This window comes from Dromiciops gliroides, chromosome 1 (assembly GCF_019393635.1).
Source record: "Dromiciops gliroides isolate mDroGli1 chromosome 1, mDroGli1.pri, whole genome shotgun sequence".
In the NCBI taxonomy this organism is placed as follows: domain Eukaryota; kingdom Metazoa; phylum Chordata; class Mammalia; order Microbiotheria; family Microbiotheriidae; genus Dromiciops; species Dromiciops gliroides.
In genome coordinates this window covers 77,106,684-77,157,537 of record NC_057861.1, presented here as the reverse complement: position 1 = coordinate 77,157,537, position 50,854 = coordinate 77,106,684, and the positions used below count along the sequence as shown (strand labels likewise).

Here is a 50,854-nt window from a genome sequence, read left to right as displayed (position 1 = left end):
GAGATTTTCCTAGAGTTCAGGGTGGGGGCATAATGAACCAATTTGAGATAAATTTATGACATATTGCACATAAATTATTTTAGATTTTAGACCCAGGAGGATTCTAAGCCAAAGCAGGGGGAAGGCACTTCTATATTTAGGAAAATTTCCTGAATTATCTGCAGCAACAGCTCTAACACCTTACTAATAGAGGGTTCCCTACTCTATACAAGGGACATCTCTGAGGCCTACTGCTTGATAATGCTTTTTCCTCTTTTTCCTATTCAGAAGATAAGTCAGAGCATACAAAGCAGACCTATGTTCCAGGTAGCAAAAACCTATTCATATGTAGTCTCCCCTGCCCAGAAATTGGTAATGGTGGCCTTGGAACAAAACTACGTGGTAGTCATACAACTATCTGAGAATAGACCAGAGACTAGAGTTCCTGAAAGTAGATTTTTATTGCCCAAGAGATGGTGGTAACTGGGGCAATGATACACTTTCCGGAGAAGAATCACATGGCAGAAACAGACATGTGGCCTGAGAGGGTAGTTCATGGTCATTATTCCTGAACCCCAACCTCCCATGGAGAGGAGTAGAATTTTGATTTCCTAATGAGAATCAGTGAAACTGATTTGACTGGTACAGTACCAGCACCCAGGGTACATGTATGTTACAGGTATAACTGACCCAGGGACTGGGTATTGCCTCTTCCCTACCCATTTACTTGCTGTGGCACAACTAGAGTTGTTTCCAGGGTCTCTGTTCCTCATTTCTTATTAGGCAATTAAGGAAATACCCTGATTTCAGAAGTCCAGACCATCACACTGCCTTCCACCACAAAGAAGGGGCTGTCTCTTACTATTCCTTACTTATTCCTCCACAAACTCTTTGAACCAGTGACTGGCTGCCCCATGAACAAGACACTCTCTCTTGGCTCTGGGCATTTTCACCCATGCCTAGAAAGATTTCTTTCCTGCACTTTGACTACTGACCTCTCTGGCTTCCTTTCAGTAAATCTCAACCAAAATCCCATCTTCTCTAGGAAGCCTTCCCCAACCCCTCATAATTCCAGTGCCTTCCCTTTGTTAATTATTTCCCATTCATCCTGTAATAATATTAATTAATAATATTATTATTAATACCAGTAACAATATTTTATATTAGTACCATGTCAGCTATTTGTCTAAAATTCCATATACATTTTAGCCCTGAGTAACTTGGGACTGGGATCAGAGTGTTCAGCTCATGGTCCATCTGAAACACTAGCCTGCCACTGGACCTGGGGATAGTGAAGGGAGGGAGGACAGGAGGATGGTGATGATCCCCCATGCTATTTCCCGTATCATCTATCCCCTCCTGGGGTGGCCATTCCTGCATGGCCTTGCACCTAGCCAGTATGATCTTTATGATTTTTTTTGTTTTTTTGGATAAGGCAATTGGGGTTAAGTGACTTGCCCAGGGTCACACAGCTAGTAAGTGTCAAGCGTCTGAGGCCAGATTTGAACTCAGGTCCTCCTGACTCCCGGGTCGATGCTCTATCCACTGCGCCACCCAGTATGATCTTAAAATCTAGCTTTTTAATCAAAGAAAGGAGGTGTGGGAGGTGTTTGGTTGGGTTTTTTTGTGGGGTTTTTTTGGGTGGGGGAAACCAGCCTTTGGAATAGCTTTGTGAACAACACCAAATCCTGGTATCCAGCCTTTTAGCAGAAGGATGATTTGAGATTTTGCAGGCAGCGGCAGTCTTAGTAGTTTTCTCAAGAAAAACAGTTTGGGGATGGTTGGACCTTCTAGAAAGAGAAGCTGTGTGAACTGGAAGGTGTGCCTCTTGGGGAAAGAAGAGGATCACTCATGTGATCCCTGAAGTTGAAGGACTAAAGTCACGACATGGTGGGAAAAGATCCGGGACTTTGCTATTCCTTTTCTGTTGAAAGAATTTGGACGGTTGCAGGTCTGATGGGAAAGTGCCTGGCTACCCAGTGAGCAAATCCATTTGCTTTCTAGGGGGAATTTAAACTATAAGGGATGCTACAAATTTAGGAAAGATTGGGTAGGCCCTAGTAGGGGATCCACCAGAATGTTAATGTCAACCTGAAAATTAATGAACCAATCAATATAAGAGAAATAACGTCTTTAATTGGGGCAGAGGAGCTATAACTCAGAGTATTGCAAAGCAGATTGCTAGGAATACCCAAAGATGGGAACTGAGGACAGAGTCTATATAGGATAACAAAACAAAGGGAGCTATGAGACTGCCCTATGGAAAAAGTAAGTTTCTCACAGATAGAAACTACTTAATGTAAATAAACCTTTTTACATGACAACCTAAAGTCCAAGAAGTAAACCTGGGAATCTTTGGGAGGAATAGTTTGTTTGGGAGATCCATAAAAACAAATCAAGAGTCTGGAATTGACAAAGATTGGTCAGCCCCAGGTAATTCATTGACCTGGGAATGGAGACTAGGTGAGGATCAGTCAGTTCTCATTAAATTGTGGTTATCATTAACAACTTGCCACACTGAATTCCGAAATTAATTTCCTTCTTAGGGAAACTACTACAAGTAATCTCCACCCCACCCCACCCCCCCTTGGACTGTGAAATTCTGTGTGTCTTTTGAGTGGAATGTATGTTTTCTGTACCCTCATAGAGGCTTCTGGGAGATCCCTTTTTATCTGCATTTGAAATAAAGACTGTAATTTACCCATATTCCTTTGTTACCTCATATATAGAGCTGGGGACCCTGCTATCCACATTTGGAGAAACCTAGACATAGGCTTTACTTGGAATCTTCTCAGAAAAAACACCAGGTGGGAGCATCATAATAATAAATAACAGGGGCAGCTAGGTGGTGTAGTGGATAAAACACCAATCCTGGATTCAGGAAGACCTGAGTTCAAATTTGACCTCAGATACTTGACAGTTACTAGCTGTATGACCCTGGGCAAGTCACTTAACCCCAATTGCCTCACCAAAAAAAAAAAAATAATAATAATAATAGCTAACATTTAGATTGCACTTACTATGTGCCAGGCACTGTGCTAAATGCTTTACAATTATTATCTTGGCATAACAAATAATCTATTATAAAAAGCCAAAGAGAGAAACTGATTCTTTGGGGAAACTTCTAGGATTGGCCCTACCCCAATCTGTGTGATTCTGTGTGATCTGAAGTTTGGCCTGGTTGGTGGGAGAGGGGGAGGGGGAGAGGACCTGTATCAGAGGTTACACGTGGGGGAATGTGCTCCTATTTTATGAAGAAAATATTTGATTGTTGCTTCTCTTACCGTATTATTTCCTTTCTGTATGTTCTGCTTTATTTTAATTTAATTGACATGTTTATGGATGCTTTCTGTTTTTACATCACATCCATTTTTGTGCATATTCTTCCCTCACCCAGAGAGCCACCTTTTATAATAAAGATCTGAAAAGAAAGAAAGAGGGAAAATTAGTTCAGCAAAACTAATCACCACATCAACTGTTGTAAGGGGATGTTGAAGACCAGTGCCCACAGATAGGGAGGAATTTACCCATTGTTCTTCTACTTGAACCCCCCAGGGGCTATTGGAGCCCTGAGGCTCATAATCTAGTCCCTCCCATTTCTCAATGAGAGGGAGAGAGAATAGTAGCCCTGTGAGAAGAGGGTATGTATGTTGCAAGTGGTGAGCCCATGAGATAGACAAGGTGCAAACTGGAGGGTAGGGGTGGGGGTTGGGAGAGAGGGCCAGGGGAAGCTGGAGTGGTTTTGTTGCCTTGGCTCCCATAACTACAAGTGACACAGAAGGTGAGCAGAAGTTGAGACACCATTAGAAGGACTGTAACCAGGCAATATGGAAGCTAAACAGAATAAACAGAGCTGTTGAATAATTGTTTATGTTGCCAAGACCAAAAATAATGATCTTTCTCTTTACTTTGCTCTCCTATTCTTGCCCTCTCAGGAGATGAACTTCTTTTCCTAATCTCTGTTTCTTAAAGAGTTTGTTTTGCTTTCCAGTTCTCTATTGTTTTAAAATCTGGTTTCTCTTAGATAAAGTAGTTAACCATTGCATTACTGATCTCTATTTCTTTACTCAAATGCAGCTGAGAAAGGCAATGAGGAGTGAAGTACTGAGTGGTAAGAGGGACAGAGTGTTAGAAAGAAGAGAGAACATCACTGCTCTCATTTTTTCTCTTGTAACAGGATTAATGCAGAAATAGGATTAATGTTACTATGTGTATATATATATGTGTGTGTATATATATATATATGTATATGTATAGAGATATATAGATATAACCTATATCAGATTACCTGCTGTTTAGGGGAGGGGGGAGGGAGGGGAGGGAGGGAGAAAAATCTGAAATTGTAAAGCATGTATAAACAAAAGTTGAGAACTATCTTTACATGTAACGGAAAAAATAAAATACCTTATACATAAGAAAGAAGAGAGAAAGAGAGAGAAAAGAGAAAGTGAGGGAGAGAGAGAGAGAGAGAGAAAGAGAGAGAGAGAAAGAGAGATCTAACTCAAAGCTTCTAAAACTGTGGGCCCTGACCCCATATGGGATCACATAGCTGAATGTGGGGGTCGTGAAAAATTTGGCAGTAAATGTTTGATTTGTATACCAATTTTATATACCTATATACCTGGGATCAAGTAAAATTTTCTCTGGCAAAAAAGGGTCACATGTGGAAAAAGTTTAAGAAAAACCCTGGTCTAACTAATAGAACCTATCTTAGCATGGGGACTTAAGAGTTGAAGAAAGGAGAATTATTGATTCCTATTTCTATAACTTCTCAGAGCAGTCAAAAATATGTAGTTCTGAAATGTTGTTCAGTTATTTCAGTCATGTCCAACTCTTTGTGACCCCATTTGGGGGTTTTCTCAACTATTTTTTTTCTTTTTTTGCAGGGCAAATTGGGGTTAAGTGACTTGCCTAGGGTCACACAGCTTGTAAGTGTGTCAAGTGTCTGAGGCTGGATTTGAACTCAGGTCCTCCTGAATCCAGGGCAGGTGCTCTATCCACTGCGCCACCTAGCTGCCCCTCATTTGGGGGTTTTCTTGGCAAATAAAATGGAGTGGTTTGCCATTTCCTTCTCCAGCTCATTTTACAGATGAGGAAACTGAGGCAAACAGGGTTAAGTGAATTGCCTAGGGTTACACAGCTAGGAACTATCTGAGGTCAAATTTGAATTCAGGTCTTCCTGACTCCAGACCAGGTGTTCTATTCACTGTGCCACCTAACCTTAGCAAACAAAATTAGCAGCTTGGTAGGCCTGGAACACACCAGAGTTGCTTGTTTGAGATAGCCTTCCAGGAATTATAGAGTAGTGAATAGCAAGTTATGCTCAAGGGATGGAACTGGGAAAGAGTAGTGAAGCCCTCTTGGAAGTGGGGGCCAGAAAGAGAGTGTAAGTAGCGCTTTCCTCATCAGCACAATAGTGACCACTCCAGGTTAGATTGTGCCTGATGACATATGCAGTTCCTATATACACAGTACTCCACTTCTACAAAGAAAAAAGGGAAGTACATTTTCTAGATAAAATTTGTAAATTACTTGACACAGTGCCTGGCACATATTAGGTACTTAATTCGTGTTTGTTCCCTTTCTTTCCTTTCCCTTAGGGACTAGGCTTGGACTTTATAATGAACATGGTTTTAGATTTGTTTTTTTTTCCATTTACATTGCTATAGTCATGGTGTATATTGTTCTCTTGATTCTGATTCTTCTTTACTCTGAATTAGATCATGTAAGTGTTCCCATGCTTCTTTGAATGCTCCATATTTGTCACTTTCTATGATGTGGTATTATTTTATGATATTTATCAATCAACTAATCCTTTGACAAGCATTTATCAGACATCTACTGTGTTCTGGGTATTGCGCTAGGTAATGGCAATATGATAACAAAAATAAAAACAGAACCTGCCCTCAGAAAGACAGTTAGTGGAGACAATATCTATACAAGTATATGCAAGGGGCAGCTAGGTGGCACAGTGGATAAAGCCCCAGCCCTGGATTCAGGAGGACTTGAGTTCAAATCCAGCCTCAGACACATGACACTAGCTGTGTGACCCTGGGCAAGTCACTTAACCCTCATTGCCCTGCCAAAAAAAAATTTGTAACTGGAGGTGACCCAAAATGCCATGAGACATTGTGTGATAGATATGAGTAAGCTCCAGCATGTTGTTGATGCCCATTGCTCTAGTAGGGGTCTGAAAGTCTAATCATGGAGGTGAGTCTGGGAGAAATAATGGATAGTTAGCCCAAGAGCAGCACTGATATCCAAAAATTATTAATACAATTAGAACACCCCCCTCCCCCATCCCATCCACCAGCACTTTGGGTAAATTATCTACAGAGAACTGATGAAACCAGCACTAATGAGAGCACACAGCTAACAAGCATCAGAGTCTTCCAGGGCCCGTTCAAGGCCTTTGACCCAGATGAAGGGTGGAGATGGGTTGTCCAGAGGGCAGGAGCCCCGGCAGGCTGGTCTGCTGTACTTGAGCATATTTTAGCACTTCTCAGAACTGTGAGAGACTCCCCCTCCCTGTCCCAGTCCTCCACCTCAGCCAGCTGGCACAGGCTCAGAGACAGTGCCTTGCCTTGGGAGTCCTCAGTCCAGGCTTTGCCTAAAGATGCAGCTCTTTCCATCTTTCTGTCTCACACTCCCTGGGAGAGATAGCTTCGCCAGGGCCAAGGCCACAAGGGAGCAAATGAAAATTCAGGCCTGTTGTAGTTTCTGCGTCCTGGGGAATTCTATTCAATTCAACAGCACATACTTAATGTGGATCTACTGTGTTAACAGCGCTTTCCTAACGGAGTGTGAGAAAGAAGTCACTGTGACTCCCTCCAGACAACTGGTCGGCAAGACTTGCCATTTCTACCTTCCTCTTCCCTGAATGCAGCCAGATACTCTAACTTGGAATTCAGGCTTAGATGTCATCTGTACAGAGACAAACTTCCTTCACTAGCACAGACTGGCACCTTCTCTGTAATGTTATAGTCCTGGGGAGTGGTGGGAGATATGAGGCTCTGACTAGCCTGGGGTTACATAGCCAGGACATAGGACAAGCTAGGCTAGAATCCAAGTCTTCCTTGCCTCAATCTGGCCTAGAGTTTGTTTTAAATTTTTACTTGTAATTGTTATTTGTTTTTTAAAAAATTATTAAGCATTTATTCTCCCTCCCATTTACTCCCATCTCAAAACCAAAAACTTTGTAACATAGTCAATCATATTGTCTGGCCTGGTTTAGTGCAATAGCCTCTTTTCTCTTTGTCTAGCCTTTCCCCTTTCTTTTTCTTTTCTTTTTTTTGGGCAGGGCAATGAGGGTTAAGTGACTTGCCCAGGGTCACATACTACTAAGTGACAAGTGTTTGAGGTCTGATTTGAACTCAGGTCCTCCTGAATCCAGAGCCAGTGCTTTGTCCACTGTGACACCTAGCTGCCCACCTTTCCCCTTTCTAGTCTATCCTCTATACAGTAGCCAAATTAATAGCACTAAAACATGAGTCTGTCACTTACCTGCTGAAAAATCTTCAGTAGCTCCCTATTGCCCCTAGGACAATATTCAGCCTGGCATTCGAAGTCTTTGCTCCACAAACTGGCTTGCTGCCCACTTTTCCAGACCCTTTTTACATCTCTCCTCCATGTACTGTACATTCCAGCCAAATGGCCCATCTATTTGCTGTTCCTTGAACTTGACGTTCCACTTCTGATCTTTTACACTGACTATCCCCCAGGCCTGGAATGCACTCTTACTTCTGATCTGCCTCTTAAAATGCCAGAGTTCCTCTAAGCCTCGTTTCAAGTACCCCTTCCTACAGGAAACTTTTTTGATGTCCCTCCCACCCTCTCTTTTTAGTGATTACTTTCTGCCATGTAAGTTATCCCCCCCCTCAATAGAATATATTGTGAATTCCCCCCAAACCTTCCAAAGGAACTTTGTACATAATGGACCTCATTTAACCTCTGTTTCCTCATTTGTAAAACAGTATTTGCACTGTTTGCCTTATAGGTAAAAAAAAAGGAAAGGAAAACGAGTTGTAAATTTAAAAATACAAATATATTTAAATTTTAAATAATTGTAATTTAAAATTTTTTATTTAAACATTTAAGTAATTATAATTCAAATATTTAAAATACAAATGAGAGCTATTTATTACTCTTGGTCCTCTCATTGTGGAAAGTCATGGTCTAATAAAAGGATATAAGGCAAATACAATACACAGGGATGTTCCAGGTTCATATAGGGAGGTACAAGATGCTATGAGAGGTCTAAAGGGAAGGTTATAACTGCCTTGGAGATCAGTAAAGGCTTTCAGGGGAATCGGGTATTTGACCAGGGCCTTAAAGGGTGAGTAAAAATTCACCAAGACAAAAGGAGGAAACGGGACATCTTAAGCAAGAGCCAAAGTCTGGAGGTGGGAGAGCCTAAGGGCAGACATCCACTTTGGCTAGAGCACAGCATCCCATAGCAGGAAAGAAGGCTGGAAAGGTAGGGTGGTGCCAGACAGTGGAGAGCTTTGAACCCCAGGCAAAACGACTTGATTTAATTTTATTTGGGAGGAAATAGGCAGCCATTAAAAATCTAATTTAAATATATATTTAAAGCAGAGTTGTGACTTAAAAAACAAGATTTCTCTTTGAGCAAGATGAGCCTGGCAGTGGTGTGGTGTCAAAGACAAAATAGAGAAGACTGCACAGGGCAAGGGTCCCTAGGCCCATAGTCTGTCACTCTGCTCTACAATCTGGGACCAAGCATACTTCTGCGGTGACTTGTGAAGGAAAACAAACAATAGTGGCCCTTTCTCCAAGCACTGCATCTGGAGTCAGAAGACCTGGGTGGGAGAGCCCAGCTCTACCACTGCCTGTGAGACCTTTCCCCTCTCCCCTTTTGTAATGAGGGAGCCAGACTAGGGCCTCCTGCTGGGGATTATAGGGTATGTGTGTGGTGGGGGAGCTGATGTAGGAAGAGGTGAGGCTTTTAGGGAACAGCCTTGGAAGAAGGTCAAACTGTTGGCGCCATAAACTAATAGGAGGCAGCGGTTGTGGTGGTGGACTCTGGAAGGCACAGATGGGCAGGGCCCAGGGCCAAATCAAAGGCTGTGTAGATAGGGACTGCAAGGTCAGGGACAGGGAACCTTGGGAAGTTTCCGAAGAGAACAATGAGTAGAAGCTGGACCCCCCACAGCCAGGCCAAGCACAGTATATTTAACCTTTTCCTTCCTGCTTAGTTTGGGGACACAGAAAGGAGGGGGGCTCAGACCAGGGAGGCTACACAGGGCACCAGGATGGTGGTCTTGTGACTAGCCACATCCTCCTCAGTGAGAGGACATGCCCTGCCCTGGGGGTTACCCCTTTTGTCCTTCTAATTTCTCTGGACCTGGGTAGAAAGCTTAAGAAGAAAGCTTTAGACTGGTAGTGACCTTAGCCCATGAGGCATTGCCTGACATAGTCCCCTCCTCTAGGACCCCACCATGAGGCAGCTATCAAGCAGGCTGAGATAAGCCTGTACTCTCAGCTGCTTCTCAGGGCTCCTTGGGCAAGACACTGAGGGTGAAGGGAGGGAGGGGGCTCAGGAAAGGTCTGGAAAGGAATTTGACCCCCCACTGATGAGTCCCACTCAGATAAAAAATAGAATCTTTATTCTAAAAATGATGTGGGATGGAATTAGGGTCAAATTGATCGTGAGTCGTCCCAAAAGAATTACAAAACTCAGTGACTCAGTTTCCCCAGTTTTATTGCAATACTGTGAGTGACCACAGGGAGAGAACCAGAAAAGTGGAAAGGTATCTCTCAAATAAGTAAAGATAGAAAGTTATATTTATAGTACAAATAAATTGATTATCAGTCTCATTATAATAATCTCCATTTTAAGGAGGTACAGGGGAGGGCTTATCCTAATTTGGAGCTCCTGGGATCCTTAGCCAACCCCCAAGGTGGGTACCTTTTTCCATGGAGGTGTGTTTTTGGGGTTTACATGTCATAAGGTGAATCTGGGGACAAATTTGGCCTTTTCTGTGCATATCACTTTTTGATTCCCATGTCCAGTTTTCAAAATATCTTCATTTATCATTAGAATTTCTATATCCTTGGGGCAGCTAGGTGGCATAGTGGATAAAGCACTGGCCTTGGATTCAGAAGGACCTGAGTTCAAATCCAGCCTTAGACACTTGATACTTACTAGCTGTGTGACCCTGGGCAAGTCACTTAACCCCTATTGCTCTTAAAAAAAAAAATTTCTATACCCCTGTCAGTGTATCATTGTTATGGTTAAAGTCTCTCTGACCTGCCTCTTTATGTTTCTGTTATTGTGGGTAGCAAGAACCCAGGCCCTGGCTTGTTTCCCAAGTCTTAAGTTATCCATTAACTGGGGTCTGAATCTCTCTTAGAGCTCAGATCTAAATTAGAGCTTGGGTCTTAGGTTTTTCTGTTAACCCCTTTTTTGCCTCCTACATCAAAACTACAGTTGTAACTGGACTTCGGGTCTGAGTGTGAGGGAGGGATGCTGTGTAGCATGTCACCTGCTCCCATGTGCCCAGCATAGGAATTGTCCAAGCTGTCATCTTCTCTGTAACCCCCAGCCCAAGGCCTTGTACACTGCTGGTCTTTGGTGATGTTTGCGGAACTTAGTTCTGTTCTGGGACCCAGAGGATAAGTGATCCAAGAGGGTTAACAGGGAAACCTCCCACGAGGGGAAACAATAGAAGCCCTATCTTTGGTCCCGAGTCTCTATTCCTAAGGTTTGGCTTTGGTGGGTTTGGGGTTTTTTTTGGCTGGGGACAAGGGTTCCAGTGGGGTAGGGACACTGTGTCCTAAGCCAATTCCTGGCTTATCCCTGAGAGGTGGAAATTGTGCGAGGGCCAACACCTCACCCACTGAAGGGAATAAGGCACAGGTTGCTCCAGCAAAGATGGAGGTACTTTACTCCTGGGAGGGTGGGGGCAGAGAAGGGATGGGCACTCCCAATAAAAGCCATACAACACCCCGAAGGGATCGTCAGGGGCTACACATGTCCACACAGTCCTGGCTTCGGTTGAAGACCTGGTAGATGCTTGTGGGGGGGAACATGGCAAGAGCCCCCATCAGAGAACCTGTCTGGATGGCAATACCTGCTGCCAGCAGCGCGCTTCGGCCACCGCCATGCAGGAGTGAACTCACTGCCACCTTCACATAGGAAAATGTGCCCAGGCACAGGACCCAGGAGAGCACCTGGAAGAGCGAAGGAGGAAGCAGGGGGATTGAGGCTAGGGGCCGAGCCAGGAAGAGATACCCTTTCCCTGTTCCCTGTTCATACATCAATTTCCCCAGCCTTCACTTACCACAAGCACTACACCTGCAGAAGTGCCCACTAGGGGGGGACAAGGACTCAGGGCTGCCAACACCATCACATAGGTCCCCAAAAGGGTACCCAGCAATGAAAGGACACCCAGACCACGCAGTGATCTGAGGGAAGAAAAGGATGCCAATCAGGGCTCTGAGAAGCAGGGACAACTTCCATTTTCCTTTCCCCCCACCTTGAGCTATGTCCCCATCTAGGTCTTTGCCTGTTCCCCCCCAACTTAGTTTCCCATCCCTGGGCTCCCCCACCTTGGGGTCCCTCTCTGGGATCCATTATCACCTGTAGAGGATGCCCATGGCTAGGAAACAGGCGAGGGGACTGGAGGCACTGCCCAACACCACAGCCAGGTGGTAGGCACGGCGCCCATATGGCAAGCAGGAGTAGCTCTGCACGGAGGGTAGTACTCCATTGGTCAGGGCATTCGTGGCCCCCAGCAGCCCCAGCAGGCAGGCCCCTCTGACTGAACACAGCTTCAGTGGATCCCGGGCTCTTTCCTCTGACTCTGGCTCAGGTGTCCCAACCTCCTCTCCTGGTTCCCGAAGTGGTGACACCTCTTCCTCGGGGGTGGCTCCCTGCCCCTGCTCTTCATTCCTAGTGGGAACTGTGGTGGGCACTGGTGGCAGCATGAGCAGCAGTCCCTGAAAGGCTGCTGCTGAGATGGCAAGCAGGCTGGTTATCACCCAGAAGAATGTGCTGGCTGAAAAGTGTTCCTTAAAGTAGATGGGCACCATGGGGCCTGATGGGGATATGCCAAGGGAGGGAGGACCTGGGGAGGATGCCAAGGGAGAGACCCTAGAGCTGGGAGAGGAGGCTGGTCGGCACTCTAGGTGACCCACACCTTGGGCCAGAGCTAGCCCACAGGGCAGCAGGGCACTAAGACCCTGACCCAAAAAAAATGATCGTACATAGGCTGGGGGCAGACGGGACATGAAGGGAAGGAAAGTGACATTGGAAGTGCAACAGCTCAGGGCAAGTGCAAAGGCTAATGCTAGGAAGGCCACAGCATGGGGCTGCCCGGCTATGGGTGCCACATGGGACCACAGAGGAGCCAGCAGTGCCATGCCCACCACACCCAGAGCCTGCACTGCCCGGATTGGGCCCAGTTCACCCTTTGACAGGCGGCCCCACAGTGTTACAGCCAGTGGTCCCAGGTTTCCAAAGGCTACCAGCACAGACAGGTAAGAGGGAAGGTTCCAACCTGCAAAGGAGAGGAGGTAGGACAGAGGGTCAACTCTCCCAGTCCTGATCCTTCACTACCGTTATCATCTCTGGCCCAAGGCCCAGTCTTTATTGCCACCTCCCGCCTGCCATCTTAAACCTTAGCCCCAGGCCCTTTCCACCTCATCACTCACCCTCAGGCAGGTCCTTCACCAGCACCGGCAACTGTACCCAGATCCCATTGATCGCAATCCAGGAACCCATGGCAAAGAGGGCCACTAGGATGTGCATGAACACCGTCCTACTGTCGGGGGCCGCCATCCCAGCTGGCCTGAAGGGAAAAGAAGTGTCACAGTGATATGGGAGCTAAGAGATAGAGACTTTTTCTGGAACCTTGTGATCAACAGGGAAATAAGGAAGCACAAAGATACTAGAACCCCAGATTTGGAAGAGTCCCAGACAGGTGAATAGACTTGTACTACAGCTAGGTGAGGGGAAATATGTATGGGCCTGCCTAAAATCCACAGCTTGTACCCACCTAACTTCCTGGATTCCCTCTGTACCACTCCCTCCCAATCGCCACCCCCAATACCTGAAGGTCCTGAGGCTTCAGGGGTCACCTGGGCTAGGGCTAGGTTTGGCTGGCTCCTGGAGCCCTAGGGCTCCGGATAGGGGAGAGGTCAACCTGAGTAGTTCAGGGCCTTGAAGGCAGGACCCAAGGTTCAATTCCACTAAGGGAGGAAAAGGAAGAGGAGGAGAAGGAAAGCTCCAGGCTCAGTTGGCCCAAGGCCAAGGACTTCCCTGGTACTTGGAGGAAGGATGAGGATCTAGGACTCTGACAGCAAGGAAAGCTATGGGGGGGGGGGGGAATCAGAGGGAGGATTGAAGCCAGGTCTCGGTGGGGGTGGTGAAAAGAGAGGGCATGAGTCTGCAGGGGTTGGGGTTCCGGGACGTCTCTGAAGGGGCACCAGGTCCCCCATAAGAGCTCAGAAAAGCCATGCAGAAAAGGAGTAAGGGATTCGGGGGGGTAACAGGAATGGGAGTAAGGGTCCGGGGGTGCGGTGGGGAAGGGGGGTGGGGAGGAAGGAACGAGGGTTTTAAGCAGGAGAACACCGGTAGAAAGGAGCACAAATCGAGGATAAAGGCAATTTTCCAGTCCCGTTCTGGGATTAGGCATTTTCCGAACAGCAGCGGCGCCTGGCACCGCCGGGAGATGCCCCCCAACCCCCATCACAGAGAGAGAAACTGAGGCAAGGCACGTGGAAGACACTCCTCCTCTTGCGGGCCAGACCCGAAGCGTCCAGAGTCAGGAGCTGGGAGCCCAAGGCTCACCTTCCCACCAGGACCCCAGGGCTCCGCGACCCCCAGGCAGAACCGGGAGCATGCAGCAGGTGTCCCTACTCCGTGCAAGAGAAGAGAGGGAAGCGGAGCCCGGCGAGCCGGCCGGCCCCACGCAGCTCGGAGCCAACAGGACGGGCAGGGGCTAAGGAGAGGGTACGGGAGAGGCGGGGAGAGGCGGGGAGGAAGGGAGAGAGGGGGCCGGAGAGCAGATGGCAGGGAAGGGAGGGGACTCACGTGCCGCGACCCCAGCGCCGGCTCCCTGGGGCCCCGCCCCCTGTTATTCCCCCCGCCCCCCTCGCCGGGTCCGGCCTGCCACTCCCGCGCCGGAAGTCCCGCCCAACCAGCACGTGCCCGGAAGTGGCGGCTGAACGCGCGGAAGACCGAAAGTCCAAAAGGAGGGTGAGGGAGAGACCCAGGCCCAAGTCAGGTGAGAGATCCGACTCTCCCCCGCCCGTTCACCTCTTCTAGGAGCTCCCAGAGATCCCTGAGGGAAGTTTTAGAAGCCCCTGTGTGCTGGCCCACTTCTCTCATTCACTTAGCGCTTCCTCCTCGCAGGGCCCCTCCCCCAAGAGCCCCTCCCCATCGCCAGGGCCCCCTCCTTCCCCAAGAGAGCTCTGCCTTATCACTAGGGCCTTCTCCTTCCGTTAGGGTCCCCTCCTTCCCCAAGACGGCCCTTCCCCCCTACAGAGTCCCATCCTCCGGGTCGCTAGGGCTTCGGTCCCGCCGCCCTTCCCCCCCCAGGTAGCTCTTCCTACCTGTCTGACCTCTCGATTTCCTTCATTCCTTCGGCCAGTGCCACTAGGCGCTGGGAACACAAGAAAAAAACAAAGAGGGTCCTTGCTCCTAAGAAGCTTAGCTTCAGCCATGGTGAAACACGACACTGTACACCAATAAGCACATGCAAATTCAGGATGTCCCAAAAATCTTACTGTAGTTTTAACCTTTAAAACTGCACTAGGGGGACAGATAGGAGGCACAGTGGATAAAAGCACCAGCCCTGGATTTTCAGGAGGACCCGAGTTCAAATCCGGCCTCAGACACTTGACACCTACTAGCTGTGTGACCCTGGGCAAGTCACTTAACCCTCATTGCCCCGCAAACTAAACAAAACAAAACAAAAAACCCCACAAACTGCACTAGAACTTTTGAGATATACTGTATATAGACAAAGTCACTGGGAGGGTACTATCCACTGGAAGAGTTCTTTGCCAACCACCATGTGTGGTTGTACTCCAAAGCTTTTTCTTCTACAGTCTTTCTTTCTCTAGGTGATCTTAACAAGTCCCATGGATTCAATTATTATCTCTACGAAGATAACTGCCAACGTCTACATATCCAATCCTATATCACTTGCTATGCAGGAAACGTCCAGCCAGATGTCCAGCAGGAGGCATCATCTCCAAAAGGAAACTTTTTTTTTAATCTTCAGCTCTTCCTTCTTCCTCACCATCGAATCCACTTGGTTGCTAAACCTTAATGATTCAGTCACCACAATATTTCTTACTTCACTTTTCCCTTCTCCCTTCTGAACCTATTGAGGATCTCATCAACTTTTTGGTGGGGTGGGATGGGGGGGGGTGAGGCAATTGAGGTTAAGTGACTTGCCTAGGGTCACACAGCTAGTAAGTCAAGTGACTGAGGCTGGATTTGAACTCAGGTCCTCCTGACTCCAGGGCCAGTGCTCTATCCACTGTGCCACCTAGCTGCCCCGGATCTCATTAACTCTTGCCTGGACTGTTACAATAACTAATTGGTCACCTTCTCTCTAGTATCTTCCAGTCTTTCCTTCAAACAGATCAATATACCTAAAGAGCAGGTCTGACGAAGTCACACTTTTGCCTGAGAAACTTCAGTGGGTCCCTATTGCCTTTGGATAAAATACAAACTCTTCTTTTTTGGCACTACTTCCTTACCTTTGACTCTTAGAATCCCTAGTTTCCTTCAAGGTTCAGCTGAAGTGCCACTTCCTATGGGCTGCTATTTCTGATTCCCCTAATCTTTTTGTTGTTGTTGTTGTTTTGTGGGACAATGAGGGTTAAGTGACTTGCCTAGGGTCACACAGCTTGTAAGTGTGTCAAGCGTCTGAGGCTGGATTTGAACTCAGGTCCTCCTGAATCTAGGGCCAGTGATCTATCCACTGTGCCACCTAGCTGCCCCTGTATTTACTTTTTATTTATTTTATTTTACATTGATTTATTTATTTTACATTGATTTATTTGCCTTACATACTTTCTCATCCCTTCATCCCCAGGAAGATGTAAAGGGACTGTTTAGTTTTTGCCTTTAATATTCCTGGTACCTAAGTACAGTGCCTTTTGTATAGTGGGCATTAATAGGTGTTTTATGATTGAGTTAGAATCACTTTGGAATTAGGTGGGCAGATTCAAAGAGTAGCTCTTAAGTATTAAGAATTTGTACACTGGGAGTGTGGAGGGGAGATCTGTGGAGTGCCCTAGGTATCTCATTTGCAGGTGGTACTGAGTTGGAAGGAATAACTGGGTGACAGTCAGGAGCCAAAAAAGAACTCGACAGTCTAAAACATTGAGTTGAATCTAAGAAGATAAAATTCAATAAGGATAAATATAAAGTCTTATACTTCAAAAAACAAATCAACTTCATAAGTACAGAATGGGATATGTTTAGGCATCAGTTTGTTTAAAAAAGATTTGAGGGCTTTAGTGTGACTGCAAGTACAATATGAGTCATTAATGTGATTTGACAACAACAACAAAAAACCCAGATTCAGTTTTGGGCTTCATTTAGAGAGGTGTAATTGCCAGGAATAACTCAATTGACAAGCATTTGTTAAGCTCACGATAACCCACCTGCCATCCCTCAGAGCATGACATTCTCTCTCTTACAGTGGTTATCTTCCATGGCTGGTATGCATTCCCTCCTCACCTCAGACTCTTTCCTTCACGACCCAGCCCTAGCCCTGCTTTCTGCATGAAGTGTTTCCTGATCCCACCTGCCAAATCCCAGAACCAGGTACCATGCTAAGAACTGGAAATACAAAGAGAAGTGAAACAATTCTTGCCCTTAACAAGCTTACATTTTAACAGGGGAGACAACATTTGCCTTTATAAAGCATACAGAATATGTACAAAAGAAATAAAAGATCATATGAGGTACAGGTTTGATCCCTCAAGACTTCATATAAAAGGTGTTACTACAGCTGCTCTTGAAGGGAAACAAGGACTCCCAAGACACAAGAGATGAGGAGGAATGCACCCTAGGAAGGAGAGACAGCTAGGCATCAGAGGAGGAGACAGAATGGCACATAAGGGAAGTAGTAAGTAAGCCAGGATAGCTTAACTGTGAAGTGAATGGAGAGGAACAGTGTTATCAGGTTGGAAAGGTGGGAAGGAATCAGGTTGTGAAGAGCTTGATTTTTTAAAAAATATTTTTCATTGATATTTTTCATTTTTCTATCACCTACATTTTCCAATGTATTCATTCCATTTTTTCTCTTCCTCCTAGAGCCATCATTTATAACAATTAAAAAGAGGAAAGAAAATTGTACCAAAACTAAACCAATACATCAAGAAAGTGGAACATTACTTACAGTATGCCATGCCCATAGCCCCTTACCTCCTTTACCTTCTCATATTTCTTCTTTGGGCTAAATTTGGCCATTATAACTTCACAGCATTGAGTTTTAGTTGTTGTATTGTTATTTCCATTTATATTATTGTAGTCTGTTTTCCTAGTTCCTCTTACTTCACTGTATTCATCATATTTACTGGGGTTTTTTTCAGCACAGTAATATATTCACATACTATAGATTGTTTAATTATTCCTCTGTCAGTGGGTGCCTATTTTACTGTCAGTTCTTTTCCACTACAAAACATGATCCTACAAATAATTTGGAGTATATGAGACCATAGTCAACAAACATTTTGGGGGGGGGCAGTGGGCAGTGAGGGTTAAGTGATTTGCCCAGGGTCACAGCTAGTAAATGTCCGAAGCTGGGTTTGAACTCATGAAGATGTGCTTTATCCACTGTGCCATTGCTGCCCCATTGACTGAGGAAGGACAACAGTTAGGAAATGGTAGGGTCTAGAGAAGGGGTTGTTTTTGTTGTTGTTTTTTAAGGATGGAGACTTGGCATGTTTGAAGAAAGCAAGGAAAGAACCAGTATATAGGGAAGGATTGAAGATTAGAGAGAGAGAGAATGATTAAGGAGCCAATCTGCACATGAGAAGGGATTGGCCTTGGCAAGAGGGAGGAGGCCACCTCTATCTCAAACTGGAGGAAAGGAGGAGAGAGTGGGGAATGATGTTGAGGGATTTTGAGATAAAGAGAGATCCTCACTTTCTTAATTGAGAGGGTAGGGGGAGAAAGAAGTGTGGGAGACCTGAGGATTCACAGAATTATAAAATTGGAGAGAAGGGACCGTAGTATCAATTGAATCTACTTTATACCCAAAAGGAATCTTCACTACTGTAGAACTGACAAACGGTCATGCAGCCTTTGTTTGAAGACACTCTCCCTTACCCCCACAGAGGACAGAAGAAAACTTTTGCAACAGCTTCTTTGGGGAACGGGATAGTAAATCACTTAGAAATAAATAGATTGTCCTGGAGTTTTGATCACCCAGTTGAGTTGGATAACATAAATTACACTCTTAGACCAGTTTTTTTTTTAATCCGGTTTCCCATTCTTTTCTCCTACAAACAGTGCTGCTTTTGTTTTTTGTTTGTTTTGTTTTGGTTGTTTTTTGGCTGGGCAGTGAGGGTTAAGTGACTTGCCCAGGGTCACACAGCTAGTGTCAAGTGTCTAAGGCTGGATTTGAACTCAGTCCTCTTGAATCCAAGGCCAGTGCTTTATCCACTGCGCCATCTAGCTGCCCCCAACAGTGCTGCTTTGAATGTCTCTATATACTGAACCTTTGTTTCTAGAAATCTTTTGACTGATTTAGGGTAGTGGGATTGCTGGGTCAAAGGATAGGGAGGGTTTAGTTACTTTTGTAATTCCAGATCAAAATTATAATGGTGGACTACTTAACAGCTCCACTAAATGTATTTAGCAATGTGCCTCTCTTCCCACACTCTCTCTACAAGTACACCCTTTTCACCTGCTAGCCCTTCAGATATTATACAAGACCAAATCCTCCCATGTTTCTTCAGGCTAAATATCCCTGATACTTTTGGCCAGCCATCTTATGGCACATTCACCAGTACTCCCCCTATACTGCTTGATCCCTGAACATACTTCAATTTATCAGTTTCCTTATAAAAAAGGTAGTGCCTAGGACTAAACTTAGTGCTCCACAATGGGGCAGAAAACCGAACAGTAATATCGCCTCTCTTGTTCTGGATACTGTACTTCTCAATGTTAGATTACATTGTCTTTTGACCACCATGTTTTACAGTGACTCATATTGAATTTGGAATCCACAGAAACCCCCAGATCTTGTTTATATGAATGGCTGGCTGGCTGTTCACCCATCTATCCATCCCAGATGTACTCGTGCAGTTCTTCTTTTCAATACACGTCAGACTGCATTTATCCCCATTAAATTTCATCTGGTATGAGTCAACCCATTAGACCTTTTTGGATCTTATTGTTGAATGTATTAAAAAATTATCCCTTCAAACCGTGTAGAATCACATATCTTATAAACATGTCTCATTACATCCCAACCTTTTGGGGACTTAGGGAAGTTTCCATTAAAGAGTCAAAGAGGCAAGTAATACTTAATGGAATAAGTCTTAATTATGGCACATTTTAACTCACACAGGGGAAGTCCTAAGGCCTGAAATGAGACAGCAAGGGAACATAGGGCAACAGGGAAAGGATACAACAAGGTCTCCCAACCTCAGGTGTATGGTCTTTAGGTCATGGGAGGAGTGGGGGGAGGGTCACTGCTGGTCCTTCAGAGAGGCTGCCCCTGGACTTGGCACACCCTCCTCTGCCAACTCTCCTCTATTACTCCTCATTGTGGGGGAGGTAGGTGGCATCTGGTCTCCTCCACACCAGGGCAACTTGACAGTATAGGCATGAGGCCTGATAAGAAGGAGTTGGTTCTTGCTTGGGTATTTCTGATTGTTTTCCCATCTCTGATGTCATAGGCAGAGTGAGGCTAGGGACTGTACTGATTATAACCCCCCCCCCCCCAAGCATGGGGCATTGAAGTTTCCAGCAGAAGGTATGGAAGTTTCCAGGAAAAGGAAAGATAGTGAGGTATTGGGTAGGACTAGAGGATGTATTAGAGAAGAAGCATCCTTTTATAAGTAAACTTTATGAAGCCCAGAGAGTCCCAAAACCAAAGAGATTGTTGTTGTTGTTGTTTTTTCTTTGCAGGGCAATAAGGGTTAAGTGACTTGCCCAGGGTCACACAGCTAGTAAGTGTCAAGTGTCTAAGGTCAGATTTGAACTCAGGTCCTCCTGAATCCAGGGCCAGTGCTTTATCCACTGCGCCACCTAGCTGCCCCAGGTTGGTTTTTTTCCCTGACTATTTACATAGCACTTGCACCTTTAACAAAGTCACTGACAAAAATGTTAAACAGCAGAGTCAAAGATGGGATCCCTCCAGGAGAGCTCTCTCTTCATTTTGACATGAATACATGAATGGCTGTTCCTTGGGTCCTAGCATTTAACTAGTTCAGAATCCACCAGTTGCAGAATCATTTGCCCCATATCTCTATCTTGTTCACAAGGAGAGTAAGACAGACTTTCCTTTGTCAAATGTTTTTTTCCTAAAATCTGCATATATTCTGTCCCTAGCATTCCCTGATTTCCCATCCCAGTATGTTTATAATCCAGTACCTTAGTCTTATCCATAAGTTTTCCTTCCTTTGGTACAGATCAGACTCTTACCATGCCTTCTACATCCTGAATGAGTCATGTCTTTGAACTTTGAAAAATCTTCCTTAGATGATCTGTTCCAGTGATGTCAAACTCAAATAGAAATGCATATTGATTCAGAAAACCACAAATTAACGTTGCATGGTTTTTATTTTGCTAAGCATTTCCTAGTTACACTTTAATCTTGTTCAGGTGGGCCAGGAATTTGACACCTCTGGTCTACCCAACAGGTCCTCTAGGTCTCTTAATATTTATTCTGTTTGTTTGTGTGGTTTTTTTTGGTTGGGCAATGAGGGTTAAGTGACTTGCCCAGGGTCTCACAGCATCAAATGGCTGAGGCTGGATTTGAACTCAGGTCCTCTTGAATCCAAGGCCAGTGCTTTATTCACTGTGCTACCTAGCCGCCCCTCTTAATATTTATTCTGTCAATACTAGTGCAACATTTAGATTATTCCCCTCTTTCATGTTACACATTACAGTTGTTGTTTTTATGACACTTGTGTACAAGTCATCTTTGGTAATGTGATATGGCATCACTAGCATCAGTTAATCAATAAGCATTTATTGGGTGTGCTCTATGCCAGCACTGTGCTAGGCACTGATGCTACACAGACGCAAATGGAACAATCTTGTCTCTCCAAGAGCTTTTATTCTATACAACATATACATATACAAGTACATACAAAATAAACACAGGGTAATTTTTAGAAGAGGGCACTGGCAGCCAGTGGACTTAGGAAAGTCTTCATGGAGAAAGTAGAACTTGAGCTGAGTCTTAAAGGAAGTAAGGAATTCTAGAGTCAAAGGGGAAGAGAAAGTTCACTCCAGTCATTAGAGATGTGTAGAGCGTCATGTGAGCTCAACAGCAAGGAGGACCATTTGGCCAGACCATATGTAGTGTGTCAAAAAGGAATAAGATCTAATGAGCCAGGAGAAGTAGGTTAGGGTGTGGTTGTGAAGGGCTTTAAGAGGCAAGAGGAATTTATGTTTTTATCTTTCAAGTAATTGCAAGCAACTCAATATAAGAATCATGCAGTCAGACCTGGGCTTTAGAAAAATCACTTTGGCAGCTGTATGGAACATGGTTTGGAGTGAGAAGAGATTTGAGACTACTAGTTAGTAGGTTGTTACACTAGTCCGTGTGAGAAGTAATTGGGGCCTGAACTAGGGTGGTGGCTGTGAGAGATGTTACGCAGGCAGATTATGTTTGTGGGTTGCAGGAAAATGAGGAGTCATCTGAATGTACATTTTACCAGTCTAGTGATAACTGACCCCACCCCTACAAAAAATGGATTTAGTTGGGTCTGACAGTGGGGACTGTAGGCTTTTTGTGCTCATCCTCAGAGTTCATAATAAATGCCCTTTTCATAACATGGATCCTTCTGGTTTCTCTCATAGGATCCCCTAGGGGCACCATTATGATTTGTTCCATCTCTTGAGAACATGGAGGAGGTCCCTGAGGACTCTGGCAATGGGATGGTTTTACCTTCTCAAGAGGACTCCAGTTCATCACAGCAATCACTTTTCAAGCCCAGCAAGAGGTCAAGGCCCTCAGTTCCAGTTGGGTCCCCCCAGAAGAAAAAGAAGAGAAAAAGTTCATGGAGACGGCCATCTGCAAGAGTTGGTTATCACATTCATGAAGCTGAAGATATGCTGCTGATTGTACCCAATCTGGAAGAGTCAGCACCACGGGCCCACAGGAAAAAGGCCTGCCGTCTCAGGAAGTTGGCTCGATCAAAGGTCTGCCAGCCAAAGTGTCGCCAGCCACGTCGAGTGGAGACTCCCAACAGTGAAGATCTCAGCCTAGGGCAGGGGAGGCAGTCTCCTTCTCAGGACAGCACTACTTCAGGGCCAGGCTGGGGAGATCACATTCCTCTGGAGATCTTGGTTCGAATATTCCAAGTGTTAGTAGCATCTGATGGGGCAGTGCCCTTCCTTTGCAGGTATCCAATCCTTCCCTGAAAGGTTGGGTTAGAAAAATTCTTAAGGGCAGAACTGCAAGAAGATATTCTAAGTAGAGGAAAGAGTATATAGTGCTGTGGACTGTGTGGGGCTGGAGAGGCAAGGAGGGAAGGAGGCCAGCTTTGGCAGTTTTATTTATTTTAGTGTCCCAAGTGGGAGGTTCTAAGGATGAGGGCCTAAATGATTTAGTAGGGAGACAGGGATAGCAGAACTCCTTGTGCCTTTCAGGGCTGCCCGTGTGTGCCGCCTGTGGTATGATGCTGCTTCCCACTCTGTGCTGTGGCAGAAGGTGTCTCTGGCCCCACCTTGGCCTCCTCGCTCAAAGGGTCCTCCTTCAAAGGTGGAAAAGAGAATTCTCAGTTCTCTAGAGTGGCTGGTGCCCAACAGGTGAGGAGAATGCACCTATCTCACCCAGTGTACGTTTTCTGCTTTTGTTCTTTGGCCTGGCTGTTTACTCAGGCATACTGTCCTTGACAGGGTCGAAATCCCTCCTGCTGAAGGGCATGGTGAGGGAAAGGATTACTCCTGGCACCCAGCACCATGCTCTTTTCAGGAAGAATTGCTCCCCTGAGTCTTCTGCTTTACCCGGACTAGGGTGGAGGGGACCCCAGAAGGATGGTGGCCCATGCATCTTTGTGAGGAGAGAGGAGCTGATGATGAGATCTTGGAAAGAGATAGATACACACCCTTTTTTATGGCAGGTTTTCATTACTCCGGGAGCTCTCTCTATCCCACTGGAAAAACTATGTACCTCTGATGCTGAAGGTGAGGAGATTGGCTTGGGGGGGCTGGGAGGGAGATGTTGTCCTTGACTTTTTTTTTTTTTTTTAGTGAGGCATTTGGGGTTAAGTGACTTGCCTAGGGTCACACAGCTAGTAAGTGTTAAGTGTCTGAGACTGGATTTGAACCCAGGTACTCCTGACTCCAGGACTGGTGCTCTATCCACTGCGCCACCTAGCTGCCCTTGACTTCTAACCCTGATGTATTCCTCCTTGAATGGAAAGATAACCTTTTCTGCTTTTTTCAAATTGCTTTGTAAGTGTTAACATTTCCATCAGCATGCACCTTCCTCACCTAGGCCAGGAGTACTTAGTGCCTAGGAGCTCTCCCCACTGTTTACTTGCCATCCCTCTAGGCAGCATCAAACAGATCTTCCTAGTATTACCCTCTAAATCCTAGTACCTGCTGGGAGGGGAAGGAAGATTCAGACCCCCAAGCAGAACCCTTTCTTGCCTCTAGGCAGCTGGGTGGTACAGTGGATAGCTCTGGGGCTGGTGTCAGAAGGCCTGTGTTCAAATCCAGCCCCATACACTTACTAGCTGTGTGACTCCAGACAAGTCACTTAACCTCTGTCTGCCTCAGTTTCCTCAGCTGTTAAATGGGGCTAATAATAGCACCTAGCTCAGGGTTATTGTGAGGATAAAATGAGATAATATTTGTAAAAAAAAGCACCCAACACAGTGCCTGGTACATAGGACGTGCTATATAAATGCTTATTCTCTTTTCTCTCCCATCTTCCTCCTCCCTTCTTTCCTCCCTCTTATATTTTATCTTCTCTCCCTCTCTCCCTTCCTCTCTCCATCATTACTTATTTTCCACAATGTCCTGGAGTTAGGAATGGGGGAAATAGGAACCTGAGGAAAAGAAAAATGGGTCCCAGCTTTATTGGACACCCACGGGTATAGACAGTGTCACTGCTACTATCATAGATCAGCCATCACTCCCCTGCTGAAGAAGCTTCAGTGGCTCCCAGTTTCTTCTAGAAGCACATATAGACTCTTCTATTTGGCAGTTAAAGCTCTTTACAATCCAGCTTCAAGTTATCTTTTCCTACTGATCATACATCACTCCCCATCATATGCTACTTTGTTTTTTAGCCAAACTGGACAGCTTGCTGTTACCCACACAGGGCACCATACCTCCCACTTGCATACATATACACAAGAATGCCCTGCTGGGAATATTCTCCCTCCTCACCTGCACTTTGCAGAGACCCCGCCTTTCTATAGAGCACAGCTCCAGGACCCTCCTTCCCCCTTCCCTCTTCAGGGAGCCTTTCCCCATTCTTCAGGTGTTTATACTCTTACTCCCACAAACTGTGTTGGGTATGTGTGTGTCTTGTGTGTTGTGGAGGCAGCATGCTTAGCTTTAAAAGAAGAAGGCAAAGATGAGGAGGGAGCATATTCCAGACCCGGGACATAGCCCATGCAGATACACAAAGGTAGAAGACAGTATGTCAGTTAGTATTCCAGTTGGGTGGGACTGGAAAGTATGTGAAGGGAAGTAGAATGAGATGTGGGCAGGAGGGAGTCGAGTGCCTGAGTTAAGAGAGTAGAAGGGGTAGGATTGGGTCAGACCTGGTTTCCCTCTCTTATAGGAAGGAGCCAGAGGAATGAAGAGGGTTACTAGAGCCGGCCCATAACGGGAAGGCATCTGGTGAAGATGGCCTTGTCTAATGCCAAAATTTCCTTTGCCCTAATAGGCTGTCAGTGAGTCTTGTCCCCATCTCACATCTCTCAAGCTTTCCCACTGTCAGTCTGTAACAGCAGAGGCCTTGGTTACCCTGCCCAGGGCCTGCCCCCAGCTGGATAGCCTCAACCTGCAGAACTCCCAGGTGAGTGCCTCGTCACACCTAGCCGCCCCAACTATTCCCATTCACCCTCCCTCACCCCTGAAAAGGAGCCTAGCAGTGATCGGTTCAATGTTTGTTTTCAGGTCGAGGCAGCAGCAGTACTTGGCTTTCTGGAGGCAGCGGGCAAACAACTCCGGCGGTTGTGGCTAACTTACAGTAGCCAAATGACCTCCATCATCTCCTTGCTGTCGGTGAGCCTCATTTGGTGGGAGAAAGGATGGAGCAGGGGAAATATAGGGAAGGTTGTGTTTGACAGATTTCTGTGCCCATCCCTGAGCTGAGCTCTATCCTACCACCCAACCCCTAATCCTTATAACCCCCGGTCTCCTTGGCAGAATGGTTGCTGCCCACAACTCCAGCTCCTTGAGGTGGACACAGGGATAAAGCCCAATAATCAACACTTTCAGCTGCACATTGAAGCTCTGCAGGCTGGCTGTCCCCAGCTCCAGGTACCCCTTGTCCTCAGGTATTCCCATCTTTAACCATAAGTACCTCCTTGTCCCTAGGTGTAGGTATCCTCCACTCTCACCTATAGCTATTATTATTCCCAGCCCCAAGTATCTCTCATGTTCAGTTAATTTTATCCCTGACTGCCAGTACCAGGCCCTAGTCCCCAGTTATTACTCTCTTCTCAGCTACCCCTGCCTTGGTAAGGTCACCTCCCTCTCCCCCCTTACCTCCCTCCCCACCATCTCCCTTCAATTCCCAGCTATTGCTATCCCCATCTCTAGGTCCTCTCTATCCACCTTTGTTCCTAGGTACAGACCCCCTACACTGCCTTGATTACAAAGTAGTAGTACTTCCTGGTATGTGTCTGTTCCCTCCCTTGCCCTCTGATCTCTGTCATAGCCTAAAGGTCTGACTGAGCTCCAGCCACCTGGAGCATCTGCTGAACTCTGAGCCTGAGTCCCCCATCTCTACTCACAGGTCCTGCGGTTGCTGAACCTGGTCTGGTCCCCCAAAATGGGAGGACGTGGAGTAGCCATGGGTCCTGGATTCCCAGACCTGGAGGAGCTCTGCCTGGCCACGTCCACCATCACCTATGTGAGTGACGAGGTCCTGTACCGCCTACTGCACAGATCTCCTCGCCTGCGGGTGCTGGACCTCCGAGGCTGTGCCCGCCTCACACCTGCAGGCCTGTCCAGCTTGCCTTGCCTTGGTGAGCACTGGGCCTGCCCTGTTTGCTCCTGCTTGGCCTAGGCCATGTGGGGGATGGAGTGGGGAGAGATACATGTGGGTGAGGGAGGACATACAGCATGTTGTAGTATAGAGGAGAGAGAGCTGGGCTTGTATCAAGGAAGGGCTGAATTTAAATGAGCCATGTGATCATGGGCAAGTCACTTCATCTTGTCAGATCTCAGTTTCTTTAACTACAGAACCATCCTCACAGGTCTGTGGTGAAGTGTTCTGTAGTGTGAATCATTTATAGTAGTGTTAATAGGCATTTTTATTATAAGGGAAATACAACCCAAGCACAAATAACTAATATGCAGTATTGTGGCTGGTCAGTGTAGTACTTACTACGGGAGATCAGAGTGGGGAGATAATTCCAATGCTGGAGGAGGGAAAGCGTCTTAGAAGAGGTGGGAGCCTCCTGGTATAAGGGATGAGGAAGGGGGCAGCTAGGTGGTGCAGTGGATAGAGCACTGGCCCTGGAGTCAGGAGTACCTGAGTTCAAATCTGGCCTCAGACACTTAACACTTACTAGCTGTGTGACCCTAGGCAAGTCACTTAATCCCAATTGCCTCACTTTAAAAAAAAAAAAAGGGATGAGGAAGGCTAAGCCTGAGATTCTGGAAGGGCTGGGACAGGGGGAAGTGGAAGGATTGGGGTACTGGTTTGGCTTTTGACCTCAGGGCATACATAGGTAGGGAGTTTAACCTGAGGGTTCAAGTTAGGGTATCCAGGCTGTACTGTGCAGCCCTGAGCACCTTCCTCTTCTCCCTCTGCTCAGACCTAGAACAACTACACTTGGGTCTGTATGGTTCAGTCATTTGGGTGGCTCTGCCCAAGGAGGGAAGCCCCTTGATCACGTGGAAGTGGCATCGCACTCTCCAGGAGCTAGACCTGAATGGCCAGTGCTACCACGAAGAGGACTTGAGGCGGGCCCTGGCAGCATTTTCAAGCACTGGCAATGGCTACAGCCCCATCCTTCGCTCTCTCAGCCTCAAGGGCACCCAGGTTACTGTGGCAACTATCAGGTGAGGACCCAAGCCTCAAGACTCTGTATCTTCCCCATGTCATACTTCGTGCCCAGCCTAGCCTTGCCCTAAAGCTTTTTCCCTTCCTTCCTCCCCAGCCTTCCTTCCCTCCCTTCAAATCTGCCAACCTATAATTCTCCTTTCCCCTCCTTTCCCCCTTTCTCTTCTCTCCTTTTCCTCTCCTCTGCGAACCTTTCTTTTTCTGTAAGAACCCTTCTTGCCCATTTCCCCCAGACATGCCTTTCCTCTGTCCCCCCTGCCTTCCTGAAATCTTTCTTTCCTCTCTTCCCCCAAACCACCTCTCAGAACCTACTTTCTTTCACTCTCCCTACCTCCTCTCTCCCAGTCTACTTTTATTCTCCTCCCCAAACCTCCACCTTCCTTTCCCCTCAAAGCCTTTGTTCCCTCCCTCCACCAAACCCTTCTTTCCCTCCAAATCTCCCTTCCTCACTTTACAGGAAAGACACAGGGAGTCCTCCTTCCCTTCATCCCTTAACTATTGCACAATAACCTTGGAGTAGTTTCTATTTACTATGTAACAATGCAAGCTATGGGACTTAGGCACTTTCTAGCTGTATCCTGCCACGCCTCTCAGGCCCAGGGCTGATAGGTTATGGGACAGAGAGCCAGTTTGGATGCTCACTGACTGTCCCCCCTTTCTGTCCCTCTACAGCTCTGTGATCAGCAGCTGCCCAGATCTCAGCTACCTCAACCTGTCCTCATGCCGATACCTTCCTCGGGGCCTGAAAAAGGCCTACCGAGGACAGGCAGAGATCCAGTGGTGCTTGGACCAGCTCCTTACCACCACCTAAGACCAGACTCAGCAGTTCCGCTGTCTCACTCACTACTCCTGCATCCCTTCCTGGACGTTCTTCCTGTCTCTTCCCCTCCTCCCATTTTAAAAAATATTAAAGATTTTGTAAAATTAAATTCCTTTTCTAAAAATAGCAAGAAGTCTCTCCATCTTGGGACAGGAAGGCAAAGGTCTGAGGGAGTCAAAGGTGATTTCAAGCCAGATTTCCAGAGATGTCTTACATTCAGCATCTCTGTAAAAGCTCTGGCATTCATCTTCTGAATGAAGCCTTTCCTCACTCTTCCCATGCAACTGCAAGTGTCCGCCGCCCAAGCTATCCTTCCTGTATTTAACGCTTTGTATATATTTGTATTCGTTTACTTTATATTTTCGCTGTTTATATTTTTATATGTTTTTCCCATTAGAATGTAAACTACTTTTGAGAGGGATTTTTTCATTCTTTATACTTCTGTCACCAGTGCCTAGCATGAGAGGCATATAGTTGGTGCCTAATAAACACTTGTTGGTTGCCTGTCTTTACCTCATTCCCTACATCCATGAAGGGTATAGTAATTAAGGGCCCAAACCCCACAGCCCTTTTTTAGCCCTTCAGAGATTCTTGACCATATTCTGTAAATCCTTCATCAAAGGCCTAACAGCCCACCTGCTGGGAACCTTCCCCTGGCTCTTTTAACACAAGGACACTGATGTACGCAGCCTGTGTTTATTATTCATTTTTGTTCAAAGTTGTATTGACACTTTCTGTTTTTAACCTCACAGTCATTCTCTACGTCAACCTTCCCTCCCAAACGCTTATAATTAAACCAGTTCAGTAAAGTCAATCGATGTAGCACCTGTGTCTGATGTATCCCATAACTTTAGCCTCCCACCTCTCTACTAAAAGGCGGGGATTGTGTTTCATTATCTGTTTCCTTAGACCAGGAAAGGTTACGAGATTGGTCACCACAATTAATCAGCCGCCTTTTAGAACTGTTTTTTTTTCATTGATGTTGTGGTAGACAGTGTGTATACTGCATTGGTTTCACTCAGTTCATAACAATTTTCCAATGCAACTTTCAGTTCTTCATGTGCATTCCTTGTATCTGTGACGTGCCTGGGAGTTTTCATTTTGTACTTTCAGGAGGAGACAGGTGGATTCTTTGGATTCTCTTTTTTTGCCCTCTGGTTCCAATCCATGTGGGCAGTTTCTGTTTATAATTTTTGAAGTATCTTAGCCATTTCAAGAAGGATGAATTTTAGGCAGCCTGATGAATTTTAAGATTATCTCTCTTTGATCTGCAGTAGTTGAAGCTAACCCCCTCTCGGCAGGAATTCCTGCATTTTCGCTACGTTCCTGAGGCTTAACTTAGGTTTGGGCCTACGCCCCTTTGCTGTCTCCTTGTATAGTCAGTCACAAACCCAGAGTTTGCTCAGTCTCTTGCCATGACCCTGACAGACCTCATCAGGATGTTGTTGATTTCCCTGTGCCCAGGCCTCCCAGAAGGCCCGGGGTGCTTTGCCTCCAGGATCTGCCCTGGCACTTTGTCTTGTTGTGGCATGGGCAAAGGGCTGCCTGGAAACTGGTGTGGCATTATTTCCTTTGTTTCTCAGGCATAGGTGCTATGGCCACTTGTCTAGCTCTTTCTGGCCCTGGGGGTCCAGGCTAATTCCATGCTGTGTCTTCTGCCTACCCTAATTTATCTCAACTCAGAGCCTTAGGGTTCTCCAGTACTCTTCTTTTTTGCAGCTCTGAGCTAGACAGAGTAGCCTAGAGACATTTATTTCTCTCTGATTTTCCTTGTTATGTTACTTCTAGTACATTTTTGGGTGTGTGAATTCTGGGCTTCCCTGGGTCTTCACATACCACCATCTCAGAAGTCCCATATGCATTTCTTGCAACATAACCATTTTCTTTTATAATTCAGAGGAGTGACCAACCTGTACTTCCCATCTACAAATCAGTTATTTGGCATGGGCAGAAATGCAAACACGGAACACTCTAAGTTGCTACAAAATTTCCTTTGCTCCCCGTGATAACAAAAAACAAATCAGCGAACGTCCACAAAGCACAGTTTGTTTAGGTATCCTCCAAAGGGTGTCCTCTTTGTTTCCTTTTTTTTTTTTTAATAACCTGCTGAGTGGTGGAGGGTGGGGAGGTCCTCTTTATCTATAGGTAACAAAAACAAAATAAAACCAAACAAAAAATGGCCGTCTTGTCTTTAGCATTCCTTACCAGCAAGAGCTTGTTTTGACTGTTAGCATTTCTGACACTTTTTTTTTCCATAAAAGTATTTTATTATTTTCCAGTTACATGTAGAGATAGTTTGCAACATTTGTTTTTTATAAGATTTCTAGTTTCAATTTTTTCTCCTTCCTTCCCCTCCCTCCCCCCCAAGACAGTAAGCAATCCAATATAGGTTATATATGTACAATCACATTAAACATGTTTTGGCATTAGTCATGCTATGCAAGAAGAATCAGAGCAAAAAGGAAAAAACCAAAAAACAACAAAAAAATAGAGATGGTATGGTTCAATCTGTGTCTAGATTCCATAGTTCTTTTTTTTATTTTTCTTTTCTGGATTTGTTTTTAGGATTTAATTTTTTTTTTTTTTGGTGAGGCAATTGGGGTTAAGTGACTTGCCCAGGGTCACACAGCTAGTAAGTGTTAAGTGTCTGAGGCCAGATTTGAACTCAGGTCCTCCTGACTCCAGGGCCAGTGCTCTATCCACTGTACCACCTAGCTGCCCCTCTTTTCTGGATTTGGAGAGCATTTTCCATCATGAGTCCTTTGGAACTATCTTGGACCATTATATTGCTGAGAAGAGTCAAGTCTATCACAGCACACCACAAAAAGAGCAGCTATAAATATTTTTGTACATGTGGGTCCTTTTCCCTTTTTTATGACCTCTTTGGGAAAAAGATCTAATAGTGGTATTGCTGGTCTGACACTATTTTTTTTTTTTGCATGGCAATGAGGGTTAAGTGACTTGCCCAGGGTCACACAGCTAGTAAGTATCAAGTGTCTGAGGGCGGATTTGAACTCAGGTCCTCCTGAATCCAGGGCCGGTGCTTTATCCACTGTGCCACCTAGCCGCCCCCTGGTCTGACACTATTCTGACAAGACTCTGCCATACTTGTGTCTATTTCATGTACCTGTTCTTGAGACCATCTTTTGTATGTATCTTTAAAATATAATTTTACTTTTCTTTGTGAATTCACATTCACCTTTAAAAGATATAAATGCATGAGGCAGCTGGTGGCACAGTGGATAGAGTGCTGGACTTCTGGTCAGGAAGACCGGAGTTCAAATCTGGCCTCAGACACTTGCTAGCTGTGTGACCGGGCAAATTACTTAACCTCTGAATGCCTCAGTTCCCTCAACTGTAAAATGGGGCTAATAAAGGTCCCCTATATCTCAGGGTTGTTTTGAAGATCAAATGAGATCATTGAAATATATATATTCTCTCTTTTTTAAAAAATGGCACAATGGCTTCTTAAAAAATGGCACAGTAACCCCCTTTTTAGGGGGTATGACTCCTTTATACCCATTACACACATACACACCATTAAAAACTGACAGGAAAAAAAAAGCTCTTGTAACAAATAATCATAGTCAAGCAAAATGAGTCCACATAGTGTATGTATGTACGTACCCCTTGTATCTATCACATCTCTGCCAAGAAAGGTGGCTGACACACTTCATCACAGGTCCTCTGGAGACATGGTTGGTCATTGCATTGATCAAAGTTCTCAGTTCTTTCAAAGTTGTTTTTCTTCACAACATTGCTGTTCTTGAATATATTGTTCTACTCTACTCACTTTACCGTGTGCCAGTTCATACTATCCAGGATTCTTAGAAATGGTTTCTTTTGTCATTTCTTAGGTACAATAATATTTCATTACATTTATACAGTACAGTTTGTTCCACTTAAGCAATCTAAGGTGTCCCTGAGATTCTGGTTTATGGCTCTACCCCTGCTACCCACCCCCATTCCTATTTGACTATTTTCTCCCTGGAATTATCTTCTCTCTTAACACTATCTCCCTCCCTATCCCCACTTGGATTCCTATTGAGTTTGATGTCTTTCTACACCAAGCTCTGTGTGTGTGTGTGTGTGTGTGTGTGTGTGTGTGTGTGTTCAACTCTTCTATGCCCATTTTAAATGAGTGAGGTTCATTTGATGTCCACTCACTCTTCCTCTATGTTTGTATTCTTGTCACATAACCAAATCATGAGAAATAGCAAGTTTCATCTCTTCTCTCTACCCTCTTCAGTTCCTTAGAACAGAACCAATCCACCCCCCCCCAGGATCTCTCTTTTTCTTACTTTATTTCCTTCAATACCCTTTGAAGACATTAAGGATTCAGAGGTACACTGGCTTCCCTAAACCCCCATTAGAATGTTGACATAGCCCCCTTCTGATTGTACAAACAAATGTATTTTTCTAAATTTCTCTCCAGTCTTGTATTTCAAAGTTCCTACTTAGCTCTGGTCTTTCCATAAGAAATGTTTGAGGGGCAGCTAGATGGCACAGTGGATAGAGCACTGGCCCTGGAGTCAGGAGGACCTGAGTTCAAATCCGGCCTCAGACACTTACTTAACACTTACTAGCTGTGTGACCCTGGGCAAGTCACTTAACCCCAATTGCCTCACTAAAAAAAAAAAGAAAAAAAAAAGAAATGTTTGAAACCTCTGTTCCTTTAAAGGTTCATTTTACCCATGTTGGATTATACTCAGTTTTGTAGAGTAAATTATTATTGCTTGTTAGCCTATCTTTTTGCCTTTTGGAATATTTCATTTCAGGGCTTGTGTGATGATCCTCACTGTAGTTTCTTGGTATTTAAATTGCTTCTTTCTGCATGCATGCAATATTTTCTTTTTTTAATTTAAGATCTCTGGATATTTAATATGACATTCCTGGGAATTTCTTTTTGGGATTATTTTTAAAATGTAATTTCTAGGGGCGGCTAGGTGACGCAGTGGATAAAGCACTGGCCCTGGATTCAGGAGGACCTGAGTTCAAATCTAGCCTCAGATATTTGATACCTACTAGCTGTATGACCCTGGGCAAGTCACTTAACCCTCATTGTCCCGCCAAAAAAAAAAAAAAAGAGTTAAGTTTCTACCTTTGTTTTGCCCTGCCATTCTATTAGATTTGGTCAGTTTTCATTTAAGATTTCTTGAAATACAGCGTCCAGGCCTTTTTTTTTTTTTAAAGTAATTTCAAGGAGTACAATGATTCTTTTTTTAAAAAATTAATTTGGAACTGATGAGTGAGATGAGCAGAACCAGGAGAGCATTATACACAGTATCATCAACATTATGTGTTGATCAACTATGAGAGACTAGATTCTTCTCACCAATCCAACAGTACAAGAAAGTTCCAAAGGACTCATGATGGAAAAGGCTCTCCAAATCCAGGGAAAAAAAAAAGGAACTGTGGAATATGGATACTGATTGGACCATAGTATTTCTTTTGGTTTTGGTGCTGCTGTTCTTCTTTTTTGAGGTTTTCCCTTTTTGCTCTGATTCTTCTCTTATAACACGACTAATGCAGAAATATGTTTAATGTTATTATATATATTAAATATAAAACCTATATCAGATTACCTGCTGTCTAGGGGAGGGGGAAGGGAGGGGAGGGAGGGAAAAGAATTTGAAATTGGAAATCTTATATAAACAAATGTTGAAAATTATCTCTTGTAACTGGAAAATAATAAAGTACTTTTATTTTTAAAAAATTAATTTGATGGAAATTGAAAGGATGCCCATCTATTGGGGAATTGCTGAACAAGTTGTGGTGTAAGAAATGATGAGCAGGCTGATTTCAAAGAAACCTGGAAGGACTTACATGAACTGATGCTGAGTGAGATGAGCAGAACCAGGAGAACATTGTGCACAGTATCAACAACATTGTGTGTTGATCAACTGTGATAGACCTGACTCTTCTCAGCAATACAGTGGTCCAAGAGAGTTCCAAAGGACTCATGATGGAAAATGCTCTCCAAATCCAGAAAAAAAAGAACTATGGAATCTAGATGCAGATTGAACCATACTATTTCTACTTTTTCTGTTTTTCTTTTTTGAGGTTTTTCCTTTTGCTCTGATTCTTCTTTCACAGCATGACTAATGCAGAAATATATTTAATGTGGTTGTACATATATAACCTATATCAGATTGCTTGATGTCCTGGAGAGGGGGAGGGAGGGAGGGAGAAAAATTTGAAACTAGAAATCATATAAAAACAAATGTTGAAAAGTATCTCTACATGTAACTAGAAAATGATAAAATACTTTTAAGATAAAAAATTTTAATTTGATTTGATTAAAAATTTTTTTCCAATTATATGTTAAAATATTTTTTGAGTTCCAAATTTTTCTACCAACGTTTTTTCCTTCCTGCCTCCCAAAGCCAGCAAGGAATATGATATAGGTTATACATTACAATCATGTTAAACATGTTTCCACATTAGTCATGTTGTAAGAGAAGAATAAGAACAAAAGGAAAAAATGCAAGAAATGATCAACATCAACAAAAGTGGAAATAGTATGCTTCAATCTGCATTCAGATTCCATAGTTCTTTTTCTGGATATGGAGAGCATTTTCCACTATGAGCCTTTTGGCATTGTCTTGGATCATTGTATTGCTGAGAAGAGTTAAATCTATCATAGTTGATCATCACACAATGTTGTTGATACTGTGTACAGTGTTCTCCTGGTTCTCCTCTTTTCAGTTAGTATCGATTCATGTCAGTCTTTCCAGGTTTTTCTGAAATCCATCTGCTTATTATTTCTTATAGCACAATAGTATTCCATTACATTCATATACCACAACTTGTTTAGCCATTCCCCAATCCCCTCAATTTCCAATTCTTTGCCAGAGTACAGTGATTCTTAACTTTTCTCTCCTTGACCTATTTCCAGGTCATTTAAAAAATATCAGACATCTTACATTTTCTTCTATTTTTTCAATCTTTCAATTTGGTTCTAATATTTCTTCCTGTCTCAAGGAGTCATTTGATTTCTGTTTGGTTTATTCTAGTTTTTAGGGAGTTCATTTCTTGGGTAAAGTTTACCACTTTTCTTTATTCTTCTGCCAATTTTCCCCCCAAAGCTTTTATTTCATTTTTTTAAATCTCTTGCTTCATTTCTTCTGAACATTCATGTAGTCTTTGTGGAAGGTCCGTTTTTTCCTTTGAGTCCTTACTTGAAGTTGTTACAGAGTTACTTATTCTTTTGGGGAATCTCTAGACTTGCAATAATTTTTTAAAAATAAATTTTATTGGTATCTTTTTTGTTTTCCCTATATCCCTCCCTGTCCTTCACCAAAAACCTATCACATATAACAAAGAATATTTTTTTAAAGAAAAAGAGGGGGGCAGCTTGGTGGCGCAGTGGATAGAGCACCGGCCCTGGAGTCAGGAGTACCTGAGTTCAAATCCGGCCTCAGACACTTAACACTTACTAGCTGTGTGACCCTGGGCAAGTCACTTAACCCCAGTTGCCTCACTAAAAAAAAAAAAAAAAAGAGGAAGAGAAAAAACAGTCAGCAAACTGATCAATACAGTTTTTTGTTTTTGTTTTGTTTTTGGTGAGGCAATTGGGGTTAAATGACTTGCCTAGGGTCACACAGCTAGTAAGTGTTAAGTGTCTGAGGCCGAATTTGAACTCAGGTCCTCCTGACTCCAGGGCCAGTTCTCTATCCACTGTGCCACCTAGCTGCCCCCTGAAGCAAACTTTTTAAAAAATGTTATTTTTCTTGGATTTTTTTTTGTTTGCACTTTCATTTGCAATATGACTAATATGGAAATATGTTTTGCATAACATAATACATATTAAATTGCTTGCCTTCTAAAGGAGGTGGAAAGGAAAGAGGGAGGTGGAGAGGGAAAGAATTTAGAACTCAAAATTTTAAAAGACAAATGTTAAAAAAATGTACATGTAATTGAGAAAAAAATTTTAATTTAATTTTATTTTATTAAAAAACTTTTTTTTTACAATTACATGTAAAGATTTTTTTAGTTCCAAATGTTTCTTCCACCCTCTCTTCCCTCCTCTCTCCTGAAGCCAGCAAGCAATCTGATACAGGTTATACATTATAATTATGTTAAACATATTTCCAGATTAGTCATGTTGTAAGAGAAGAATTAGAACAAAAGGGGGGAAAATGCAAGAAAGAATAAATAACAACAAAGCAACAACAAAAGTAAAAATAATATGCTTCAATCTTCATTTAGACTCCATAGTTCTTTTCTGAATGTGGAGAGTATTTTCTACCATAAGTCTTTTGGCATTATCTTGGATCATTGTATTGCTGAGAATACCTAAGTCCATCACAAGTGATCATCACATAAAGTTGTTGATACTGTGTACAATGTTTTCTTGGTTCTGCTCATTTCACTCAGCATCAATTCATATAAGTCTTTCCAGGTTTTTCTGAAATTCATTTGCTTATCATTTCTTATAGCATTCCATTACATTTATATACCACAACTTGTTTAGCCATTCCCAAATTGATGGGCATCCTCTCAATTTCTAATTCTTTGCCACCACAAAAAGAGCAGCAATAAATATTTTTTTACATATGGGTCCTTTTCCCTTTTTTATGATCTCTTTGGGAAAAAGACCCAAAAGTGGTATTGCTGGGTCAAAGGGTATGCACAGCTTTATAGCCCTTTGGGCATAATTCCAAATTGCTCTCCAGAATGGCTGGATCAGTTCACAGCTCCACCAAAAATGCATTAGTATTCCAATTTTCCCACAGCCTCTCCAACATTGATCATTTTCATTTTTTGTCATATTAGCCAATTGGATGTGTGAGGTGATACCTCAGAGTAGTTTTAATTTGCATTTCTCTAATCAGTAGTGATTGAGAACATTTTTTCATATGGCAAAGATAGCTTTGATTTCTTTACCTGAAAACTGCCTGTTCATATCCTTTGACCATTTCTCATTTACCATTCTGGGGAATAACTTGTATTCTTATATATTTGCTTTAGATATGAGGCCTTTATCAGAAACACTGGCTCCAAAAATTGTTTCCCAGCTTTCTGCTTTCCTTCTAATCTTGTTTGCATTGGTTTTGTTTGTGCAAAACTTTTAAATTTAATGTCAAAATGATCCATTTTGCATTTCATAATGTTCTCTGTCTCATCTTTGATCATAAATTCTTCCCCTCTTCATACATCGGAGAAGTAAACTATTCCTTTTCTAATTTGCCTATAGTATCACACTTTATGTCTAGATCATGTACCCATTTTGACTTTACTTGGGTGTATGGTGTAAGATGTTGGCCTATGCCTTGTTTCTGCCATATCATTTTCCAGTTTTCCCAGCAGTTTTTGTCAAATAGTGAGTTCTTATCCTGGAGGCTAATTGAGAAATTTTTTTTTAAAAAACAGAGCATATTATCAGAAAAAAAAAAGAAAATATACTCATACCCATGGACCTCACATCTCTGTAAAGGAGTGGGCTGGGGTGTCTTCTCATATCTCTTCTTTGGAGCCATGCTTATTCTTTGTAATTTTGCAACATTTATTATTGTGTATAATATTTTCCTAGCTCTGCTAACTTCAGCTGATATGTCTTTTCATGCTTCTCTATATTCAACATACTCATTTTGGGGGGGGGTAAGGCAATTGGGGTCAAGTGACTTGCCCAGGGTCACACAGCTAGTAAGTGTCAAGTGTCTGAGGCCGGATTTGAACTCAGGACCTCCTGAATCCAGGGCTGGTGCTTTATCCACTGTGCCACCTAGCTGCCCCTAATACAAATTATTTTTAAGGCACAATAATATTTCATTACCTTTAAGCAAATCACAATTTGTTAGCTGTTCTCTAGTTTATAGGCACCTACTTTGTTTCTAATTCTTTGCTACCAAGTGCTGCTATAAATATTTTGGTGCTTTATGGAGCCTTTCTTTGCCCCATAGCAAGATTAAAGGGCATAGGCATTTTAACTACATTCACCAATATGGGAAACACACATGCCACTTACATTTCCATTAAAGCTTGTATTTTTTTCCAAAGCATATTTTGAATTTAATGTGGTCACACAACTAGAAGTGACCTCAGAAATCATCTAGACCAACTCTTACCTGAAACATGAATTCTATTGACAACATCCTTACATTTGGCTTCAGTGAGAAAAACTCAAGTGATGGGAAACTAATGACCTCCCAAGTCAGTCCAGTCTATTCTTTTATGGTTATGGAAGTTTTTCCTTATGTTGGATCAAAATTTGTTTCTTATATCATCCATCCATTGTGGTTAGCTCTGCACTCTGTAGCTATATACAGTATGTTTAATCTCTTTTCTATAAAAATAGTTCTTTAGATATTTGAAGACAATTCTCATATCTTCCCTAAGTCTTTTCTTCTCTAGGTTAAATATGTCCAGTTCCTTCAACCATTCAAAATCACATAGCATAGGGGAAGAGACCCTCTAACATAATTAGCAATTCTTTGTACTACTTGGCTTCAAATCACTTCACCATCATGGCTGTTCTTTTTGCACTCATATCAGCTTTTTAATATGCTCCTGTCGTATTTTTTTTTTTTTGAGACTAGGTCTTCCTGTCTTCCCTAAGTACAGTGGCCACGTCCCACTACTAATTAGCATGGAAGCCTTGGCCTGCTTGGTTTCTTAACTAGGCTGGTTCATTACCACCTTCACCCTACCCCCAGACAGTTGGGTAGATTCCCACTCCCAGAAGTTTACAGTATTGGTGCTAGATTTAGTTCAAATACTTCATTAACTTTGTCTCTACCACAGCTCAAAAATTCCAAACTCAAAACCCTCAAGCAGAAGGGATTATGGACATGTACCACTATGCCCAATTTGTTGCACCTCTTAATAAATGTGGCCACGGAACTGAAGACAATAGTGCTGGTCTGACCAAAGCATAGTGTAGTAGAACTTTTATATTCCTAACTTTGGATACTATACTTATATTAATGCAGCCTAAGAATGAGAACTATTGAATCTTAAGGTTGGAAGAGACTCCTGCAACCATCTGGTTCCACTCCCACTAGTTGGATGACCTCGGGCACTTCACATTTATGGGCTCCAGTCTGACCTCTCTAAAACAGACTAGATTGGCCTAGATGACCTTTAAGCCCTCTTCCAAGATGTGCTATATGGAGATCTGTTGAAGGAAGCAGGGATGTTTAACCGGTATAAAAGAAGACTGAGAAAAAAAAAAGGACGACGACTGAGGGGTAGGAGAGCACATGAGAGCTATCCTAGTTATCTTTAAAGGACTGTCATCTTGTTTGTTCTTCATTCTTGAAGATGACCAATGACATCACAAGGGCAATGTCTTGACTTGTACATGAGTTGGATATGAGTGAGGCAGAGATGCACAAAATCGTCAGCCTCCCTCTCTCCTCCAAAGTCCGGACTGTCATGTGGCATGTGGAAGAGGCCATATTGGCCTTATTCCACTTGGCTCCAGAGGGCAGAATTAGAAGCCAAGGGTGGGAGTTGGAGAGAGGCAGAGTTTGGCTCAGCCATCACAATGTAGAATAAGCTGTCTAAAGGAGGCAGGGTCCCTCCACTAAAGGTCTTCAAGCAAAGAGTGGAGGCCTACTTGTCAGGAATATCTTAGAGGCAATTTGTCTTCAAATACAGGTCAGACTAGTTGACCTCTGAGGTCCTTCCCCAAACGAATATTCGGTAGTTCTGTGGTACTGATTTTAATGCATGGAAAACTCACGATGAATCAACCACACAATGGGGCAGCCCAAAACCAAAAACTAATGGGAGCTTAGGCTTCATGAACTTAGGGAGAATGTCTACAACAAATCCCGTTTCCCCTATCCTTGTTACATTATTCTTTGCCTTAGCCAGAGCAAATCTGTAGGATTGTATCCAGTTGTGAATGCTACATTTTAGGAAAAGCATTGACAAAGTGAAGTGCTTCCAGAAGTGAGTGACCAAGACTGTGAGATTTGCAGGCCATGTCATGACATAGTTAGTTGATGAAATTGGTGATGGTTGGCTTAGGAAAAGAGAAGACTTCAGGGGGAGCTGATAGTAGCCTTTAAGTATCAGATTAGGTGTCAGAGGGGCAGCTAGGTGGCACAGTGGATAGAGCACCAGCCCTGGAGTCAGGAGTACCTGAGTTCAAATCCGGCCTCAGACACTTAACACTTACTAGCTGTGTGACCCTGGGCAAGTCACTTAACCCCAATTGCCTCACTAAAAACAAAAACAAAAACAAAAACAGATTAGGTGTCAGAAGAAAGAAGGATTTGACTTATTGTTTGACTCCAGATGACAGAACTTGGAGCAGAGATATAAATTTTGGTTTGATATTAAAAAAAACACCAAACTTCTTAATAATTATAGCTTCATCACTGGAAAACTTCCAAAAGCTGTGTAAAGGAGATGAGATAATGGTAAAAAATGTTACCCACCTCCTGACAGGTGATGGAATTAAGATGCAAAATGAAACATATTTTTTTGGACATGACCAATGTACATATTCTTTCAAGGGTTTGGAGACTTTTTGTTTTTGTTGGGGGGGGGTGTTGGTGAGAGTAGGGATGGAAGAAAAATGCCTGTTAGTTGAAAATTAAAATTTCATTTTTAGAAGAGCTATGTGAAGGTGGTGAGGAATAGATTGTATTGGAGGAACATCACAATAAATGATATTCTTTCTTAAAAGATTGGAGATGGCTGTTTACTGATAGGAAATGACAGGAGTCTTAAAGTAGGCAGGAAAAAAGCATCTTCTAGTATTTGAAAGGCTGTTATGAGGAAGAGAGCTTAGACATTTTTTTTTTAACTCGAGCCCAGAGGACAGAACTAGAAATAATAGGAAGACATTGCAGATGGGCAGATTTTAGGCTCAACCTAAGGAAAAATTCCTAATAACTAGTGCTACCTTGAAGTGAAACAATAGACTGCTTCTGGTACAAAGTGGAATCTACCTTCCTCAGGGCCTTTATGTAAAGCCTGAATGACCACTTATCAGGCATATTTTAGAGAGAATTTTTGTTCGGTTATCAGTTGGATTAGGTAGCTACTGACATCTCTTCAATTCTGATGTTCTATGTCATTCTGTGAATAAGAGGTAGAAAGACTTTTCTAACCTACACTAGAGAACAAGGTCTGGTGATTCTAGAAGTCCCAGACAATTAGAATTCAACCTGCCCTTCTAGAACTTAGGTCCTCTGTCTTATTCTGCCCAGTCCCTTGGTCTGAACGATTACTTTTCTAGTTGGTCCATCCTCCTCACACCTGTGATCATGAATAGCCTCTTCTTTCAGGTATTTCCAGACATGTTCCAGACCTGAGAGAGGCTAGTTTCTTCTGCCCACTCTAACCCAATCCTTTCTTAGTGGCCCTGCTTTCTCTTTCATCCCTTTCATCATTCTACCTCATTATCACATCCTTGCCTTGTGACCCCATCTTCTCTTTAAATGCCCATTCTCCCTGCTATGACCCTATCCTCCTCATATGACCATGTCCTTTATTCTAGAGCCGTATCTTCACCCTGTAAGCTGGACCTCTTTCTGTGCCCTCCATTCTCTCTCCATGTCTTCTTCCTGCCTTTTACTACATTCTCTCCTCTACTCCTCGAATCTAGTCCTTTCCCAATATTGCCCACCTTTTCTGGTGACCCTTTCTCCTCCCTATGGCTTGCCTTCTTCTTCCAGGCCCCCAAGACCATCAGTATCCCTGGCAGTGGCAATGTGGGCAATGGCTTTGAGTTATGGGACATTGGCTGCTTCAGCACCGAGCTCAGTCTTGCCAAGAAGCTCAAGAACAATGCTTTTTATCCCTTCTTTCGGCAGCAAGCTAATGGTGAAGCAGGGTGCTGGGAGCATTGGGAAAAGGGTGGAGTGAGGGAGAAAGAGCGCCCTATTGGATATTGGAACATGAGGACCTGAGAAATAGAGGGGATATTGGGAAGGGCTCAGATGACAAGAGTGGACAAGAGGTATTAATAATACTAGAGTGAGGAAAGGGCAGAAGAAGACTCTGATCTAACATTCTATCTGCTGTTCCCACAGTCTATGTGCTAGAATACTACCAGGACACCTTGTGGAAGGGGATTCTGCTTTTTTTGATTTGCATTGTACTCATGAGTCTTGGGACTTTCACTAAGGTATGAACCTCTTTATCTTCCCCATCCCTCTCCTTCCTATAAAGTCTCTATATCCTCTTTTGACTCCTTGCTCATATTTCTCCCACCTTCTCACCCAACTCTTCTCCATCTGTTCCCCATAATGCCCTCAGGCTGCATATCTGTTGCCCCTCATTCTGCCTCCATGACCAGCCTATCTTCTTTTCCAATCCTACATTCCCTGGATCAGTATACTTTATGTCATTTCTTGCCATCAAGTCAAGTCTTCTTTGGCAATTTGTTATTGTCTCCTGAGATGTGACATATCATATTTCTCACTGTACTCCTTTGTGTCAGTCACAGTTGTGATTTATTCCAGACTGTGATATTCCTTGGTTCATTGCCAGATAGGATCACCAGAAGATAATTAAAAAGATAATGATAATTATAGCTAACATTTTATATAATGTCTTATGGTTTACAAAGCACTTGACACACATTGACTCATTTGATCCTCACAACAACCCTAGGGAGGTAAGTACTATTAGTGCTTCCATTTTACAGAGGAAGAAACTGAGGAAAACAGAGGATAAATGACTTGCCCAGGGTCACACAGCTGGTAAGTGTATGAGGCTTAATTTGTACTCAAGAAAAGGAGTCTTCCTGACTCCAGGCCCAGCGCTTTATTCACTTAGCCACTTAGTTGGGTTTTTGTGTTAAGGATCAAGTTGGGACCATTGTGTAGCTACCCAAATGCAGCCCAACTTACTCTTTTCTTGATATTTAATTCTGGGTCCAACTCATTAATCATCTACCATGTGTGTTCAAAATTGTGTAATGATAGATGAATTCTATGGGTTGCCCATCCAGCTACATATCATACTAGGCAATAAGTGGTCTTCATCCACTTAGCTTTTCTTTTGTGGATTGTGAGGCCAATGGAGTGGCCATATTTGTAACTAGGGAGCCTCTTGACACAATATCATCCACTAAATAGGAACATCCAGAAGACTGTTGTTGTTCAGTTGTCTCAGTCACATCCAGCCCTTCATAACCCTAAATGGAATTTTCTTGGCAAAGATACTGGAGTGGTTGCCATGTCCTTCTTCAGTGGATCAGAGGTTAAATGACTTGCCCAGGGTCATATGACTAGGGAATGTCTGAGGCTGGATTTGAACTCAGGTATTCCTGATTCCAGGTCCAGTGCTCCATCCACTGAGCCATCAGTTGACTAGGGAATTCCCATATAGGATATTCTCCATAATAGTGGCAAAGATAATAGAGTGGTTTGTCATTTCCTTCTTCAATGTGTCTCCGTGTTATAGATGAGGAACTGAGGCAAACGGATTAAGTAGCTTGCCCAGAGTGATACAGCTAGTGTAAGGGGCTAAAATTCTAGCTAGGATGTCTAAAATCTAATGAGTGGTTGCCTTAAATTAGAAGCTTTAGCAAGAGTTTAGACTTTTAACCACTTATTAAAGTGCATTAGAAGCTAGTGATCAGAGAGAAAGAGGCCAAGACGCTTCCCCCGTCTATCTATCTATCTTTTTTTTTTTTTTTTTTTTGGTGAGGCAATTGGGGTTAAGTGACTTGCCCGGGGTCACATAGCTAGTAAGTGTTAAGTGTCTGAGGCCAGATTTGAACTCAGGTACTCCTGAATCCAGGGCTGGTGCTTTATCCACTGTGCCATCTAGCTGCCCCTCCACCATCTAAATAATAGAGCCAGAATCTCTCCTCTAGCCAAGCCAAGGTCCGGGGCCAAAAAGCCCTCGCTCCTCCTCCCTCCTCCCAGAAGCCTCCTTCCAACAGGAAACAGGGCTGTCCACACACACATAGCTCCAAGCTAATTGGCTGGTAACTTTGATTGACACAACTAACAGGTGGTTCTATAGATATAAGTTCCAGACAACTTCCAGATGCTAAAGTCACATGGTTTCTTTTCATGGTGAAGCTTCCCTGCAATTTCTTTCCCAGCAGGGGGTGTCATTCCAATTCTCACACTAGTAAGTGTCTGAGGCCAGATTTGAACTCAGGTCCTCCTGACTCCAGGGCCGGTGCTTTATCCACTGCTCCACCTAGCTGCCCCTGAATTCTTTGTTAATGGCAATCCATGTACCAAAGAAAAATCCCAAGTGTTTCCTGGTCCTGGATGGACCTCTTCCCTTTCCACAATGATGACGGCAGAGTGCTGTAAAGGGGGCAGAATGGATTAAGAATGACAGTTTTTAGACCATCTATAAGGATTAATTTTAACTACTGGTGCTCTAAATGATCTAGGTCCACTGACCATCAAGTTAATAGACTAAACTGAACCACAGCATTGACATACTGTTATCAGTGAACTAAAAAAGACATGAATAAGGGGCAGCTAGGTGGCGCAGTGGCTAAAACACCAGCCCTGGATTCAGGAGGACCTAAGTTCAAATCTGACCTCAGCCACTTGACACTTACTAGCTGTGTGACCCTGGGCAAGTCACTTAACCCTTATTGCCCCACCAAAAATAAGTTATATAACTTAAGAATATTTCCTTCAAGAAGAGAATCATAAGGTACCAGACATGACAAGCATTGAACATTACACACACACACACACACACACACACACACACACACACACACACACACTTAACTGTTTCTAGGCTGTAAATGACTTATTACTAATATACTACTTGTATAATTTCCAAATTAGTTTCCCTTATAGATAACAGGATTGTCTATTTAGAACTGAAATGGACCTCAAGAGTCATCTAGTCAATTCCATTTTACAACTGAAGAAACTCAGACCCAGGATAGTCTGGCACTGGTCACAAAAAAACTGAGGTCCTGGACTCAAAGCCACGATTTCTTCTCCTGTGGAACCATGGCTTTGTTTCCTTTTTTTTTTTTTTTTTGGTAAGGCAATTGGGGTTAAGTCACTTGCCCAGGGTCACACAGCCAGTAAGTGTCAAGCATCTGAGGCCAGATTTGAACTCAGGTTCTCCTGAATCCAGGGCCGGTGCTTTATCCACTGCGCCACCTAGCTGCCCCCATGGCTTTGTTTAATCATGTTGTTTACTGATATTGGGTGATTCATAAAACAGGGAAAAATGCAAGCCAAAATGGTTTGTAGCTGTCATGGAGGACATCCTTCATAAATGGTAAGGTCTTCCAGATGCTCTTGTTTACGAATGACATTGTGTTGGAAACATTAGACTCTCCCCCCTTTTCTCCCCCCTGAACATTCCAGAGGTTCCTCAAAGGAGATCCATAACCACTCAAAGGAGATTGGCATAACAATCCACACAAAAAACAAATGGATGAGAAATGCCCATCATTCAAACTAAGACCTGCAATTGAATGGCTAGTACTTTGAGTTAGATTATTAGCATATACATATTGAACAAGAATTTCTGATAGACAAGTTGCTGAACTTAGAGTTGAATAGGAATAAGGGAGTGGGTTGGATTGAATTTGGTAAGTCTCGCAGCACTTTCAATGACCCCAGGTTCTTCCCTGACACAAAACCCCATCTTTTTAATGTCAGTATGGAGGTTAAACCATAGAACACCACAATCTTGGAAGAATCAACATTGTGGATGGCCCAAAAGGCAATGGAGAGATGCCTGGTGGACATAATTAGGCCACAGCATATGATTTGCTTCCAAGAAGTGGCACAAAAGATATCAATCCAGGAAATGTAAGATTGGAAAAAGAGGTTGGCTAGTCACCTAAGCCAGAATAGGAGATAATAGATGCTATATTGGCTCCTATGAAATATTAAAAGATGTCAAGGGAAGCCTTCAGCATATTGGTAGATTCTTTGTGGGAAAATCAATGGGAGAACACAGACAAGTAAGGCAAAAGATAAGAAAATGTGGATGGGTAGCAGTCTGAACTGCTGAAAGGAGTTATCCTCATGGATGAAGCTAAATTGAAGCGTTGAAGTTTTGTTTCTTGTATCTTTCCTATATCCTCTTTTATATCCTTCTCTCTTTTCACATTCACCTACCTTCTGCTCTCTTCCATTTCCCTCCCTTCTCCCTTGGGGTTTTGACAGTCCCTCTATAACTAACCTTGAGGCTACAGGTACAGAATCAGGAGACATGGGGTTTCCCTGCCTATGGTGTTGGCATTGGTCTGTGGCTCACAATCTCATCACTGCCGAGGCGCCGCCTAGTCTTGAACCACACTCGTGGGATGTACCACTTCTCCATCCAGGGCCGCACTGTCTGTCAAGGGCCCCTGCACCGCATCTACATCCGCCTTGCCCTTCGATCTGATGGTATTTGACATGGCTGGGGAGCAAGGAATCTGACCAGGGAGGTGGGAATGGACTCAGGCCACTTGGGATCAGGGACAGAAGTCTAGGAATAAAGGAACAGTAAGTTGGGGACTGGGATGGGATAGGGCTAATGAGTTAGGGACAGGGACAAAGATAGGAAACTGCAAATGGACAGGAACTTGTAGAGACCCAGGAATGGAGACAAGTTCAAATCAGGATTATGAGACTAGGGACAGAGAAAGAGCTCAGGATAAAATCTAAGAGGTAAAGAATGGGTTTAGGAAGCTGGGCTGGAGAAACTGAGAACAGGATTAGGGAACTGAAAAAAAGAGAAAAGGAGCTCAGGTTAGGATCAGAAAGTGGGGAACCATATGTTGAAGGTGGGAATAGAGACAGGGAGTTAAGAACAAGGACAGGATTCATTGGAGCTAGGGTCATGATAATAGGGTCAAAGGCATTGCGATGAGTACTGGGATCTGAAAACACATCCAAAGAATTGGGATGGGGCCAGAGATCAGAGGGTCCTAGGGACAAGGCCAGGGAGATGAAAATGGAGACAGGAATGTTGAAACTGAAGACAAAGTCAAAAAGCTTAGGACAGGGTTGTGAAGTAAGAGACAGGGATAGGGAGTAGAGGATTGACACTGATGGCTAGGGGGCAGGGCTTGGGATGAACAGAAGACATGGGCCAAGTCTCAGGCCTCTTGTTACTTCTAAGTGGGGGAGATAGGGAGGAGAGGCAGCTCTGAGATTACCTCTTCTTCCTGTAGCCTACGGCAGGTGCTTCTTCCAGCTGGTCCTCTGCGGCCACAAACTGGAGCCTCTGGTATTGGTTAAGCTGTCAGAGCGCTATGAGGTAAGCACTCCACCCTCCTGACCCCTTGATTTTCCTCTGATTTTTCCCTCACCTGCTGATCACCTGCTGCTCTTTCTTCTCTGGCCTCCAGTGATGTCCAGTCCCATCCCCATCTAATCTTTTTACATCTGATTCCCCTAGTGACCCTCTGATCTTCACATCACTAACCATTTTCATTGCATCAAATAACCCACATTGCATAGACTAGATTTTAAAAATGGGAATCATTTATGGCCAAATCAGTCAATCAATCAATCAGCATATATTTATTAGGTGCCTATTTATTATATGGCAGGAACTGTGCTAGTTGCTAGGGATACAAATAGAAAAAAATGGAATAATCCCTACTTGAAATGCTCTTACATTCTAATGGAAGAGACAATGAGAATACATAAAAATGACTGATTACAGGGGGCATCTAGGTGGCGTAGTGGATAAAGCACCCGCCCTGGATTCAGGAAGACCTGAGTTCAAATTTGACCTCAGACACTTGACACTTACTAGCTGTGTGACCCTGGGCAAGTCACTTAACCCTCATTGCCCCACCAAAAAAAAAAAAAAGACTGATTACTAATATACTAGTAGTATAATTTCCAAAATTCCAAAAACACAGCATAAACATAAAGTGAATAAATACAAATAAATGCAAAGTTTTTAAATACAAGGTAGCTTGATGGGGATTGAATTCTAGCAGTTTGTAATCAGGAATAACTTCATTGAGAATATGCCATTTTAAAGGAAGAAAGGGAAAAAAGGAACTTTATGAAGTGGAAATAGGGAGAAAGATCATTCCAGGCATGCAGGATGATCAGTGCAAAGGCTTGGAGAGATGGGAGATATAATAGTAGCACCTACCTCGCAGGATTGTTGTGAGACTAAAAATTAGTAAAGTTCTTTGCAAATCTTAAAGTGCTATAGATATTATTATGAATATACATGTTATAATATTAAATAACATGTTTATTGTTATTATAAGTGTGTATGAAGAACAGGGAGAAAGAAGTTTGGCTGGTTCACAGAATGCAGGAGGGGGAATGATAGCCAATAAAGCTGGAAAAACTGGTTGGAGCTGGGTTGCGTAGGGCTTTAAAAGATAAACAACGTTGGGGGCAGCTAGGTGGTGTAGTAGATAGAGCACCGACCCTGGAGTCAGGAGTACCTGAGTTCAAATCCGGCCTTAGACATTTAACACTTACTAGCTGTGTGACCCTGGGCAAGTCACTTAACCCCAATTGCCTCACTTAAAAAAACAAAAAAGATAAACAGAAGGAAAAAAAAAGCACAGTGGATAAAGTACCAGCCCTGGATTCAGGAGGACCTGAGTTAAAATCTGGCATCAGACACTTGACACTTATTAGTTGTATGACCCTGTGCAAGTCACTTAACCCTCATTGCTCTGCAAAAAAAAAAAAAAAAAGATAAACAGAAGAGTATATTTTGTTCTAGAAATAATAGGAAATCACTGGAGTTGACTGAGTAAGGGAATCAGAATGAGATCTGTGCTTAAGAAAGATTATTTGGTATCATTTTATAAGATACACTTGAGGCAAGAGGAGCAATTAAAAGACATAATAATTTAGGTCAGTGATAGAGGAAAAAGTGACAGCAAGAGACAGAGAAAAGGGAAGAAGAAGCAGAGAACAAAGAGATGGAGAAAGAACAAGAAGGTGTAACAGGAAAAGACAGAAATGAAGGCTGAAAATGAGAAGGGGAAAGGCACATAGAGACAAAGATGGAGATAGAAGAGAAACAGAGAAGACAGTGAGAGGGTGAGACAGATGGAGTGACAGGGAGAGTCAGGGTCACAAAAAGGAAAGAGTAAGAGGGTGAAACAAGCTGAGAGAAATCTAGTTAGGGGATGAGACAGACAGACAGAGGGCAAAAGGGAAGAGACAGTAAGAGGGAGAGGGAGAGAGGCATGGTCACACATGGAGACATAGTGTGCTCACGACAAACAGTGACTTGTCTTAACACATCAGCCATTCATGTAGATGCATTTACAAAATAATACATCCAAATTCAAATACACTGTGTTCCTCGATAGAGAAAGCAGTCCCATGTCCTAGGTTGGGGACCCTAGTTTCCATGACGATTGGGGCTGTGGGTCTTCTCTAGAAATGTGAGTCACCAGGGCCAGTGGGAGGGCCCTCTTGCAGGTAGCTTTACTACTGCCCAGCCTATGACTCCACACCAGCCATTCCTTTGGACAAGAATGCTTCCATCTCCTAACTCCTTAGCTTACCTTGTACCTCTCACATCTCAAGGGGGCTTAAACTTCTTGAGAACAATCCTATACCCCTATCACCATCCCTATTTTACACATGAAAAAGTAGACCCAGAGGAGAAAAGGAAATGGCTTTTCCAATGTAACACAGTGACTCAGGGCCAAAGCCTAATCTCCCTCAAGCCCATGTTACAAGAGACCAAATTCTAGATCTTCCTGGGCCCCTGCTCCCCTCAGATAAGTCTTGGCTCCCCTCCATCATGTTCCTTTCTTTGCCTCTACAGCAACTGGAATTCCTAGGTCGCCATATTGCTCGTAAATTGAATATCAACTACTTTGATTGTATGGCTGTGTCCTACCGCCATGTTGTCCGCCACTGGCCATTGGGATCTGTATACAGCCCTGGAATTGTTCCCCGCCGCCAGTCCACCTATTCACCTCGGTACAGCATGTATCAGGAAGAAGATGCAATGGCCTGAGATCAACCAACATAAATTAGGAGAATCTAATTCTAATCCCTCCTTTCCCAACATCCCACCCAAATGTCTCAGGTCTTTCTCTTCCTTGTCTCTTTCTCTACCTGTAGCCCCTTACTACCCCTGAATGATAAGGATGTGAGGCCCAGCCCTATGCATCCTCCCTCTCAATAAAGCTACTTCCTCTCAGCTCTCTCAGGTCTAAGTGGTCTTCTTTGTCATTCAATAATTTATATTCATACGATGTCCTATTTTTGACAAAGAGATTTTTCAACAGTAGCTAGGTAATAGAAGAATTATAATGTTCAATTTTACAGATGAGGAAACTGAGGTCCAGAGAAGTCAAGTAAGGTAGTATACACTGTAAATGCCAGTCAGGATTCAAACTTGGGTCTGCTGAGTCGAAGACATGTGCTCCCTCTGCCTCCTCAGGCTCTGGCTAAGTAGGGGACAGATCTCTTAGCAAGCTAGAACCAGTCCTGGGACTAGACCCTTCCCAAGGCAGAGGAGGGTCTTTCTGTTGAAGAAAGAAATTTAGCAAATGTTCATTACAGAGTAGTCCTACCCTTTGGTTTAAAAAAAGCAACCGGGGCAGCTAGGTCGTGCAGTGGATAGAGCAACGGCTCTGGATTTAGGAAGACCTGAGTTCAAATCCAGCCTCAGACACTTGACACTTACTAGTTGTGTGACCCTGGACAAGTCACTTAACCCCAATTGCCTCACAAAACTACCATTTTTTGCAGATGAAATAATGGTATGTTTA

General features: G+C 43.7%; 3 protein-coding genes across 7 annotated transcripts; 2 read left to right on the top strand and 1 right to left on the bottom strand.

Moving 5' to 3' along the window:
* Nucleotides 1-3,289: 3,289 nt before the first annotated feature.
* SLC52A2 (solute carrier family 52 member 2) lies at nucleotides 3,290-14,080 on the bottom strand. Of its 3 annotated transcripts, XM_043976590.1 has the most exons (6): nucleotides 13,793-14,004; nucleotides 12,655-12,791; nucleotides 11,582-12,500; nucleotides 11,283-11,406; nucleotides 11,073-11,172; nucleotides 3,290-3,400 (listed from the first exon to the last, which is right to left on the bottom strand). In XM_043976590.1, exons 2-6 carry the CDS (start codon nucleotides 12,779-12,781, stop codon nucleotides 3,369-3,371), a joined length of 1,302 nt encoding a protein of 433 aa, XP_043832525.1. In that variant the 5' UTR covers nucleotides 12,782-12,791; nucleotides 13,793-14,004; the 3' UTR covers nucleotides 3,290-3,368. The 3 variants fall into 3 exon arrangements, with proteins under 3 accessions (XP_043832525.1, XP_043832524.1, XP_043832523.1); XM_043976589.1 differs by lacking the exons at nucleotides 3,290-3,400; nucleotides 13,793-14,004 and adding an exon at nucleotides 14,036-14,080 and having other exon boundaries at nucleotides 10,149-11,172; XM_043976588.1 differs by lacking the exon at nucleotides 3,290-3,400 and having other exon boundaries at nucleotides 10,149-11,172.
* Nucleotides 14,081-14,141: 61 nt separating this feature from the next.
* Nucleotides 14,142-28,336, top strand: FBXL6 (F-box and leucine rich repeat protein 6). Of its 3 annotated transcripts, XM_043976587.1 has the most exons (12): nucleotides 14,142-14,228; nucleotides 16,665-16,789; nucleotides 17,282-17,367; nucleotides 22,010-22,554; nucleotides 22,802-22,960; nucleotides 23,275-23,338; nucleotides 25,056-25,187; nucleotides 25,289-25,396; nucleotides 25,541-25,654; nucleotides 26,133-26,364; nucleotides 27,160-27,406; nucleotides 28,080-28,336. In XM_043976587.1, the coding sequence occupies exons 4-12, from the start codon at nucleotides 22,055-22,057 to the stop codon at nucleotides 28,216-28,218; spliced, it is 1,695 nt and encodes a 564-aa protein (XP_043832522.1). In that variant the 5' UTR covers nucleotides 14,142-14,228; nucleotides 16,665-16,789; nucleotides 17,282-17,367; nucleotides 22,010-22,054; the 3' UTR covers nucleotides 28,219-28,336. The 3 variants fall into 3 exon arrangements, with proteins under 3 accessions (XP_043832522.1, XP_043832518.1, XP_043832519.1); XM_043976583.1 differs by lacking the exon at nucleotides 17,282-17,367; XM_043976584.1 differs by lacking the exons at nucleotides 16,665-16,789; nucleotides 17,282-17,367.
* Nucleotides 28,337-41,453: 13,117 nt separating this feature from the next.
* Nucleotides 41,454-50,094, top strand: TMEM249 (transmembrane protein 249). Its single transcript, XM_043991156.1, has 6 exons — nucleotides 41,454-41,474; nucleotides 41,865-42,012; nucleotides 42,222-42,316; nucleotides 46,340-46,535; nucleotides 47,306-47,391; nucleotides 49,900-50,094. The coding sequence occupies exons 1-6, from the start codon at nucleotides 41,454-41,456 to the stop codon at nucleotides 50,092-50,094; spliced, it is 741 nt and encodes a 246-aa protein (XP_043847091.1).
* Nucleotides 50,095-50,854: the final 760 nt, after the last annotated feature.

What these genes read in the sequence shown, in the direction of transcription:
- SLC52A2 (XM_043976589.1), bottom strand. Translation starts at nt 12,781, where the DNA reads ATGGCGGCCCCCGACAGTAGGACGGTGTTCATGCACATCCTAGTGGCC. An exon ending in GCCATGGGCATCCTCTACAG is followed by an intron (nt 11,407 to 11,581) that starts GTGATAATGGAT and finishes TTCTTCCCTCAG; the next exon opens with ATCACTGCGTGGTCTGGGTG. An exon ending in CTGCAGGTGTAGTGCTTGTG is followed by an intron (nt 11,173 to 11,282) that starts GTAAGTGAAGGC and finishes TCGCTCTTCCAG; the next exon opens with GTGCTCTCCTGGGTCCTGTG.
- FBXL6 (XM_043976584.1), top strand. Translation starts at nt 22,055, where the DNA reads ATGGAGGAGGTCCCTGAGGACTCTGGCAATGGGATGGTTTTACCTTCT. An exon ending in GAGTGGCTGGTGCCCAACAG is followed by an intron (nt 22,961 to 23,274) that starts GTGAGGAGAATG and finishes TTTTTATGGCAG; the next exon opens with GTTTTCATTACTCCGGGAGC. An exon ending in ATGTACCTCTGATGCTGAAG is followed by an intron (nt 23,339 to 25,055) that starts GTGAGGAGATTG and finishes TTGCCCTAATAG; the next exon opens with GCTGTCAGTGAGTCTTGTCC.
- TMEM249 (XM_043991156.1), top strand. Translation starts at nt 41,454, where the DNA reads ATGAATAGCCTCTTCTTTCAG. An exon ending in TGAATAGCCTCTTCTTTCAG is followed by an intron (nt 41,475 to 41,864) that starts GTATTTCCAGAC and finishes TTCTTCTTCCAG; the next exon opens with GCCCCCAAGACCATCAGTAT. An exon ending in GTCTTGGGACTTTCACTAAG is followed by an intron (nt 42,317 to 46,339) that starts GTATGAACCTCT and finishes TTGAGGCTACAG; the next exon opens with GTACAGAATCAGGAGACATG.